Source organism: Onychostruthus taczanowskii, unplaced genomic scaffold (genome assembly GCF_017590055.1).
Source record: "Onychostruthus taczanowskii isolate IOZ18803 unplaced genomic scaffold, ASM1759005v1 scaffold119, whole genome shotgun sequence".
Classification (NCBI taxonomy): Eukaryota; Metazoa; Chordata; class Aves; order Passeriformes; family Passeridae; genus Onychostruthus; species Onychostruthus taczanowskii.
The window spans coordinates 869,442-941,010 of NW_024498340.1; the positions used below are offsets into that span (position 1 = coordinate 869,442).

Below are 71,569 nucleotides of genomic sequence, written 5' to 3' on the forward strand. Positions count from 1 at the left end.
AAAGATGCTGATCCTGAGTTCAGAGCCTGCAGACCGCTTGATTTTTCCACTTCTGATACAGTGCAGTAGATAATCTGTGTTTTCTCATCTCTCACTAGCACCACTGGTGTAAAAACATATTCAGAACAAGCAAAACACTTCTGACTTTAAAATGGAATTGAGTTCAGCCACACATAGGCAACTCTTTGTTAAATTGGGAAGATGATGATGAAAGGAAGCATTGCAGAAAAAAGAGTAAGATAAAAGAGGCTTGGAGGTCTGCAAAGTATTGTGGAGTTGCATCAGAATGGTTTTAAAAGAAGATTAAAAGAGAAAAATTAGTAGAAATTAAGAAATGGAGAGGGGAAACTTTCAGGTAAGGAGAAAACCGCAGTTTAGGCTTTAAAGGAAGAGAGACAGGAAGAGAACAACCCATGAAAAAACCTAAAACCAGAAATGGTTGGAAGAGAATTACAGCTTTAGAGGGAGAGCATGAAGAAAGCTGTGTAATATTAGGCCTAGCAAAATGTATTTTATTTATTCATAGTTCTTCTGGATTATTTTTTGCTGGCAGCTGCTGAGGGTCCCATTGCTGCACATTCCCCTCCCTCCATGGAGGGCAGCCAAGCACTTCTCTTTGAGGATGATGAACGTGCAAAACAGTTTTGAACGTTTCAACTTTAAACAAAGCACTTTCCAAAGCTCCCTTCTGCCTTGGGCAGCCGAACTCAAGTCTCTCTGGCGGAAACCTGGCAGCTTCCACGAGCTCCTTTTGCAGGTTGGTCCGTTATTAATGCTGAAATATAGATACTGGGACTGAAATAAATGAGAATCAGGCAAACTTTCCTTGCAAAAAAGAGAGCTGTAATTTACTTCCTCCTTGCATGTCCTGTGCTCACTTGCAGACAGGTGGGTGGGAATGTCAGCTCGCCTAGATTTAGAGCAGCTTCTGTATGGGACCCTCCAAATCCTGTTGTAATCAATGGAAACTCCACCACTCACTTTACTGGGACTTGGTGTGGCCCTGCAAGGCTCACAGCCCTGAAAGTCACACCCACCAGCACCCAGTGGCCTCTTCAGAGAATTTGGAAAAATTGTGAAGTTGAAAAGCAGCCTAATCCTTTTAATTATATTCCTGAGTAAGCCTTTTCCAAGCCTAAAAAGAGTGTTGAAAAGAAAAGCCTTACTGACAGGTAATTTTTATTCAGCCCATACAGCGACGTAGTAAATTTTTCAAAAGCTTTAAGGGTGTAAGTCCCATCTGACTTCAGAAATAAGAGACAGTTTTTTGCCTTTCAGCCACATTTCTAAGGAGGTCTGTACTCCTTTAAGGAAGGTTGGAAAATAGGGTTCTGAACACCTCTTTTTAAATCAGAGTTAAATGTAAGAGCTGCCATGTTACAGGACTGACATTAGACATGGATTTAAGCAAGTCCTTGCAGCCCACAGGTCTGAACTGGGAACTCTGCACTTATTTTCTGGCAGCAATCTTACATGAGATACAGGAGATGTTGTTCTAGAAAACATGAACACGCTTAACTAGAGCTCTAGAGGAGTGAGCACTAATGAGACTGATCTATGAACTTAATAAGAAGCTTATTCTCTCAGACCATAAGCAGGCTGTTTGAAAAAACACCTACTAACTGAGTGAGGCTGGGAAAAGACTGTTTTGAAGCTCTGCCACTGCAGAAATTCACTCAGAATCATCTTGAATTTGGCAGGGCAGGAGACGGGAGCCCATGTGGACATTGAGCAGCAAATGTAGTCCCCCAGACTTTGGACATGCTGACATAGGTTTGAATGTGTCTGCCGTGGCTAGTATGTCCTGAAGACATTTGCTTGCAGAAATAAATTTAAAATTAGACACCACTGAAATTCTCCAAGCTTCTTCCAGGGGTTTAAGGACTGTAGGATGAAGCCCTGAATGGAAGACTGCTGTGCAAGGTTATCATCAACTAGTGTAGTTTGACCAGGCACCTCTGTCAGGGACAGCATTGGTTTTAATTTATTTCATGGCTACCAGCAATACCTTCCCCTCTGTGAGGCACAGACAGGATGCTTTCATTTTCAGAAGGCCCAATAAAACAAAAAAATATTTACTTCATATATTCATGTACTTAACTAGCCATACTGTCTATCCCAAGAAATCCGTGGGGTTTCCTGAAGAGCTCTGCTACTTAATTCATTGTAAATAGTGGGGAATCTGCAGCTGTATTGTTAAATGATAGATGATGTAATTTTGAGGAAGTGTCAGGATGAAGTGCAGTCACTGCCATGCCAGCACCCAGCACATAAATATCCCAGTGTGCTTGTTTTCCTATGTGTGCTTCAGATTTGACTCTGAAATTCCAAGCCTTGGTTCTCATTCTGTTAACACTGTGTGAGTGAAGTTACTCAGCTGAGGATGCTTCAGAGCAGCTTGTCCTGCAGGTAAGAGCTGGAAAGATCACCCAGTGGCTTGGAAATGTGTAGAAAGTCAAGAAAACAGGTCTGCATAAACACAGAGACTTGCATACCTCACTTTATTTTCTCTGCTAAAGTACACCATGACAGACACGCTGTCTGGATGATTGCTGGACTTTGTTGGGTGTTTTCTCTGGGGTAACCATAAGTTTTATAACGCCAGTCATGGGGTGTAAAGCACTCTGAACCTGGTGACTGGTCCTAATGGTCTTAGTGAACTATATCTAAAGTGTTTACGCAGTGCAATTTCATCTTCTCAAGGCCTGTAGTGTGAACTGTGGACTCTTTCTATCCTAAGGATAATATATCTGGTACTTCTGCTAGGCTAGAAGTTTCTTCTACTCAGTTTGCTTTAAATAATGCCAGAGTTGAGTTGCACCACTTCTTCTCTAACATGTTGAAACCTTAATCTTTTGGGCTAACATTTTCTGTGCCAGGTGGATACTTCAGTCTGATTCTGGAGGGATGTTTCTGGCTGTTCAGCTCTTCCTATGACATCTTTTCCTGTGAAAGACTGAATGCTTGAAACTAGATTTTCTACATAACATTAATCACTGCCTGGTCATTATTCCCCTTCCAAAATGGAAGAGAAAAAAAACAAACCACAAAACAAACAAAACAAAACAAAACAAAAAAAAACCCAAAAACCCAAAAACAACCCAAAAACAAAAACAAAACAAAAAAAACCAAAAAAAAACCAAAACAAAAAAAAAAAAAGTGGTGCAACTCAACTCTGGCTCCTGTGAAAAAATACCCAGATTCAGCTAAATTATAAATTCTTGGAAAATTGCAGTTTGCACACTCCTGGAGAGGCTTCTAAGTGTGGCTGCTGATCTCTTTGATGTTTCAGTCTGTGGACACTTGTGCTCTGGTCTGTCTGTGGCTGAGGGACTGAGTAGGAGGTTTCTGGCAATGCTCTTCTTGGTGCCTCCTGGTACAGCCATGGAGACTTATGCTCTGTGTCAATGACCTCCTGGATCCCAAGCGATGAGGAGGAAAGGACTTGGCCTTTATTTGTGGAGCTGGCATTAAAAGGTAGAGTAAAGCAGGCTGCAGTAAAAGACTGGAACTAGAGGCTTGGAGTGAAGAAGGTACTTGGGCCTCACTGTAAGAAATGTGATCTGGGAGCTGGGGTTGGAAACTGAGGCTGGAAACTGCTGGGATGAAATGTGGATTACAGCTGGACAAAGAAAATGGGGGAGATGGTGCTGAAGAGAAGAAAGTGGCATATCAGGACTGGAGATTAGGAATGAGGGAACAGGGAGCCTGGGACATGGAACCTGGGTGGTGGCACAGGGGGCATGACAGAGGAGGTTGGCACTGGGGAGCAGGAAGCTGGGGTTGTGCTTCTGAGATCCCATGCAAATGAAGGGAAGCCCAGGATGCTGTGAAAAACAGCATGCACTCGTGTAATGGAAGCGTGTGGTTATGTCAGGAAGGACTTGCACAGTCAGCCTTAATTTGGGTGATTTCTAATTTTAAATGCATATGTTTGAAACCTCAATTTTCCTTCTAATTGAGCTTTTTGTCAGTGATAGGACTACCTGTATTTGTTCTGTAGAGCTGGTGCCAAATGCCTATCCTGACGCTTTAGTATGCAAGTCCTGAACAGTGAAGTTGCACTTAGTAAATTATGATGAAATATCTTCATGCCATTTATTTGTGGTGCTGTTTGTATATGAGGACTGTAATTCTCTTAAAACTCATCTACTTCAGAGGAGAATGAATTAACGTGGATGACTGAGGGGCTGTCTAACTAATGGACTTCCAATATAGCTAGCGCCCAGCAACAAATTCAGTGTTGCTTTGGATAACGGAAGAGTTAGGGTTTTTAAAATAATCGGGCTTTGGTAATTGAAATTCACTGATGTGAAAATATTTTTCACATATATGCTTTCTCTTTTGTTTAATATATAGTGAACTATTAATTATTAAGAAGATACAGGCATGACTCAGTACAGTAAAAAACAAAGATTCGTATAAGTGTATTTTTCTAAATATCGCCTTGTGATGGGGTAAGGGGAGAGAAAAGTGCAGCTCTGGAGATAATTGCCAGAGCTTATAAACAACCCCTCCCTTTCATTTTGTGACAGCTGCAGCAGCAGAGAGAATATCCAGGACTGTACAGAGAGCAACTGCTGCGGTAGCACCCCTGGTGTGTTTATCCAGCTCTCTGTACTGGCAGTAAATGTTCAAAACACAGCAGGAGACAGCCCTGAGTGCCCAGCTGCTGCTGCCCCTGCTTTGAGCAGGGAAATGGACAGGAGGATCTGCAGAGGTCCCCTTCCACCTCAGTTATGCTGTGCTGACAACACTGGTAACACATCTCAGGCACATCCACACTGCTGCCCAGAGGCGGGCGGTGACACTGTGCGAGAGGTGGGACCATGGTTGGTGGGATACAGGGTTTGTGGCTCCTCCAAGGAGTCTGAGCCACTGCTTTGAAGGAAGCAAAGGGATGTGTCAGCAGACCCAGGCGGTTCCCAAGATCGGGAGCCTCAGGGGGCTCTTTGCACTGCCTATCTCTGGGCGCTAAACTTCAGTGCAGGAAGCTTTTCCCCCTATCTTATCTGTGGAGGGAGATTAGCCCAGGCAGCAAGAAGGTGACTCAGAGTATGGATTTCTGCTGTGAATTACCTCCAGGGACATCTCCCCTTTGAGTGTAAAGGCAGTCAGCTGGTATTGAAGGAGCAACTTCCCTACATTTTGTACTTACAGATGTCAAATCACCTGATCTGTCAATGCAGGATGAGAGAGCTGGGATTGTTCAGCTTGGAAAAGAGAAGGCTTCAGGATGACCTACCTTTCCAGTACCTGAAGAGAGCCTACAAGAAAGATGGAGAAGGATTTTTACAAGAGCATGTATTTATAGGACAAGGGGGAATTGAGTAAAAAAAGAGTAGGTTTAGATTGGAAATTCAGTGAAAGTTCTTTGCTCTGAGGATGTTGAGGCACTGTAAACAGGTTGCCCAGAGATGCTATGGAAATCCTGGGAGTGTACAAGGCCAGGCTGGATGGGGCTCTGAGAACCTGGTCTAGTGAACCTGGCCCATGGCAGGTGGGGTTTGGACAAGATGATCTTTAAGGTCCTTTCCAACCCAAACCATTCAATGGTTATATGATTCTATGATTCATTATTAAAGTTATAATTAATAGAGAAGCATTTTCAAGCTATTGCTATCCGGAGAAAATTACTGATCAAATTTCTGTATCCAACACAAGGACAAAAAGTGGGCTGAATAGCACACTGGTGAATAGAGAATTTGTTGCTCTCTTAAGGTAGGCACATTGACCATCTTCTCCTGCTTGAAGCCTTTAATCTTAATGAAGGGGTGCAGGCTCTCCTGTTAACTTTAGGGTAGAGTTGCTTTCTTTTTCGAGGGAGACTGGGGTTTCACAGCAATTTATTAAATGGATTTACCACAAATACGCATCCTTTTTACGTGCCTGTTTTCAGGTTAGCGACCTGTAAAAATACTCACTCTGCTGAATCTTTTAAAGCATACAATAAAACAGAGTTTTATGGAAGGGAACAACGGAATGTGTATGAGCCTGTCAGATTTCAATGAGCCAAAATGTTCATTGTAATTTTATCACAGGGTATCAATATGACAGGTGACAATTACCTGTGATCAGCAGGGCTTGAAGCTGTTTCCACCAATAGATGCTTTTTTAATCGCTGTGGGCTGTACTTTTGTCTCACAGTTTCAGGCAACAGCTTTCTGTGAAGCTTTTGTGCAAGGTGTGGGTTTTGACAGGCCTTGACTCAGTAGCACTTTTAATGGTCAATGTAATTGTCCCTCCTCAGTCCCAGAGCTCTGAGATCATAGAAGTCTTCATTTTTTCCCACTGAAAGATGTTAGCCGAGCAGGGGATATTATGAAGTTTGGCGAGGTCCTGCTGTTTCATGCATGTGTGCTCACTGGCTGCCAGACTGAAGGGAAAAGAACTGAACTCTCCCTGCCTCTTACTTGGGGAGGGTTCAAAGAATCTTCTTTACCCCATTCCCTCAAAGAAGATTTCTTTGCCCCATTAATGATTTAATACAAAACAACAAAAATCAGAGACTTTGCTGTCTGATTTCTTCTCCTCTGCTAACAGTTTCAAAAGCAGCTGAAAGAAAACAGGAAGATAGAAGGATACACAGTGAGGTAATATAAACTTTGTTTCTCTAGGAAACTGAGCTAAAAAGAGTTCCTAGGCTTTTTAATAACAGAGCAAACATTGGAAATATGATTTAAACCTCCAGTGTTGACTCAGAAATGAAAAGGAATGGATCCCCTATGTGCTGATTATTTTTAAAATGCTCACAAGCTCCCATAAAACCATTCGGTTTTATGATTATTTGGTGACTTGTTCCTGGAACTGAAAGTTTGACACTGAGGTCTTACATACATATTGTGTATTAGAAGTCTCTTAGGTGATCATAATGGAGAAACCATGAGTTAGCTACCTTTGTTATGATATCCCAGTGCTACCCCATCACTTGCAGGGATTGCTGCTATTATTTCTGTGAATGATAGATGTTCCCACTTCCCCAATACTGGGTATGCTTGAGTGAGTGCATCTGATAGCAGTTTGCTCTCATTGACTATTAGATATGATGTAAAAATTAAAATTATACAATTTGTTAGAAGAATCCAGTTGGGGGAAAACAATGTCCCCATATCCAACCAGACTGGTGAGAGAACAGCAAAGGGCAGAAGAGCACTTCTGCCTTTCCATGCCTTTCCTCTGTCTTTTGATGCCTCTGGCTCTGGATGAACCCTTTTCATCCTTTTTATTCAGGTAGGAAATGAAAAGGGCAGTACCAAAGAACTTGCTGCCTTTTACAAAACTGTCTCCTAGTGAAAAGTTGTATCGAAGATGTGAAGCAATCTGAAGATGAAATCTATTTATCCTTCTTTTTTCCTTCCCAAGTGTATTGCTGTGAACTTTTCAAGATTTCCTCCCCAGAGACTTACAGACTCTTCTCATAACAGATGCAGCCTTGGGGATGATGGCGGCAATCCAGGGATCCTCCTGGGAGTAATTACCTTTTCCAGTTCCCCTCACCTGCTGTATCTCTCTGGTAGCATTTCTGCCAGGAGCCTTGCATGTAATCCATTCAGCAGAGGGAGTCAGATGCTGAAAGCTGCAGTAGCCCCTCCAGACCAGGACCTTGTATTTGCATGTGGGATCTGAAACACTTGATTGTTTGCTGTCTGCTTAACCTGCATGGGGGTGTATGGGCTAAATTGGTCTCAGCTGAGCTGGCTAAACTCTGCTGTAACAATACAATCACAGCAGCAAGGACAGCAATACCATTGAGTCACTGTGTAAATGCTCTTCAACACTGCACTGCAAGATCCATCTTGTGATCTTTTTCTACATCTCTGTAGCCCCCCTGCCTTACTGGTGGACATAATTTGCAGAAGGGCTGACCGGTGCAGAGTTGGAGGGACATTTGGTTCCATTTTGTAATGCATTTTCCTCCCTTGAGTCCATGGAGATCTGGTACCACAGCACTGCCTGTATGTATAAGATGCCACGTGTTCTCTGAGGAAGAAAGGGGAAAATGACCCCTGAAAGGGCAGGGACTTGGAGCACAGAGGCATGTAAGGAACTGTGCCTTCCAAACCTGGTGTGTTTCTTCAAAGACAGGATGTTACACAAATGCTTGATATGAATTTGGCAAAAGCACCTTCTTAAATTGTAAAAACAACTGTACAGCCCCCCTCTCCAGGATCTCAAAGGCTTTTTCTGAACAAAAGCTATAGAACATTGAGTGGCCACGGTGGGAAGGTGTGGGTCACAGCAGGTGCCATGGGCCATGGCCCATCCCCAACAGCAGAGGGAAGGATGGCAGGAGGCCCCTGCTCCTTTAAGGGACACCTCAGAAGAAGCAGTTTGGATGTTTGCTTTTCAGATTACTCAGCTGGGCAACGGGAGGGGGGAAGGGGAGATCGGCAAAATATTTCACACAGTCCTTCCAGCTGATCAACAGAGAAGCGAAAGTCAGCTGCATGTGCTAAAATGATGCCTGTGGTGTAAAATACATCGTGAGAGGTCAGAGATGGTAGTGACTAATACTTCAGAGACAGACATGAAGGGGGAACCAGACTCAAACTGATGGCTGAAATTTGACCTATTTGACTTCTCCTGTGTTATCTCAGTTATTTCATTAGGAAGTTTTGAATCAAGAAGCACTGTGGGATGCAAAAATCTGCTTCAAACGTTCATTGTGAGAATGGTAATTGAGTTTTAAATATTTATGGCAGAACCTGGAGTTGTACTAGTGAATGCATTATAGACTCCCTCGTGGTAAGCCTGGCTTGCTGGAGACCTTGTGCTGCAAATAGCCTCAGTACAGTGAGGAAGGGGGAAAGGAATTTTATTTTCTGAAAATGATTTATTTAGCTGATTATAGAGGGCTTACTCCTTCCTAGGCAACAGTTTCAGTGTGGAGCAACAGGATATGGGGAGGAGAAGGGTGTTCTATACAAACCTGGGACCTGGATAACCTACAGGTCTGTGTACACACCACTTGCAACTGTTTGCTCCCAAAAAAAACACTGGATATGCAAAAAGATGAAGCAATGAGGAGTGAAAGACTCCTGTCTACTGTTGCCATTTGTAGTTCTTGCTGCTTGGCATTACTGATCCCATGTGAGACACTAGGAAGTACATATGCATTTTTTCTTTTACTGCTGATGGAAATAGGATTGTTTTCTCTGCAGGGAGAGAAGAAACTAGTCTGTGGTCCTGTGCTCTGTTGCCGGCATAGGCCTTGGTGCAGTGGATAAAAACGAGGCCTTATTCCCTCACCTGGCCCTAGGTCTGCTGTGGTAAGACAACGCACCACATGTGCATACCACTTTAACGTGCTCTACTAATACAGCTCTAAGCCTCCAGCTGAGATTAATGGTCCTCAAGTCCCTTGAGCCGGAGAACCTGCCTTGCGCGGGGTGTCCGACAGCCCCGCGTTCCCCGCGGAGGCAGCTCCCGCAGGGTGCGCGGGTCAGGCGCCGCTCTGTCCCGCCGGGAATGCGCTCAGGTGCAGCTGTCTCTCACCTTGGGCCAGGTGGCACAACACGCTGCAGCTTAAAGCGGCAGAGCCCTTTCTCAGCCCTGAGGAGCACCCCGGCCGCTCCATCGTCCTCCTCCCCGCTGGCGGGGCCGGCTGGCACCGTGCAGGGCACGGGCTGTCCGCGGCCGCTGCCGCTGGCGAGGCTGCCCGAGGCGGACGGAGCGGGGCGGCCTCCCAGCAGCGGCAGCCGCGGAGCAGCGGCCAGCCCCGGCCGGGGCGGGGGCGGCGGATGGCGGCAAGGTCAGTGGGCGCCCGCTGCCCGCCGGCGGGGCTCCCCTCCCGGCCTCCCCCCGGGGCGGTCGGCGATGCTCGCGCGCGGTGGATCCAGCGGCGGGGGCGCCTCTCCCTCCTCCTCTTCCCGGCGGGGAGCGGGGCCGCCGCGGGCGCGGATGCCCCCCGCCACGCCTCCCTCCTTCCCTCCCGCCCGGGCGAGGGGCAGACGCGGGTTTCGTAAGCGCCTGCCCCGGCCGGCCCCGCCGCGCTCGGGTGGCCGCGGCAGAGCGGGGTCCCCCCGGGCGGTGCCGCGGCGCGATGCGCGGTGCAGGTGAGCGGCCGAGCAGCGCCCGCCGGCGCGTCCCGGGAGGGCGGCGGGCGCCGAGGTTACTTCGAAACCCGGCGGGGTCGCGCCTGCATCGCACCAGCGCTGTTGCGAGCGGAGGAGGGTTATCCGTGTGCTCTGCGAGCAAGTAAATCCAGATAACTTAGAGACGGGGTTTGGTGGGGTCCTTTGTTCCAGCGGGAGGTTTGGTGGTGCTTTTGCGTTGGTTTGGGTTCGTTTTGGTTGTTTGGTTTTGTTTTTTTTTTTGGTTGATTTTCCTTCCATATGCCGCCAGTTAGCGGAGAAGATACGCGGTAACTCGGATGCTGTCATTGAGTGCCAGACATCTCGCCGAGCTTTTAGAAAAAGGCTTTAATTATTTTTTTAACCAGCCTGGAGGAGAGGCGAGAAGCCCCCTGCCCAGGTAGGGTCCCCGCTGTACGGAGCGGCAGCGCTCAGAGTTCCTTACGGCGTTAGATGCCGACCCAGCTGAGGTCGAGCTGCCAAAAATGTGATTTACGGACCCTGCCGACATCCGTCACCCAAGCGCTTTGTTCTGATACGCCGTCCGGTGGAGAGACTTCTCCGGGAGCAGCTCTGCCTCTCCTGAAATGTGGGTACACAGGATACGTGCACCAGGGTGCCAGCCGGCGAGGCATTAAGAGTGTGTGTTTGTGTAATAGGTGTCTTACCAAAAAAAAAAAAAAAAGCGCAAACGGGATTTTGATAAGGTCCCATTAATTGCACTGTAAACATAGTAATTCCTCTGCCTTGTTTGCTCACTAAAACTCTTCCTTCTCCTCATCGATATGGCCCATGGTTTGTTTTTGTTTGCTTTTTATTTTTTGTTTTCAACTAGTATGTTTTAGAGAGTTTTTGATACAGATTTCCTTAGACTTTTTGGTCTGATTTAGGCTGTTGGAAATTGCTGTTAGCCTTTCAGCTTAGGATGAGTACGAAGGTCCTGTTCTCAGCCTTTCTGTACCACAGGCCTTTTTGAAATACCCAGTGAATCTGTGCTAATGTAGAGCCTGTGGGATGACAACAACAGCAATCTGGGAAAAAACCCCTTCTGCTGAAAACTCTCTTGTTGGCTATGTAACAGTGTGCAGCTGGATTTCAGCCTCTTGCTAGTTGCATGAAAGGTGGAAAATGAAAGTAGTCCTGGCTGAGGAGTGCAAAGCTGGGACAGCCTTGTGCTGTTGCTGGCTGTGGCACTGGCATGCCCATGACTGTCGGGACAGGGCTCTGTGGAAAATTCCCACTAAGCTGGTAGTACAGTTAAAAAGCCCAAGCCTCTGGCTCAAAGCTGTGAGGTCTCTCAGAGGGTTTGGACAGCTGGCCAGGTATGTGAAGACAAAATGAAATGATACCTGTTTTTTGCTGCTTTTCTGGGGCAAAGTTGGTTGGACCACGTGTGATAGAAATTTTGTATATATATTGTGAAGTCTTCTTGGGAGTATTGGACATTATTGTGAGAGATCCAGATTAGAAATGCCAGGAAGACAATAAATATTATTTTGGCCTTAATATTGTGTATTTAAGTCATACATGGAACTGCAAGAGCTCAGAATGAGCCTCTCATCCAAAGCCCTGCTGTAGCTTAGCAGAGTGCCCAGGGAATGGGCAAGTAGATCCTTCTGGGTGCTGGTAACCCTTCCCTGAGGGACTCAGGCCCTTCAGCTTTGCCAAAATCTGTGGATATGTTTTTGTCATACTTGCTCTTGGCTTCAGTTCAGGATTCTCACCTTGACCCCTCAGTGAACTGGATCAGAAGCCCCATCAGCCATAGTCCAACGGGAGGCTTCAGCACAGGTTTAACTTCAGTCATGTGAGTTGCTCCAGTGAAATTAGAGAGATACTTGAAAGCAAGCTTGCATATGGAGATTTCAAGCTCAGGGCTGCCTCTCATAAGCTTTCTAGGGTGTGAACTGCACATTATTTTTCCTTGCATGGGGCTGAGAACAAATGCCTCATCATGGTTGTGTTCCATCCAGAACAGCTAACCATACTTGGGACCAGTACTAGCAGATTAGGAGCAGTGGTGCTTCTCTGCTGGAGTTTTATGGAGCATTAGTTTGTGCTTGGGGCTTGAAGTCTTGCTGGAAGCTAATGAAGCTTATACTCCTAAATGCTCAAGCCATCCTTTTGAGCAGAATTTAGTTTTCTAAGTCAGTGAAGTATTTTTCAGACTGTGACCTCGATCAGTTGATGGGGCCTGGAGGATACAGGTCTATGGTATGAATGGATTTAGATGGTTTCCTGATCAGTTGACAAGACTCTACTGAAGACCTGGTGATTTGTGATTCTGACCACATGGCTGTTGACTTTGGGACTTGGCCTAGGGCTCCAACCTTTTTAACAATGATGTCCTTACACTGCCTTTTGTATACCTGTGTTTATTTGTCAGCCAGTTCTGCAGCCCCCTTCCGTACACCAAGTAGAAGATATTCAAGCAAGTAATGTCTCTGACTTGAGTGTGGTTATTCAGCTGAGTAAATTGTGTGCAGTCCAAGTCCAAAGCAGCAGATTTTGGGTGTGAGTGCTCTTTTTGTGGAGCATGTGGGAAACTAATTTCCAGAGCCTGGGATCTTGGCATGCCTTAAATTTTCTCCTGTTCTTATGCTTTGCCTCTATCCGGTGGGTGGGTGGGCTGGAAGTCAGATGGAAGGCTGGGCTTTCCTCCCCTTACAGAAAGCAGCTCTTCAGAGAAATCCCACAGCTGTTTCTGAGTCTGTCTGGAGCTGCCTTCTTGCTTTGTCGCTGCTGTTTCCTCCTGCTGTGCTGTGCTCTGCAAAGGGAGCAGCAGTCCTTGGAACTGATGCAGCTCTGTAGCGTGATCTGTCACACCGAGCAGGGTTAGAGGAAACCCTCCCAGCCCTCATCAGTGCAGCCTCTCCCTGGGTCCTGGACCGGCCAGGGCTCAACATTTGCTGGTCTGACTGCAGCAGAGCTGCCCCCTGCCCTAAAGGCAGCGATGGTGGCCAATCACCAACAGCATGAGTTAAGGGATGCTGGGGATGGCAAGGAGAAGGATGCTGAAGTCTCTGGGATGAATTAATTTCCAGGGTTGTGGAGAACTGCTTTCCCACTGAGATCTGAGTTATAGTCCTTCAGCCCTGACAAAGCATTTCATCGCTTTCAGATCAAATCCCCTTGCCCTGTTTTTTCTGCTGCAGAAATTACCCCTTCAGAGCAACCCCCAGATGTAAATAAGTTTGAAATTTGCCCCTTCCTGCTCCAGATGTGTAACATCTGGGTAGTTAAAGAGAGCTGAACTGCATTGTGTGCTATGCAGTTCACAGGCTGGATTGAGCAAGGCGTTGTTTTTAGGGATGTAGCTGAACATGGGAACACCACTAATCAAATGTAATGATTTTCATCTGGTTTTATTTTATTTCATTTTAACTGAGTTTCCCCAGCATGTTTGTCTCCTGTTTGGCTAGTTTCAACCAGATTGCACCAATGGCTGGCAGTTTGGAAGATCACGAATGTCCCACTTGTATTTTTTAAGAGTAGTGGGTGGCTGGGAAATCTTTGAAGCAGTGCTCTCTCTGATGAAAACTAGACTGCTTACAGCTATTCTCTGTTCTTCCTAGTAGTGGCTGTCCAGCCAGGCATTGCGTGTGTGGCGGTCAAACATGCAGCACCTCTGCAGCCCTGGCCAATTTGCAGGGTGTGTGTGGCATCCAGGGCAGGGGCAGATGTGAGGCAGCACTGAAGGGAGCTGCAGGGGCAGGAGGGCAGAGGACACAGATGTCCCACAGATGAGTCCTGTTTGTTAATGTTCCTTGCAGCATGGCTACCCTTTGGTTTGTCAAACTAGAGAGATTTAGGAAGGCTTGTGGGCTGACAGCCACAGCTTGGACAAGCCTCCTTTCTCCTGACCTCCAGTACACCTTGGGAGGTGAGCATTGGAGCAGATGGGAATATGTACGCTGGGCAGGACTTACCAGAGGTGTGTGTGTGCATGGGCAAACTCTTCTCATGTGTGCAATGGCACTGTGATAATCTGGGTGTTCACTGGTGCCAGCCATCCTGTTGAATTCAGTGATGATTTGACACTGATAACATTCAGTGCTGTACATTTCTCCCACAGCAGCTTCTGTGAGTGAATGCAGTCTCGGATTCCCACACAGCCCTCTCCCTCCCCAGAGTGACTTTAGGTAGGTGTGCCCTTGGGCTGAGGTGCTGCTGTGGGATGTCAGGGACATGCTTGTTGTTGCTGAGCATTCCCAGTATAGATGCAGCTGGTTTGGCATGGCTGTCTTGAGGGATCTGCCTCTGAAATCTGGACACCATTGTACTAAGAAAAGCAGACTTACCCTCACCCAAGCTGTGTCTGTGCTAGACAGTATAGTGTGCTGGATGTGGTGAGCACATTTCTTCCAGACTTGGACTGAAGGAAAAGACAAACATTGACAGTAGAAATAGGAGTGCCAGAGGTGTTGAGCATTTATGGGATGCACATGCAATTCCTCACCCAGTGTGTATTTTGATACCCTTTTTGTTGCTGCTGATTGTCAGATGATGCATACCTATTGATGTGGGGCATAGAGCATGGCCCTGCAGAGATCACCAGTGTCAGACTCTAATGCCAAAATATTCTAAGGTGACACCTTAGAAGGCCAAGGTAAATCTCAAACACCCATATAGATCTAGGTAAAACCAGATGCATCTGTCAAGGTGAGGTGAAGGGAGGAACTGTATAGCTGGCTCCCCATCATGGTTTACAGAGGATGTGGTGCACCAAGTCATGCCAATGAGGCAAAATTCCCTTTCCCCACACAAAAATCTGCCTGGGTATCTCTGGCATCCAAGTGTAATTCTCTACACTATTAGGGATATGTCACTTAGTGAAGCAGAACATCTCTTGCTTCACTTCTTTTCCCCTCCATAAACACCACCTCTGACCACCAGTAGCTTGGCATGGTAGATGACTGTGGTAGAATGGACTCTTGGGCTTGGACAACACTTTGCATGTCTCTCCTCTGAAGGTGCCAGCCACCCAAGCTTCAGAAATCCTGAAGCAGGCAGATGAGGGGTAAAACATGGCTGTGGTGTTATCTTTGCCTGCTCTTGTTAGATGTATTGTGCTACCTCTATACCTTTAGGGATGGTGCCGTGCTTTCTTTTGTTAAGTTTTAAACTGAACTGAGCAGGTTGCATGCCAAGAGGGAAAGATTGCAATGTTTCAATTACCAACCACAGTGGACTTTTCCAAAAGATTTTCACTGAGAAGAGCTGGTGTGACCTGAGTGCCTGGGACACTGCAGGCTCTGACTGACTGCCCCTCAGGGGCTTGATAGCTCCAGATTTTACAAACTCTGCTCTCTCAGGATGAGGAAAGATAGAAGTGAAACTTGCTTTGTTAGGTGCACAAGATCATGTAAAACTTGTGGTAGTAGCTGCCAGCACCCCACAGATAAGGTGAAAGTATTACTTAAAAGAAAGTCTGGATGTGTGTTTGCAACTGGGGACATAGAAAGGCAAAAAAGACTTTTTAAAAAGCATGAAGCATGCATAGGGAGCATGGTGTCAGACACACTGCCTCTTGCCAGCTAATACCATCTTGCAAATGAAACAAGTTAGGTTGTTGCTATTGCAGCCGCTTTCCCTCACAAAGCAGGGTGACCCAGACGCTGAGAAACATGTTGGCAATTGGCCTGAAGTCGGATGTATGCAAGGTAATTTACTTAAAAGACCCAATATAACAATTATCATTCAGCATGAACACATACAGCTGTAATGTTTGCTTGCCAGTTGTATTTTATATGATGCTCTCCCTGAAGTTGCTCATTGGCTGCATCTCCCAACAAACACAGAAACACTGCCTGGGGATGGTGGGCTTCTTCCCTCACCTGCAGTTAGGAGCAATGATTACACTTAAACAAGTTTTATTGTGGAGGTAGGAGGGATTCAGTGGCTTGGGCAGAAGGCTGTTAGTAGGGTTATTTGGGATCCAGGCCTTGGGAACTTTTCTTCTGACCTTGTGCAAAGCACATCAGCTGCTCAGTGCCTCTGTTTCATAAAATCTGATTTGTGACAGTCAGCTTCAGAGTAGGTGATTGATATTGATCTTGGTTTCCTCCTCTGAAACAACCCCAAAATCCTCAAATGTTTGTGCATGGCATTGAAGTATAGAAGCTCCCTTTCTTCTCTCTGCTCTTTACCTCAGATAAAGGTGGAAGGAAGGGAGTTGTTCACAGTCATCTGCTGGAGGCATCCATCATGTTGGGAGCATAGGCTTCTGGTTGTTCCACATGTTATTAATGATGAAAAGATATAAACATATGATCACATAATTGTGTTGCATTTCAATTGCTTACAAAATAATGATATCAGGGGAACAATGGGGTTACAAAATCAGGCGGACAAAAGCAATGAAGTTCCAGGACTAATGTTGCAGAACTCCCCTTTGCATCTGCATTATGATACAATCTTTAATTCTGTAATTGCATCATTTTTTCCCTTTCACAGAGTCCCTTTTGATAGGTAATTGCTGCATAATTCATTTTCTCTTCCCCACATTTACTTTCTCCATGTGTCTCTACATCTATTTATTTTACACCCTACCCAGACCTTGAACTGAACAGTTGCTAACTCCTTCCTGGAGGGCTTTCTCAGGTGGGGAAGTTACTCTTGCAGCATATCAGGTACAGGTATTGTCTGTGTTTTCATAGTTGAGGAATGAAGTCAAAGAGCAAATCAATTTTAGGAGATTGAAACACCTTCAGTTTTGGCTACATCAAAGAAGGTACTTGGGTGTGTTTTTATTTTTCAGTCATCCCAGAATACGTGGCATGATGTAGCAGTTCATCTGCTGGAAGCACAAGGACAGCTGACCTCAGGTGCTGGTGTCTGTAGATTAGCCCTAAATGCCTTGACTTGAGTGTGGAACCGCCCCGTTAGGAGTCACGTGAAGAGAAAACTGGTTTCAGAGACTTGGTGAGCTTCTTAAAAGGTTAAACGTGGAGCCAAGGAGGAGGTAATTCCTGCCTGTAGGTGGAATGTCCAACTTCCTCATGTGAGGTGGTTGTCTGTCTCTCTTTCTTCCTGCATTGCTTTGTTCACTAATGTTTCTGACATTCGCTGAGAGAGGCAGGGTTTGAGAGATATCTGTTGCACCTTAACTGCCTCTTTTTTTGAAAGGAGGTGATTTCCAGAGCTCAAATGGTTTGTGATCATTGAATTGGAAAGAGTCAGTGCAGATATATACAGAGGTGGGATGAAGGTTGTATGGGCAGTCTTCATGATGATATCTCCTAATCTTGAAGTGATCAAGTTTGCAGTCTTTTTATTAAAAAAATGCCATAGCTAGGTTTAAATGTAATTTCATAACTGTACATAGGGAAAAGTGGGAGATAAATAAAAATTAGGCCTTGTCATATGAATCTGCAGTGGCCTGAGTCATCCAGAGAGCACAGACCCTTGGGATGTAACATTAATTTCTGACCCGTGAGATAAGGGCCTGGTGAGGAAGCACTGTTTGGTGGTCAGTGGCTGGGGTGGGATGACATGCTCAGCAGGTTGTCTGGTGCTGTAGTGGGGGGCTTTGCAGCCCAGAGTCTGGATTCCTCAGATCTCAGTTAAGGATGGGGTAGGCAGAGTTCTGGTGCTTCTCAGGTCCTCTCTAACTTGCTTGTGTCTGTTCTGCACTTCACTGTATGGCAGCCTAGTCATCCCCTTAAACTTGCCTTCCCCAGTCCTTCCTGCTTTCCCTCTCTATTTCTGTGTTTCTCAAATGCCATCTGCTTCTCTCGATGTTCTCAGGTAACATCACTTTAGCCTGTTGTTTCTGGTGCCACTTAAAATTTTCAAGAGGTCCCAGATAGCCTGGTACAGTTATGTACAATCTTGATTCCAGTGTAGATCTGTAATTTTTGCTTATTCAAACTGTAGGTGAAGGCCAGCCCAATGCTTTTGAAGCATTTTAGAAGATTCATCTTCCTTACTTTTAGACCAGAGCCATTACTATGAGATACTTCGTGATCAAGCAATGGGGAAATGGCTGCTTTAGGCCAACTCTGTTTATACCTTATATCTAAAGAATATGTTGTGCTCCACCCTGTTCCTCACTCGGTGTTTTGTTGTATGCAGTCCTGCTTGATGTCACCTACCTTCTATGGGGTGAAATACGATACTGAAATTGCAACAATTCATAGTGAGGAACACTAGTTGCTCATGCTTTTTTTTATTTTCTGGAAATGAATAGCAGCATGATATTGCAAGAAAGAGTGTTCAGGTTCTAGAGGCTGAACTTCCAGCTGAAATGCAAGTTGGTGAACTTGGCCACTTTCCAGAAAAGTGGTGTCAGTTGTTCCAGCAAGTCATTAGATGTCTGCACTTCTGTCTTCTGCCCAATTTACAGTGAGTCTCCTCCTACATCTTTATTCAGGGGAGGGGGGTGGTTTAATACCAACCTCACGCAGCAGCAAGAGAGGACGATGTAGACAATTTCTGATTGTGTTCATTGAGCATAACAATAGGCTTTCTTTATGTACTTCAGGATTTTTAGTTTTCGTTGTACTAGATGAGGAAAAGTGGATGTACCAGCAAAGAAAATATGCTTGCCAACAAATCTAGTCTTGGAACAGACCAGGCTGACCTGCAGTGAAACATTTGGGATGATAATAATTTAAAAGTCAGACTTGTGTTCTTGGGAGTTTGTAATATAAATCATAGCCATGATCACTATAAACCATGTCAAACTAGATTAATAAAATAATGTCAGAGTGTCTTAAAAAGTTTCAGACGACTCCAAGGATTGTACACCTTTACAAAATAATTAATAAGCCAGATGCTATAAACTGGCACCAGCCAGTTTTTCTCCTTGCATTGTCACTGTGTGCAAGTCCAAGAGCCACTGTTTGATTACTGAACTTCATGTGTTTGAGGAGAGACAATTAACAGGATCACAGGACTGGTCTTCAGCTCTTACCTGAAAGTTCTTGGGGTTCCAGGGACTTTGTCAAGCCTCTGGAAGGTTACTGGGAGAAATGGCTTGTATCAGTGGAGACATCTACACATCTTTAAGAGGTGGGGGACAGGTTTTGTGGGGGGAGAAAGTAAACAGCAAAAAACACTGATGTAGGCATCTCCAGCCTGGAAGGTGGTGGTGAGCCTGTGTGCTTAGGATTTGGTCTGTGCTTGGATAGGCTTCACTTAATCCCTGATAGAACCTTGTTCTCTCTGTTTTGTGTGTGCAGTTTTCTTTTGAAGTGAGCATGTTGAGGCAGACCTTCAGGCACTGTAAGTTAGAATAGCTCCCCTGGGAAAAAAACAGCTCCTCTGTGGGGTAGCCCCCATGTTAGGTGTGCTCTGCTGGCCTCTCTCCACCCCTGGTTTGCCTCCCTGTTCCTCTTCCTCACAGCATCTGTGGTCAGATGCTTAGAGGCAGGGACAGGGATTGGAAAAAGCTGGCTCAGCAGAGGCGGTGGAGAGCCAGCTGATGCCACTATTAATGTTCTTTCAAAATTGATGGATGAGATGATTACAAAATTGCAGAGGGAAGTGAAAGTTAACAGAATTCATGTTTTAATTGTATTCTGGATTGTTTTCAGCAGCCAGCTTCTGAGGTGCAGGACAGATCAAGCATTTTTCTGAGGTTGTTAATGTGAACTGCACACTGTACTGTTTTTAAAGAAAGAAAAAGACAGGCCCAGTCTCTTTTCCACACTCTGCTGCTTTCAGTCTTCTTCACTTGTCCTGTGTTGATAGTATGCTGTGTCTAGGCAGTAAATCAGATCTGAAACACTGTCCCAATGCAGCTAGAGAAAAAAGAGGCTCTTGCAAACACCTGTGGTGTCAAGGTCCTCCAGCCTGTAAGGTGTACCTAGGTTCTGGACTTGTAATTTCCTCTGTGTGCCCTTCATGCTCATGGAAAGGAGTAAGGATGGTGGAGCTGTCTGGCTGGTGGGTGACCAGCAGTGCTGGCCTTTAACCTAAGGGAGATTCTTTTTCAGCTGATGAAGCCCTACTGCTCAGTTTGCAAGTAGCAGTTGTGTGCAGCATGAGGTTTTCTTCTGGACAGGTGTTTTACTTGAGTATACTTCATCCAGGATTGGACGAAAACACTCTCTTCTAAGTTTCATTTTTCTTCAGGTTTTAAATAAACCAAATTTCTTTGTAGTATTTTTCCTAGCTTTTCTTCCCTCTGTTACTGAGAACTTCTCCCCACAGGCTCCTTAATTCAAACATAACATGCTGTAATTCTGCATGTTTTGAGAAAGTACTTGTGTAGGTGGTTAAAAAGCATCAGTCCTTTTGCTTGCCTCCTCCTGCTTCCTCCCAAGTCAAAAGCTGAGAATGGGACACCTTTCAGGAGTGGGCTCTTTAAATTAAAGTCCTAGTCTCAAAGTCCTGGCATCTTCATCGAACAAGTGTTCTTTTCCATCAGCTGCAGGTGGAGTTGCATAAGAGAAGGTATCTTTGGGTTCTTGGAGGGCCACTGTGTTTCTTAAAATGAATAATTTGGGGTGGAGATAGTCTTCTGCCTTAATGCTTTAGCATGTGTGTTTCTTCCATCTCTCTCATATCTTTGTAAGTATTTCTGGGATCCAGTTGGGCAGTGAGGAGCCTCCCCCATTTCTCCCTACTTACCTTCATGGGGCAGGAGCTGCCATTCTAGTGGTGAGGTTTAGAAATTTGCTTCTCTGGCTTCATTTCCTGCTCTGGAGCTGGTTGGTATTTTAATGTCTGTAATCTAAGATTAACCAGGGTAGCACACCAAGGAGCTGGACTGCTGTAAGAGGAAAAGTTCCTCCCATTGTTGCAGGGAGGAAAACAAGCTTGTGAGTCGTGATTGTGATCCCAGTGAGTTTCAGAGGCACCTTAGCTAAGCAGGCAGTAAGTGGGGAAGATGAGCAGTGGATCACAGCGGCTTTCTGACATCCTAAGGGACACAAAATCTTTGCAGTGTTTACTCTGAAAATATTCTCTCTGCCTTTCCAGAAGTGCGCTGTTTACACACAAGCAAAAGCTGAGGTTTTGCAGTGTACGTGCTTGTGCTGTTTGTGCTTTTGGGCACAGCTGGTAATGCTGATAGGAGGGTGTTTCTTGTTCAGACGCTGCTTAGAAAGTAGAAATTTGATGAGAGTGGCACTGGAAGCCCAGCAATTCTCCTTCTTGTGGGGTAGGGAACTGTTGGTGGGGGCTGAGCTGTGCCACAGCAGGACCGGGGGTGCTGAAGTACTGGCACTGTTATTTGGAATATTTAAATCCTTTAAGCTTTTTTGCCCTCTTAGCAATACTTTCCAAATGTATTTATTTAAAAGAAAACCTGAAATATGCTGTTTTGCAGATGCTTGGGAGCCATCTGCCGTGGTAGATCTGTTAACATCAGTGACTGCAGCTACAAGTTGCTTGTCCAGGTGAAGCTTGTCTTTGCTTTTGTGGTATCAAGCCCTGTTTGGTATGTTTCGATCTGATTCTCACAGAATTTCCTTTTGTTTACTGCACTGTTGTGTATGCCAGTTTCCCTGTAAATGTTATGAGAACTGGCAGTATGGGCCTGATGCCAAGGGTAAGGGACTAATACAAATACATTTATTTTTATTTTAGAAGCTCTTGCAATTCACACTTCGCTGGCAGGGTGGTAATGATGTTTCACAGAAGAATGCCTTTCTTTTCATTTTGATTTCAAAATGCTCTAACAGGGTCCATCCACAGTCTTCAGCGTGGCAGATGATGCACCAGGATCAGAGGCCATTCAGCAGCAGGAGATGGGGATGGAGATGGGCCTGGGGGACATAGGATGAGGTTTGTCAGGATAACAGCACTGCTGTGGCATCCCCAGAGCAGGGTGTGATGTCCCTGGGGTCCAAAACAAGGTCATGTTTCCATTTTTCAGTTGCCAGGTCTGTGCTGTAGCCAATTCTGCTGTGTTGCTTATTCAGTGTTTTGTTTTAGGGGGCCTGAAGATGTGTTGCCGTAGCTGAACAAGGTCCTCTGTGAGATCCGAGATCCCTGCCTGTGCCATACCTGGCTGTTTGGGGTGTGCAGAGCCAGAGACAGAAGTGGCTGAGGGTTTGCTTTGGCTCCTGGTGCGTGGCTGTGCTCAGCAGGCTGTGGGATGTACAGAGCATTGTCATGCCGAGGTTCTTGCAGTGGGACGTGGCAGCTTTGGCACCCAGGGCTGTGCAGTCTGAGGACACAGTGTTTAAGCTGGAGAGACACTTGATAGGAGGTCAAGATGGTTATTTGCATTGCTGATGAGATGGTTAGTAGATGGTGTTCATGGCTCTCATTAGAGACCTGTGGAAGATTGGGTTCAAACAGAAGGATCTCTGTGTGTGTGTAATTTATGAGGGCTGCTGTTCAGACCTTCATTCGTACTCTTAATTGTTCCACAGTGGCAGTGGGGAGGAGAAGCTGGAAAATGCTAATTGTGTCCTGTGCTCTCAAATGAGAGCAAAGGCGGCCATGACATGCAGTCCTCAGAGGCTTAGATGCTTCTCTATGCTGTGGATCAGCCGTGTGGGGCAGGAGGATCTAATTTTCGTATCCTGATGATTGGCTTTCTTTTTATAGAAATACCCATGTTTTTAAAAAATAGCTGAAATCAAAGGGCCAGGCTCTTTGGTACGAAACTATTTGTTCTTGGTACTTGTCACATGCTTAGTTGACTGAATTAATCAAATGGAAAATGCTTTTTCCCAAACCAGAAGAATTCCATGAAAAGAAATGTACTCCACCTATTTTTTTTTAATTTAAAAGCAGAATACAAAAAGATTCCTCTTCTCTGCTTCCTTCTCTCACCCTCTTTCTTCTGTGTTTCCCTTGGTGGCAAAATGAGAAGAGTAAAAGGTTGAAGAAGATGTTTTGTATGGGCATTCACACGTGTGTATGGAGGAAAAGACCAAAATATGTAGATGTTTTTGATTTACCAAAAATAGGCTCGTAAAAAATCAGTGATTTATGTAAATTTACTTGTATGAAAAAGCTGCATTTAACAACTTGCAGTAACTTTGCAAGTTATTCTACTTTGTATTCTGGTGGTACATAAACATAGGCTTACTTTTCCAGTTTCTTGCCGCGGCATATCCTCTTCTAACTTACAGCACAGTTGTTGTTCATATAAAACTAGTCTAGGGTATTGAATAGGCATGTTCAATTAATTTTCTTTCAGCTCATTGGTTTTTGGTTTTGTTTTGGTGTGGTTGGTTTTTGGTGGTTTTTTTTTTTTTTTTTTTTGCAGTGCACTTCTTCAAGTGTCCTGACCTGCGTCACAGTTTGGGAGCCTCTCTTCTCCATTTCCTTCGTGTCTGAGCAGAAGCCAGTGGCTGCCTTAAGAGGGTCTGAAGGCATGGGTGTGATGTGCTGCATGCTTCTGAGATGTATCAGCTTCCCCCTTTTGTAAATCATAAGATGCAGATCCTTTTCTATTTCAGCATGGCTTGCTTGTTCAGTGGAAGGGATGCATGCAGTTGTCTAGGTGGATTAAACTGCTTTTGGGTGTTTCAGTACTGCCACATGGCAGAAATTCTGAGCTTCTTTATGTGAAATGTGTGTCTTCCAAGGGAGAAAAGTCCTTTACTGTAGTTTCAAAACCTGGGTTAAGTAATTACCACATTAACATTTTCTTTTCTTGCCACTTTTCCAATTGTGGCAAGATTTGCAAGCAAGAAAGAAGAAAAGCAGTGTAAGGGAGCAGATAGTTTGGGGGTTTGTTTGTTTAGCTTCTTCAGTGCATCTTATCTGCATCTGATTTCTGGCAGTGTTTTGTGACCTTCAGTGGATCTCATGAGTGTTCTCCATTTGAAGCTCCAAGCAGACAGAAACCAAGCAAGCCAGAGCACTGAAAGCTCTGAACTGCCCAAAAGGAAAAGCTTCTTGCTCTTCCACTTTTCTTCTCTGTTGGTGAGAACATTGAAGGCAATTGTTTAAACCAGCTGAGTTTTACTGCAAAAGAAGAAAAAGAAAAAAGCCCACAAAACTGTCAACATTTGGAGATAAGTACAAAGAGGACTGACAACTCCTATTCCTCCTCAAGGCAATCCCAAATTTATTGCTGGCCTTATTTCAATACATTTTAAAAGCTTTTGAAGATCAACTTCATCTGAAAACAGAACTGCGGTTTGGTTGTAGTGCACCTAGGAAGTGGGGATTAGTCTTGTGTGTCAAGGATACATGTGTTTAGACTATCTGGAGCTTGAATATTCTTGGAATATTCTCAAAGTGAAAACTGGGAGCCATCTAGGCATTAGCTGAAGAAGAAAAGGTCTTAAGTCACAAAAATCATAAACAGAAGAAATACAAGTTGCATTTCTTTAGTGCTGCATAAAAGGAAATTGCTAAACATGTTCATTTGGTAAGCAAATGGGTTCATGAACTGTATTGTATTGCCTTTTTTTTTTAAATGCCCCCATTTCATCAGCTTCTGTTCTAAGATAGATTGCTGGCAGTTACCTTCTGTAGCCAAAAATCAAGAAGAAAGGTTTGTAGGAGTAGCAATTTCAGCAGACTGCCTGGAATCTCAAACTGCTTATTACGTTTCTTTGAATTATTGGGTGATGTATTTGGTAGCTGGTGCTTTGTATCAGAAGTACATCATGTAAATAAATTTAATTAGAATAGTGCTCATACACTTTCTGTCAGTCTTTTTACTGGATTTTGCTAGCTTTCTAAAGCACAAAACTCCAGCTACTGGCAAAACTTCTTGTGAACTCCTTTCCTGTAAAAAGCTGGTGCAAAGTAGTTCTGTTCTATCAAAGGGAAAGACTAGGAGGCGTGCTGCTTTTCCCAAAGCCACACAGGTCTCTGTGCTATTTTGAGGATGCACGTTGGTGGCTTAGCTCTTCCTTTATCACAGATCAAGGGTCCCTCTTTCCTGGTGCCTTGGCTGCCACTGCAGAGCCTCCTTACAAGTCTTGCACCGGTATAGGGAAGTGCCCCTGCCCTTACCTGTTGAGAAAAGGGTGCTCAGCATCTGGGAGGCACAGACATGTTGGAACCCTCGCTCTCCCTGGGAAAGCTGAGGCAAATTGGAAAGAGCTAGAGAAGCAGGGTCCTGCAATCCACACACTATCTGCTTCCTAGGTCTTAGTACCGTGTCTTTTGGAAGCAATGAAATTAGATGGCCATGTGCCCAGTGCAAGAAATTATTCACTCCACTGTATTTATTTTTATAGTGAAATTGCATTTTCATATCTCCGTGAGAGAGACTGTAGCCGGATACAAACCCAGTGAAGCATTTCTTTTTGTGGACATAGCGACTTTGGCACAGCTGTGATGAAGCTCGCTGCTCTCTTCATGAAAACACACTGAGCTGGGAACGCTGCTGGTTTGCATCCTCTCCGAGGAAATTCGGCAGTGCAGTTGTGGATGGAGATTGTATTTTGTCACGCTCCAGATCGATGTCGTTGTGCAGGAAAAGATGTGCTGGACAGGCATAACTTTAAAGTTACGTGACCGTGATTCACAGGGAAACATGGCATTAAGAACTACCTAGAAAATAATTTAATTTCACTTTCTAGTGACTCAGGAATGCGAACACTTCAGATTTGAGGCGCATTTCTTAAAGGGGTTTTACATTTCAGTGCATTGAAATGAATATGCATGTGAAAGCTTGAGAGTATGAAGTCTGTGCTTGTGAATTGGGCAGTTAGTGGTTTGGCCCACCTGCATTTTGTGTTTACACGCAAAGTAATTTCCATTAGCAGGAGAGCATTCCATGTGCATATAGCATGTGTTACAACTAATCTGCACACAAACAAAATGTTCTGAGAGATACAGGAGGCTGCGTGGTTAAGATGGGCTACTTGTTGGAGGTCACTAAATTGTGTCTTGTCTTAAAAACAAAAAGAGGGGGAAAAAATGGAGGTGAGATGGTGGGGGTTATGTGATTGTTTTAGTTAGGATCCAGTCCACTTCGAGTAATGCAGTCTGCTCTTGATCTTAGAGAATTACTCAGGGCTCTGTTTCAACTGGTCTCCAAAATGACTCAGTGTAAGTACCGAGGTCATGTGGATTTTTTTAAAAAGACTTACTGGACTAATTAGGCTATGCTATGTGGCTTAGTAGTAGTTAAGCATGCCCAGTGTTACTGGTAGGAGTTCAACCTTCAGTTTTCTGCTGGAAGTGACTTCCCTTCAAAATGCAGAGATGAACAGCAGTTGTGATTAGAGATTGTAACATACATACCCAAAGCATTGTGGAAATTATGGGGGAAGGAGAGAAGCTGTAGAAACTGGAAGGGGAGTTAATTATATGACAAGGGATCCACTGAAAAAGCAGATGGCTTAACATTCAGTGTTGCAGGGAGAAGATAGATTCTATGAGTGTTTAGTAACTACTTTGACTAAGTCTGTTTATCTGCATATAATATATATTTAAAAATTGTAGCTGCTGTGATTATGTATAATGGCTTATTATGTAGTTGTTAGAACAAGGCAACAGCGAAATAAGACTTCCAGATGTACTTCTTCTGCTCATTACAAACATTCAGTTCCTTTCTCTCCACCTCTGGACATGCTGAATGTTGCTTGCACGTTATCTGTGTTCCCCTTGCTTCCTGCTCGCTCTCTGTCCCTACCCACCTCGTGCCCCTGCCCTGGCCTCCAGCTCCCATAGGGAGTCTGGTGTCTTTTCTCCTGCTGCCTTCTCCATCCTCTTCACATACTTCCTAAACTTCAGTAATACAGATGTAAATCAGGCAGAGTTTTAGTTCGCCCTTAATTTCTGTAGCTTATATAAGTTCAAAAGATTTTTAAAAAAATTTAATGAAGGTCTTTGTCCAGTGTTTGTTTCCAGATACTGTAAATGATTGGTGAAGACCTTAGATTATTTCTACAGGGAAGCTCTCTTAGTATAAACTTTGCCAAATTCTACATGACTGAAAAAAATAATCTCTTGACCCATAATTCCAGAGGGGTAGTTTTATTGAGGTTCAGACTCAGGTTTTGTATTGCAGGAAGTCTGTGTCTACGAAGGAGGAGCCTTCATCTATCACATACTGTGTACTGTCCAGAGGCAAATTTCAAGTCTGGAAGTGTGAGGCCACGTGCCATCGGGAGGGTTCTCTCAAAATCGGATTGCCAGACCAGAGGGCAGTATGATCAGATGAGCCAGAACGTGCAGTGGGGTGTTTTTAGTGATTTTCATCAGTTGCAGGAAGGCAAAGGGCTGCCTGGCTGTTCACAAGGCCTGCTGGGCAAATGCACTGAGGCAGTAAGAACATATTGAAGCAATGCTGTGTTTTGTGCCTGTGGTATCCATGGTTGAGTGTTGGGTTTGCTTTTGTGTGACACATTGGCCTTGTGCTGCCAAAGGTTACAGGGTGGCGTTGGGTGCTTGTTTGTCCCAGCATTATGTTCAGCGTGGTGTGCTTCCTCCTTGGCTTGTCTTTCTGGTTGGATTTTGATCCAGAAGAAGTAACCCCTGTCACCAGGGTGTGAGTACAGCGTGGATGTTATACACAACATGTCACTAGTAGGCCTGCCCAGTTTAGTGGTGGCCAGTGCTGAGTCCAGAGGAGTTCTTTCCTTTTCAGCTGTGCTTGGTGTTGGCACAGTGTAAGCTAAACTTAAGCTGCCTGAATACCAGCTTAGCTAACTTATTGTTCTTTGCTACTATTTGGTCTTCCCAGCACAGACAAACATCACTTCATTTCTCCTCTTCAAAGGCTGTTACTGCTCACTGTTTTTTTAATTTCTTCCCCCCCTCCCAGTGACACCTCCAGTAATGTTTCATTGCCATGCAAAATGAGGAAAGCACTTTGTCAGCAGCCTACTTCAGGCAGAGAAATTTATATCTTTGAGAAGCATATCTACAGAACAGCAATTACTCAGATCATCAATATTTATATAGCAGATAATAGACATCATGGACAAGATGAATATTGTCACAAGAGCAATAGCTGTTGGGAGGGGTGGGGAATGCAAAATATAATTGCTAGATTTCTTTAAATGGGATAGTTATTTAACTTTCAAGTGTTTGGTGAAAGTAGCTTAGAGTCTGAATTAACTATTGAGTGGGAGTTCATCTGCTTCTAGAAAGCAAAGGAAATGCCCCTTCTCATGTACCCTCAGGTCACACCGGGAAAGCTGCCTGGTGTATTGTCCCTTGCATGTGGCTTTAGCTGAAGGCAGTAATGGTGCCAGTCTCTGAATGAGGACTCATATAAAATAACAAGTAATCAAGCAGCTTGTTTTGAAAATTAATTTTTATTATGTCTGCTGTGGATGGACACTTCTGGTTGAGATGGAGACACAGTCACATATGCTTTGATTTTAAAAGCTGAACCGCAGTGCTCAGGGAAAGGTGGCCATGCTGGGGCAGGATTTTTACCAGGGCTTTGCAGCATTCTGCCTGCCAGCTGATGTGCTGCTGCCTGCCTTGGCGCTGCCGGATTGGACGGGCAGCCCAGTGAGTCCCTGTCTGGCCTCCTGGCCGGAGGGACAGCCCAGGTCAGGGCTTCCTGTTTGCGCAGGAGATGCAGCTCCTGAATTCTGCAAAGAGAATGCCTCCTCCCACCCACCCTTTTTAACCTTTTAATGGCAGTGTGATGATTTGTGGGGCTTTCGTTCACTGGCAAAAAAATCTGCTAGCTTGTCCTGTTTTTGAGATCTGTTAAGCCAAAAACTAAAGCCCACTGCATGTGTGCTGTTTGCTAAAGATAATTTATTTGCTTTTTTCTTCTGCTTGTGAAATGCCTCTGAATAGCTCAGTTTTTTCTTTATACTGACTAACTCTTCATGTGTGACTTCAGATGAGTGTGTGAAGCCCTGCACCCTCCTGACTTCTTTCAGCTGAGGGGGAGCAGTGGATGGGAAGGTACAGTACTTGATGTTCAGTGTTTAGCTCAGTTGGGTTGGCTGTCATTTGTAGCATTAATCACATGGTTTTCAAAACATTAAAGCAACTTGGGAACATTTGCAACACAGTTGGTCCACCACAAAAGATTAAAAGTACTAAAGTATCAAGCCTCTGGGCTCTGTGGGATGCATATAACAAGGCTTCTTGTCCAATGCCTAGAGAAAAGCTGGAACAGCATTTGCAAAAGCTGGCATCCTAAATCAGGAGACACATGAACTGGCTACAAGGGAGGATCAGATGAGGACTTTTAAGTCGATGTCCCTCTTTCTGTTAAACATTCATTGGAGCAGGGACAGGAACTTCCTTTCCCTCACACTCACTTTTCCTTTCTGACCTGGATATTGAATTATGCACTTCAAAGTGGAATGGGGTAAAGGAGGAGGCATTGGTGAAGCTCTCCTGAACTACTGAAATTCCTGGTACTTGAAACTTTAATCTGGGAGAAAGGAAAAGAATATTGTAATTTAGTCAGATTCACCCTTAGTGAAGAAAAGTTTCCTTCTGCTGTGAGCATACCCAGGTTCTTATGTGGGTTCGCTGAGTCTTCTACTGGCATGTGGCTTGGGGAAGTCCTGACCCTGTTGCATGCAGCTCAATTTGAACCAAAGGCCTGTGTGAAGCTAAATTTAGGCCAGCTTAGATGTTGCTATTGCAGGTAAAATTGAGATCTCCAATGATGTCAGTATTAATAGTTTAGATGCTTGTTCCAGTGCATAACTGTATTAATGGAGGTGGTTTCTAAACTGCAGATCACAAACCCAGTATTGCAACTATGCGTGTTTCAACTTCTTCTAAAGCAGTACCCCCTGAGCTTTTAATGATGATGGTGTAATCTTTGCTGGGAATTTAAACTTGCAGTCAACAGGCTCACTTTTGTAGTTATCTTTTCCAGATGCCTTTGAGGCAGCCACTCTTGAGACTCTTTTGAAAGACTGTCTGCAGAAGGGTTAATTTAAACATTATCATCTGTCTGTGGTTCTGCCTTGAGGAAAGTAAGACTAGATACCCCTTGAAGAGACTGCTGAAGTTCTCAAGCTAGCCCGAGAGACTGCTGAGCCAGCCCTGTGACAGATGCATTCATTGCTCCTCCAGGTGCATTGCAGCTTGGAATAGCTTATTTTTTCAGAGTAAGGAGAAGAACAAGGGGCCATTGAAAAGAGCAGGTTATCAGCACTACTGATATGCTAGATTATTGGATTGTGTTGAAATAATTAGTTTTTTCATCAGGCTAGATTTTTGTACCTAATTATCTGAATAGGTTTTTTTTTTTTGTTGTGGTAACTTGCACAGAGATCCTGGAGATGATGAAAAGGATTGCTTTTCCCTCACGTTTAATGAGTTACTTTGCTGTGTTTTGGCTGTCTTGTCCCATTGCTAAGCCCTGACGTATTTATATTCTAATTTGGGGATGAAGTATTAGTGGCATGAGAAAATGGTGTGTTTGCAGTATCCAGAAGCCATGAGCCTCTCTTAATTCCATTCCACTTCAGTGTCAAGCACTGGGGCACCACCATGAGGATTCCTCATCAAGGCCTTTCTGTCAGGCCAGGACAAGCTAGCTAAAGCCTTGAGAGGTTTTGGTGAGTTAAGTGTGTAAAGATCCAGTCCTGTGTAGTGATTTTCTTTTAAGGCAGAAATGGGAAGAGCTGCATGGTGAAGGATGGGGTCGGGGATATATTGGTACAAAGCTTCAAGAATGTTCTTAGAAAAATCCCTCTTCTTTAGCTTCTGAGCAGTACAAGGGTGAAGCTGTTTGCTTCTTCACTTGGTTTTAAGCTGGTTTGAGGATTTGCCCTGCATTGCCTTCTGGAATAGTTTTTATGCATCCTAATTTGGTCAAGGTTCATTGGTTTATTTTATGGAGGGACACTGTCCCCCCCCCAAATCTCCTTTCACTGAGAAATGGAACTGAAGGGTTAGATGTAGGAATACTCGCACCATACCCCATGGGAACTGTAATTAGCATACTTTATTTCCCATTCTTCCCTTGGGATTTGGCTTTATGGCTGACTTCCATCTCTTTTAAAGTTTAGTTGCCGTTTTGGTTATGGGAGATGCAGTCTAGCTGGGAAGCCCAGTCCCTGTTGGAGGCTGAGAACAAGGGTTATCCTTTCTGCAACCACCTTGAGCTGGAGTAAGCAGCATTTCACAGTTCTAAAAATGGACTACCAAATGTTCAATATTTAGTAGAAGGGCACCACTTCCTTTAATACAGGTGGAGTAGCTGTTCATTTCATATAATTTATAAGGTGTTAATTTGAAAATTCATAAATTTTCATGAAAATTCACTTTTCTCTATTTTTAATTAATCATCTTGGCTTAATTTGCAAGCACAAAATACCACTTGTAGGGGCTCATCCCACACTAAGGAAGGGTGAAACCAGGATACTGAAATTAGTTGTGAGTTGAAAGTGTAGCAAGTAGGGGATGTGATATGATTTACCTGAGGAGGCCTCTTGTTTGGCATAAATATTTCTGACATGTGGAATGGAGCTAGACTGGGAATGGGAATAAACTACTCTTCACACTTCAGATTTTACTTTCTGAAGTAGATAAGATTCCCTTCTTAAAACAGAAATCAGCAGAAATGCTAGAATTGTGTTAATTGAACAGACTGATAGTCTGTGGAGTAGGAGATGTGTCAGTATGAAGTTTAAGGATGTGCAGAAGAGAGAAGCTGGTCAGCAAGAGCAAATTAGTTAGAATTCAGTGAAGTTGTATTACTCACAAATTTGCTTTTCAATAACCAATGAGCTATTTTTACAAGTACTGCTTACATCTGCTACTTTTATGGTTGGCTAATTAGCAACTCCTTTCGGACAGAAGCATGACCCTCCTGCAAGTCTTCAAGCATACAGAAACTTGGATTTTTTAATCCTCTCAATTTCACAGTGTCTTCTGCCTTTCAGCTTACAATCTTTCGCCAGCTGCCACTCTCCCTGTTTGTGTGACTTCTACAGAGAACACAAGTAATAGTAGTTGAAAGGGAATTTTAAAATAGATCACAAAATCTAGGGCATGTCAGGATGATTTTGAGGTGGTCTTAAAAAATCTGGTGGTTGTCTTCTTTGAAAGCTTTTGCTGAATGTTTGAGATTTAGCCTTTCTCCTCTTTATCTAAAGGTTGGGCAGGTGTGTTCCTCTTAGGCAGCCCATGCCACATGTGTTGGCATTTGGGAATTTGACCAGGATGGTTTCTCCACTGCAAGGATTCCTGGGCAAGTCTGGCTCAAATCTGCTCTTGAGAGCAGTTACTGTGAAAGGAACTTCACCTAGCTCAGTGGAACTGCTTTGTATGGAGTGGGCAGTGGCAGAAAGAAGTGCTGGCAGAACTGGATCCAGGCTGGTTTTCACAGCTTTAAAGAAATTGTATGCTCATCTACAAACTGTCTGTGATACATTTCCTTAGACTCATGTCTAAATTTATCATTATATTTATGTATAAATAAATTAATTCATGCTATCACACTGGTGCTCCTGAACATCTTTGCAAAAAGGCAAGGTGAACAAGTCAAAAGCATTTTGGTAAGAAAATGTACATTTTAAGAGTTTGTTTTGCCTGTATTCAAAAGCACTTCAGGGAAGAAACTCCCTCACACTGATTTACCTCTTGGAGTCCTGATGTACTGCGCAGATCTCTTCTGATACAGCTGTATCCCTGACACAAGAAGGTGTGAGCTGGGCTACTTGTGGTAGTGAGGAATTATTTGAAGACAAGTTAGAATTGTGTGGCATACTGGCTTTCCTTCCTTATGTCCTTATGTTTGGAGTTAGTGTGACCCAAAGATACGTGGTGGTTTTTGGTGAGGGGCAGTGGAAATGCAATCCTACAACTACAGGAGCTTCATGGTTGTAGCTCTTTGAGGAACTGCAGCAAAAAACTCTTCTTATTGTCTATGTTAATGGGTAGTTATGAAATGAGAACAAAAAAGTTAAGGATCATGAACTGGCAATTTTAAGAAGACAAATCTACAAATTTGTCATTTCATAAAATTGTAATGCTGTTGCTTTTTCAAATAAAGAGGGACACAGAGGTCCATAACCTGTACTTGTGCATTTTAAAATCAGGATATAATGTTGAGTTAGAGTTTTTCAGCTCACTCCTTTAAAGGTCTCATTTTCTAGCATTCATGCTGATTTCTTTTGTGTCATTTTAAACAATATACAATAGCATTTTTCCATCAGCAAAGGCCTTGCATTTCAGTGACCTTTACTGCTTTAGAGGGGTTATGTGATCAACATACAGGAATGAAAATATTTAATGATTTTTTTTTCTTAAGAAAGGTCATATGTCTTATGATTGTACAACTCACACCTGTGTCTTGCACCTGCATTCTTTATTTTGAGGAGCCTGAAAGTCTGCTTGCAAAATCGGAGCTCGTTTGCAAGAATCAAGCTAAAAAAGAGGCGGATAAAACTATTGTCTTTAAAGCAAGACTCTTTTATTCTAGTGTTCCTCCTTTGATCTCTCACTTCCATTAAATATGTGATATTTTCTTCCAAATTTCACAGAATCATGTAACTTACAAAGGGATTGACCCTTTTCATATCTATTGACTGGTCAGTGCCAGAGAATTTTGTGTGCCTTTCTGAACCCACTTACAATGCACTCGCCTGCTTTTTGCTGCTTGGCAACATGAAAGCTTCTGAGAGTCCACATTAATTGCAAGCTCCTCACTAGAGCTGGAGGTTTATTGCACCTAATAGCAAGGAGAATACTGAAGCCTCATCACCCTTTAGTTCTGCTTCCCGATCGGGTGGGTGGGATATTGAGGAGAGCATCTCTGCATCTGTTCTGGGACATCTGTGGAAACAGGAGATTCAAGCAAGTTCTTTGATTAACAGCTGTGTGACTGTGAACTTGGAAATATTTCTGGTATTAACCAGTTACACACTTCATTGCTGCTCTGTGTATGGGTTACAGTTACACTTCATAATTTGTCTTCCCACAGGTGAATATTATGGTCCACATCCACAGTGAGATAGCAGCTAGGAAGGCAGAGTAAGCATGAACAGTTCCCTCATTTTTCTTTCCATGCTGTCAGCCCATCTTTGTGTATTGAAGGTAACTTACTCTAAAAACATGTTTTGAGCAAACTTGTGTGCAGAGCATATAGTGCATAAACGTTGAGCTGCATTGTGCCTCTTTCAGTGGGTGATACTAGTGCACCATCAAGAAAAAAAAAGGTCTTTATAGCTTGTGAGGAAATGACTTTGAAATTCTAAATACAAAGGAGTTCCCTAAACACAAGGGATGTCATGGCGTTGATTGTGGAGCCTGTTGTGCGAGAAGGACATGTTCCTTTGGTTTCATTTGTTGTTCATATCCACAGATTTGACCTTAAACTTTTCCAGTTTTGTGTCTATTTAGATTTGGGGTCAATTTGGAGGGAAGGAGACAGGGAAATGCCACTGATCCACTGACATATACAGGAGAGGAAAGGAAATTACTTTATGACAGATCTTTTCTGCTATTTCCACATGAAAAGATGGATCCTATGGTACAGGTTTGCCTTTAAGGAGAGTTTAAGCAGTAAATACTTTGCTTATGGTAAAGAGGGCTGGTTATTTTCTGTGTTTGTGTAGCTTTTAGGTAATTCATAAAGACTTCTGATCAAAATGCAGGCTTTTTTTTTTCCACCCAGTTGTATGAACCTCCAATACTTTTAAACTCTAAATTTTTCCAGGGTAGAATGATGTGAAAATAGGATCTTTGTCAAATGAAGCAATTCATTACCTCTCTAAATGTTGACTGCTGTGCTTGATGCCTAGAGTTAGACAAAACAACTATCTTACAGTTTCTTTAAAATTTCATTTTCTGAAGGAATGGCACATCCTTCTGCATTTAAGGATACCTCCTTTTATCTCTCTCAATCTGCACAGTGTTTTCAAGAGCCTAATTTTGAACATTGAAGGATTGGGAGTGTTTTCAGCTGGAGCAAAATAAGCAATTACTGTTAAGAGTTGGATGGGAGATGCAAAAACCAGGCGGGCCACAGCTCTTTGAGGTGGATTTATTTCTTCTGGCTGCTGTAACATCTAGATGGAGGCTTTACTGACAGTCAGTGTTTGATTGGGAGAAGTGCTGGTGTGACTGGCTTTGCTGTGGGAGGAGTGTGAGTGTTTGGGCAAGGCTGAAGGCTCAGAGCAGGGTGGGTGTTTTCACCCTGGTGCCTTGGGGCACCATCTGTAGTGACACTTCCAAGCCATGCAGGTGAGCGCTGTAGCTGTTCTCTGTGTGTAGGGCACAGCTAAAAATAAACACAGAGGAGCTGGTCTCCTGATTGCTGGGGTTTGTTTTTTGTTGGTGGTGCTGTCTTAAAGCAGTAAAAACTAGCATTACTTCATCTCTGTCCTGTGTTGAGAGGAGTGTACGAGAGTGGTGGGAAGCAGCAAGATGCTGGCACTTCTGCATGCACAAGGTGGGAAAGCTGCTGTAGGTGCCCTTTGGGAGCTGTCCCCTGGATCAGGGAGCGAGTAATGAGCTCAGTGCTTTGGGTGTGCTGGTGCCCCTTACTCGCTTCTAGGAAGGACTGCACAAGGTGCATCTCAGCGTGCTGCTGCATCCCATCCAGCACCAAGGTAAAAGCTGGAACTGGCAGCACTTTTCCCTGCTGTTTGGGAGAGGGAAGGTGGAGAAGGTCGGCCTAAACCAATCCTCCTGAAGGCTGCTAAAGGCATAGTGGGACAGCCAAGCAGAACTGGCTTCCTTGGTCCTGCAAGCCCTGGTGCTTAATGGTTTGTATTCTGGAGTGCCACCTGCTGGCACCTCTCTCTTTGCGTGCTGTTTTCTAGAGGCAGCTGCTCCAGAAGATGAAAGCACAGAGCAAAAAAGCATGAATGTTAATAATAGGAATAACAGTACTAATTATGTGTATTGATCTTTACATTATTTTTTTAATCATCATGGTACTTACGGATCCTGTTTATTGGCAAAGAACACACTCTGGCAGGTTTTCTGCAAACTTGGCATGAAAGAAACTGGCAGAGGTTTCACAGCTTAAAAAATAGAGAGCACAGTGTGAAGGAGTGGTTTAAAAAATAGAAAATTATTTTTTCAATCCATGCTGTTATTTGGCAAAATATGAAGCATTTTTTTAAAATTTATGGCTCGCTTTAGTAAAATGTTTGGATCATTTCTGTGGTTGGCAAAAAAACCCCCAAAGCAGTAACCATTCCATTGAAAGACACCTGACAGTGAAAAAAGTTAGAAAAACACTGACTCAACACTAAGAATTATGTCAGTAAAGTAATTCTGAAAACCTTTTGGCTGTAAAGCAAGAGATATTGTAGTTTGTGTCACAAAGCAGATCTTGGTCCAGAGCTGAATTTTTTTTCATCCCACTCAAGAACTTGTTTTGGCAATATAAAAGAGGCAGTTTTTGATTCTGTTTTTTAACACTGATTTTTATCTGTGGGTCAAAGCCTAAATGGGTATTGTCAGTCTGGTGCCTGTGGCATCAGTTTGGTTGTGTGGATTGGTGTTGCCAATGTTCAGTGTGTCACTGTAAGACACAGGTACAATGCTATAACAGAAATTAGGTAAAGAACTCAACTGAGTGGAAGATGGTCAGGTCTTGCAGATATGCATAAAGCTGTGTGTATTCACACCGTGTCTGAGATAATCACATCAACACTCTCTAGACTTTTTCCTTTTCCCTTCTTTAGTGATCTGTCCCTAAGGCACCTCTTTGGTTCCTAACAGCTATTCTGTGTGATGTTGCATGGAATAGACTCACACAATTGTTTAGGTTGGAAGAAGCCTTTAGACCACTGAGTCCAATCATTAACTCAGCACTGTCGTGTTCACCACTAAACCATGTCCCCAGGTGCCAGATTTCCACATCGTTAAAATACCTTCAGGCACAGTGACTCCACCATTTCCTTGGGCAGCTTGTTTCAATACTTGACAATCCTTTTAGTGAATAATTTTTTTCTAACATCTAATTTAATCCTCTTCTGGTGCAACCTGGAGCTGTTTCCTCTTGGTCTCTCACTTGTTACCTGGGAGAAGAGCCCAACCTCCACCTCACCACAACCTCCTTTCAGGCAATTTTGGAGAGTGATAAGGTCTCCCCTGAGCCTCTTTCTCTCCATGCTTAACACCCCCAGCTCCCTCAGATGCTTCTCATCAGACTTGTGCTCCAGACCCATCACCAGCTCCGCTGCCCTTCCCTGGACACACCTCAATGTTCCTCTTGTAGTGAGAGGACCAGAAATGAACACTGAATTCAAGGTGAAATACATGTTGGAAGTATGTGGTAAGGCTTCTCTGATATAAGGCCTCAAAAGTAATTAATGATCTTGGAATGTATGCTGGAGAATATTGGGACGAGTGTGACTTCCTTTCTTTTTAAGAAATCTGTGAACCACCTGTCTTTTTGCTGTAAGATCCTTCAGATCCTTTGTGAGAAACACTTGTAAAAACTAGCAATCCTATTGACCGTGTAGTTCTCTTCAGCTTTTGGTTACATCGTGAAATGTAACTTGTATGTTGAAAATGCCCCATGTTGTGATTTTATTTTTAAGCCAAGAACCAAAAAAGCTGAATCACAATTGTTGAAAGCACACTTCTATAAAACTACAGCTGACAGTTTCAGTCTATCTCATTTGCCTTTGTTGAACTAGGAAAGCAAAAAAAAGTCACTAGACTTAAGCATTCCACATTCATTGGTAGTGCAGTGTGAGAGACTTCCGGCTCAACCATATCAGAAGAAAAATTATTCCAGAGTCAGTACAAAAAGGTTTGTTTGCCCTTTACATTACCTTTTAAAAAATTTCTTCTGAAAGAAAATAGTCAAATTGAAATGGAAGTTGAAATGAGCTGACATCTTAATGGAAATTTCCATTTTTGCTGAAGGAGAAAGTATTGCATAATTTGAACAGAAACTGCCAATGAATTTGTTCACCTGAAAACTTTATTTCTTTAGTTAGCTCTAACTCTCATGCAGAAATCACGAGACTGGTTTGCAAATCAGAGACTGAAATTTAGAGGTCCTACCTAACTGGGATCTGAAGTTCATGTTTTCAGGCTTTTCTTCAGATAAATGGGGCTAGCAGCCTTCTTTTTTACAGAATATTGACTTGATTGTCCATACTGCTGTGAGCCTGGGACTCGCTGTGGCCACGGACTATCAGGATTGTGATGATGTTTTGAGCATTAGCAGCATTATGCTGGTTTCCTTGCCTAAGTTTGTTGTACTGTTACATTGCAAGGACTGCAGAACCAAGCAAAAAGTTAAGAGGTGTGAAGCAGTTTGCTTCGCTTTGATTGTTTTGCTTTATTGTGGCATATCATAGTCCTTTCTGAGCATTTGCACTCCTTCATACGCCAAAAATGCTGTAAACTGTTAGTTTAACTGCTGCCAAATGCAGGGTATTTTCACACCAGGATGTTTCAAAAGCAGATTTTAACTGGCAGAAGTATGATGGGCGATGTCTGTCCTAAACTTTCAAACTCACTGTAAAGAACGAAATTCAACATAACAAAGCTTGGCAGGTCTGATAAACTTCATGCAGCTACAGGAGTGGCTCTTGGAATTCAGTACCATCTCTGTGAAGGAAAGCAACAGTAGGTTTCACATAATGTGGGTAGGAATATTTCCTCTTCCCATGCCTGAGCATTTGAGGAGCCAATTGCCAGTCCCCACTGCAGCGTGTCTGCCACAGCAGAAGGGGTAGCAGCTCTGAGCTCAGTGTCCCAGAGCTGTAACTTATCTCAGCCCACCAGAGAGGGTTATGGTAGCACTAACCTGAGTTATGATCATCACTCTTGAGAGAGTCGCTGCTTTTTTCAGCTGCAAGACTACTTCTGTCTGAAAACAGTTCTGGTTCATATGGTGGAGAGACTGGGTGCAAATCTGCTCACCCTGTTCTAGGCTTCATTCTAGAAGTCCATCCTTGGGAGTCTGGTTTCTGTCATGGGCATGCCAATGCCCACGTCCATGGGCATGGAGAGAGCTGGGAGCCTTTCCTGGTGATAGTTTGTTGTCTCACCACTGATCTGCAGTTTCACCTGGTGGTGTTGGGGCTTTGTGTGACTGTGTGGAGCTGGTTGGGATAGTTGGTGTGTAACCAGTTTGTTTAGTTGCAGCTATTTTGGGAAGGTTATCATTGTGTTTCTTCAGATCATACCTTTTCAGTGTGGCGTAGGGGAAACAAAGGTGTCAGCACTTGGAAATTACTTTGATCTGCCTGTGGCTTCTGGCACTGGGTTCTGTATTGGTGGTGTTGATGGATCATGTGTTAAGTATGTAAATGTGCTACTGACCTCAAGAGCATGTGTCATCCCATTAACTTGCCTGGCTAACATCAGGTCATGTGCTTGATAACTTGTCTGAACTGGAACTTGTGGAGTGTATAGTCACAGGTAGAAACATGTGGTTTGGAAAAGTATTGGAAGTAATTATTCATCTGGTATAGCCTGCTGCATCTCTTTGGAGGATTTTACTGGTCTAAAGACAAAGAGATAAATCATGAAATAGGAAGTAATCAATATTATGCAGTTCAGGCCTGATCTAACTCTGCTTGTGATCCATATTTGCAGTGAGAGTTGGACTGTTCCCAAAATCCAGGAAGCAAGAGTGGTGTTAATATTACAAGTTGACAGAATGTTACAGGGTGAATGATTAGTTTCCAATAAGAAAGGAGCTTTTGGATCAGTTCCAGTTCCTTTTGGTGTAATCTGCAAACCTGAATGACCGGTGCTGTGACCTGGAGTAGCTGTAGCGCTTATCAGAGGCCAAAACTTCATGAAGATCATGATTTGTCTGTATTATGAAATGACAGAGCTGTTGACCTTGAGGAGGCATATTAGTTGGCTACCTTCCCCTCTCTTGTGAAGATGAACTCCTGGAAGTGGTAGTTTGGCATTGGCACAGCTGTTCTGCATTCTCTATTGATAAACAGGGGGCTTTACTCCTTTGTGCTGCCCACTTAAAGGTTTGCAGGAGAAAGGTAAAAATAGGAACAAAGCTCCCTGGGCCCTTCTAATCTCTTTCAGACCTTATTCTACCAGTTATGATGTGTGAAAGAAGAGAATTTCCTTACTTATTGTTGTGGGGCTTTTAACAAAATATTTTCCAATTCCTTAATTCTGTCCCTTTCAGTGTAAAAGGACATATTACTTTGATTCCCCTAGAATGATTCCTTTCCTTACTGTTTGGGCCCATAGGCAGATAGATTTTATCCTAGTTTTATCAAAATCCACTCAATGACCTTGGAGAGCTGTAGCACTCTCTCCTCTAATTATAGACTAGTGTCTTAATAGACTCAGTCGAATAGATAGATCTTAATAGATACAGTCACCCACTGACCTGTATCGGTGAGAAAAGTCTGCATTTGAGCTTTATTTAAAATTAATTTTTTTTGAGGGTGTATTTTGTAAGTCTAATACAAGATCCTCAGGGGAGGGAGGGAAGAATCTTTTAATTAAGTTTCTGTTTAGGTATCTGGCAAATTCTATCAATGGCAGATGAAGCATAAAGCTCTAATGGGAGAGTAAAATTTGTAATTTAAGTGATCAGGTTCTTCATGCCTCTCTCAGCAGTTTGAATGCCACAGTAGTATGTCATATTGCCATAAGTGAAAATCCCTTAGAAAGAGGATGTTACGTTGCATTTGAAAGCTCTTACTGATTGTAAGTTTAGCACCAGTAGCTCCTCCTGTATTTTCTGGGATTTTGGTCTCAGTGACTTAACTTGTGACTTCATTTTAAGTTGGGGAAGCAGTTTCTAAATCTGTCTTTGCCAACCATCTAACCACTTGCCCCTTATGTCCTGGTCATAAATAGCTACTGGTGCTGCTTTTATTCAGGGCTGAGAGGTAGAACTCTTTTCACACCACATCTTCCACTGCCATTGCTCTCGATATTGGTTTGAATGGCAAACGGATCTCTCACTTGGTAGTGGAGAAACCTGGCTTTTCATTTCTGTAATCCTGGGGTTTAGAAGTGAGTCAGGCATAATTAAGAGCAGCCAACAAAACTGAGCAAGTGCTAATGGCCCTGCAAGCATTGTGCTCAGAGTGGGCTGTAGAAATGAGCATCATCCCCTGGGATGCTTTGAATGCTGGAGATTCTGTTTATTTGCAAAATGCAAGGAACCTTTTTATATCCTGTGCTGGAAAACTTTCAGATGTGATGTCTTAGGACCACAGTCAGGTTGTTACTGCACTGCTCATGGAGAGAAGGGCAACTTAGAACAGCAGGGATGGTGAGAAGTGCCTCCTTTTAGCAGGGCAGAGCTGCACCTGGGGGTGCTCTGCCAGCATAGAGGGGGACTAGGAGATTTAGAGAACCATAGCTTGACAATTGATCTTGTGAAAAACCTGCAGAGTTTGGGCTAGTGAGGAGCAGATCATGCTTCCACCCCCTGGTCTCTAGGTTCACCTGCACAGAGGGCTGCTGAGAGGCAGGAAAGCTGTCCACTCTCTGCCTGTCTGAAATGGGCGTATTTCTGTGGAATGTTTTAATTTCAGATAATGTGTTTCACTTGTAAAGTGCCTCATGTGAAACTGTCTGATGAGCATATCATACAGAACAGCTGTACTGTTCTGCCTCAGCACGATGAAATGTTTGCTGACCTGGCACATTGCAGGTGATTAGTAGTGTTTGCTGTTGGAACAAAGTGCAGCTTATCCTGGTCATATTTGACTAAAATAAGGTCTTTGGAGGTAGGGAATGTGGACGTGTCAAAGTTTGCAGATAAAAAGAGGGAGCAGCGCAGCTGGTGATGTGAGATGGAACATGGAGCAGCATGTGAGTCTTTCTCTGTTTTCTCTAAACACCAAAGGCTGGTGTTTTCACCTGATCTGTTTTTGCTCCAAACCCAGAAATGTCTACATCTCATTACATTCCTGTACGTGACCTTTCTGCCTCTGTCTCCTCTTCCTAGGGCTGGCTGGTGACAATTTCTAAGGTAAATGCTGTGGAATGATACCTTGCAACTAGGCTCCTTTTTTGTGATCCACACTGATTTCTCAGCTGCCTGAGAGGCAGGACAAACTGGTGTTCTGACCAAAGTGTACCATTGGGATCATCCACAGCAGGTTCTGTTGCCATCAGCATGGATCCCCTGGTGCTGGTTCATGGGATATTACAGACTCACATATCATAGTTTCACTCAGCTTTATTTTTTGTGGCTTTATGCACCCAGGACTGCGTATACCAAGATGCTCATCTTGGCAAGGGCTGGACTAAAGCTGAAGGAGCAGTGACAGCTTGCACTGGCTGAGGCTTTGGCTAAATTAAAATACTTTTCTTCTGCAATATTTCTGTGCAATTGTGAGTAATGAAATGGAAAGGATGGTGGATGTAGGCTGCTTGGCTTACAGGAAGGTTCCTGGAGAACAGATAACTCTGGAGAGAAGAATGGATTTACATTGCTGTTTTATTGTTAACTTTATGTCCCTCAAAATGCATATAGTCTCTCAGTTGTAATCTGCATGGTGGATGAACTATGCCTGTGGAGATAGGTAGCTTCTGGGGCATAGGCTCTTGTGTTTTTCATAATCTGTGAAAAAGCTGATGTACTTAATGAAAGCCCCCCTCCAAATCAAAGGCATACCATGGGGATGCTGCCAGCTGAAAGAGGTGGGGGAAAATGTGTAGGTTTCTGAGCTTTGTTGCAGAAAAGAATCTGTCACCTTTGCCCTGTGGCTCGTGAGGTGAAAAGTAGAACAGTGATGAAATTGTACTGGAACTTTGAGGCAGTCTGGGTGATGCTTGCATGACCTTGGACCAATGGCTTTGTCTCTCAGCGCTTCTTTCCTTAGATGATGAAAGAATATAATGATGATAATACTTGTCTCTTAACAAGAGTGTTGTGATGAATAAATTAATTGTTCATTGTGCTCTTCCCAGTTACTATGGTAATTAGTGCTACAGAACAGCCTAAAAACAAATAAGATCATTTAGTGAAGGATATTCAGGGGAAATCAGGTAGTACTTCTTGAGCATTTGCAGTAAGCCTGAGTGTGTTTTGTCCAAATGTGAATTTGTGAAAAATGTTCACCGATGCTGAATTTTTGTAACAGAAATGCTTCCAATTATCTTTTTGGAGGTGGCTGTAGCACACGTTTCCTTCCGTATCTGTGGGCACATGATTCTTGCAATTAGTTCTCCTATTGAGAACAGCACTCCCTCCTCACCCCATCTCCTTTACAGCCTAAGGGCACCTGAAATGAATGATTCTTTCTTCTTCATAAATCATACATACTCAGTAATACTGCCAAAGAATTGTTAATGTGTTTGGGGAGTTTACATAATGAACCTTTCTTGGTAAAGGTGAAGTATGGTCGATGCACTGCCTCACTGAAGTTCTGCAACAACCTTGCTGTATGGCAAGTAGACTGCCTAAATCCACGTGTAAGTCTGTACATAGTTTTTGAGACTTTCTCTCAGTGATCAGTTAACTACATCAGCATGCCCCAGAGCGAGCCTTTTGAAATGTTATACGATGTTTAGTCATCTGTGAATTGTATTGGATTCCACAGGCATTGCTGAAGTATATTTTTGGGGTTTTTAAGTTAATATAATTTTGGAACCTAGTAAGTTAGGAAATATGTCTTAGGGTAGTTCTGAGTCCTTCAGTGAAGGCATCACCCCTTCAAGGCTGTGGTTTCCATTGCTTAATATCACAGGGACTATCCTTACATAGGAAAAATATTATGTTGCTAGGCAAGGATTTGCCATTAATTACTCTGTTCTCTGAATTTATGTATAGCTCTGGGCTTGGATGTTCAGTGTCTTCCTTTGCACTGGGTTCCAGAAATAGCTGTCTTTTGTGACCTGGCCAGTTTGTAGCTAGCATTTGTGCAGAGCAAACTTGTGCTTTCTTCCTCTCACTGTCGCAGCTACAGCAACTTTCATCTGTTCACCTCCCGCAGCGCCTCCCCACATTGTGTTGGGAAGGTGTCAATAGTAAGAGCAACAAATGCCCCTTCTGCTTCTTCAGGAGTAGGAAGCTGATTTGGCATTCCTGGCCTCCTGCTCACTCAGACTGAGAGAACTTGGGTCATTGCTGTGGTCTTCGGTAAGGTACTGGCAGAACAGATAGCATGACTAACAGGTTACTTGCTTTATTCTTCAGAGCTTTATTGGTATTGAGTCATACAATTTGAAAAACTCATGGCTTGTGCAGATGGCAGCCCAAATCTGCAAGGAGGACCTTTGTGCTATATTCTCAGCCACCTGGCTGCTGCAGAGATCATCAGCTTTGCAGGTTTCTCTGTGGGTCTCTGTAACTGCTTGTGAATTCCTTTCCTTGCCAGCCACTGGCAACCTTGTGGATATAGGGCAGATGGAACAAAAAGGAAAGAGAGTACAGGGCAGGGAGAGAGGCTTCTTTTCATGGCCTGTCTCTTCTTGCTGCCTTTGCTCCTGCTGCACCTTTCTGACGCATGAGTTTTTCATCTTGTGGATTTTAATTTCCAGTTAGTTACTGTTTGTGTTGCAAATAATCTCAGCCCTGAAGAACTTACAGTTGCTGTCAGGTTTGTGCCAGGCAGTCACTACTTGTCGCTGCAGTTGCTTCTGTGTGTGTGGTTTCATTGTCATAGTCCCCAGTCCCCATTCCACATGTGTGTCTTTTGAAGACCTGTGGATATCCGTGGCAGTGTTTTCTGCTTTTTCTCCCCACTCTGTTTTCTTCTGTCAGCAGTGCCCTTGCCCACCTTGGGTGTCACTGTGTAACAAGAGCAAATGACACCAATGGTTTTGGCTGATACCTGATGTCTGCTGTGCCTTCAGGTGCAGTCCTGGCTGCCTCTTTGTGCTGTGTCTTTGTGCTTGAAGCACAGAGAAGAGTTCAGTCTTAGTGAGCTTTGAATGAGCTGTTCACCTGTGGCAGCTGAGTACCTTCAGCTGCTGTGAGGGTGCATTGAGCATAAACTAAAGAGCTTGGTCTCCTGTCCAAGAGGAAACCTGCTCCTCTTGGCATAGTTATTAAAGTCAAGTGGTAGAAGAGTACTGAGAACTCCCATGGATTTTTCCTTCTTAGGTACGTAGTGCAAATTTTTTTCAAATAGATTCTTCTTCTAGATGATGGCATGACTTACTTTTATCCTGAAACTGAGCTGTGACAGAGTGCAAGAGGGTTGTATGGTTGGAAATAAAGTTGCATTGCACCTGTGAAGCTGCACGTCCAACCTTTGAACAAGGCAATGTCAGCAAAGGTCAAGGGGTTAGATGGCTGTGGCTACTCTTTAACCTGTCTTTAGTTATGTTCTGAAAGAATCATACTAACCTCTCTGCTTACTGGTCATAACTGCTGATCCACACCTCTGATTATGATTTGAGATGTTTTGGGAAAGTATGAGCAGTTTATGTCATGTAGGTGGCAAGCCCATTCCTGACCTTGCAGATGCACTGATTTACATCTGCAGAAGCAGTACTTCCACTCTGTCCTTGGGCAGAGTAGTCACGTGAGAGTAGGTTTAGGTTAGATATTAGGAAAAAAGTCTTCACTGTGAGGGTAGTGAGGTACTGAACAGGTTGCACAGAGTAGCTGTGGCTGCCCTCCATCCCTGGAAGTGTTCAAGACCAGGCTGGATGGAGCTCTGACAACCTGGTCTGGTGGAGGTGTCCTTGCCCACAGCAGGGGTGTTGGAACCAGATGATCTTTAAGTCTCTTCTATGATATTATGCTAAGCCTTAATTTCTGAATTTCTAGGCATTGAGATTTTTTCTTGTAATAATACTGCAGTATTGTTATACCTGAGGCTTTTTTGACAGATTGGCAGATAAAGCAGGTAAGAGTTGTGTCTTGTACTGTCTGAGCTTAGCTTTGACATGGATGATCTGTAACTGCAGATTTTGTGTGGATATTTCTGTGCAAAATGCAAATCTGCTGGATTGCTTGTGGCTGAAAACTGGATCTGGTGGCTTCAATGATTCTTTTCTGAGTTTCTGTAACTAATTTCTATTCTGGCTGTTGTCTCTTAATATTTTTTTTCAGCCAGAAATTGCCTAGCATCATGGATATCTCTCTTTCTGTCTTCCATTTTTCTCTTTCAGCTGTATGCTGGTCTATTATCATGTCAGCTCCTTTCTTGATAGTCTTCCTTTCTGTGTGCCTGTACCATAGGGATATGGAGATAGTAATGGATAAGGAAATAAGGAAGATAAAACCTCTTCTCATTTTCTTCCACTTTCTCTCAGTGTGGCCTGCACACAGATTTGTAGCCCCTTCTGCAGCAGTGTTCAGCTCCCCAGCACACGGAGTATCTGTTGATACCTTTGTGTAGCATGGCACCGGTGTGGAGCAGGTGTCCCATGGGCTTCATGATGGTGGGGGTCTCGCTCAGCAGTGGCCTCCGTGTCACATTAAGATAAAGTGTCCCAAAAGTGCTGGTGGACAGTGTGTGCCAGTTCCCCCTGCAGCCATTTTACGTGTTTCAGGAGCTTCTTAACTGCCCCCTGCTCCCTCCTGAGTCAGGATTATCACTGTGTGTTTGTTGAAGCATCTTGTGAGCCAAAATCCACTGCTGTTACAAAATCTGCAAGCAGGGCCATTTCTGCCAATGTCGGTGAAACCAGTCATCAGCATCTGAAGAGATGACGTGAATTTTGTTTTCCCTATTCAAATACTTCTAACTGCCAGAAGCAGGGTACAGGACAGTGAGGTCCAGAGTGCTGTCCTGGGTTGCCAATCCCATGTCTATGCCTGCCTTCTCTTCTTAAACTACAATGTTTGTTTTTCTGATATCACCCATTGATTGATATGTTGCAACCTAGTTGTTATAATCTAGAGAGGAGAGCAAGAAGTTATTGTATAGAAGGGAAGAAGTCCTCTGAAAGCTGTGGTCTTTGGGTGTTAACTCTGGTTTGGAAATAACATTGCAATTAGAAAAGACCAAAGGTCACCCTGCAGATATTTTGGGTTTTCTTTATTCTCTGGAAGCAAGTTCAGGCTGGTACTTCTTCAAACACAGGAAGGAAGTGTAAAATGTTGTAAAACTGTCACTCCTTCGTATTAATTGTGTTGGAGTGACCAAAATCAAACAAAGCTGAACTACGCACTGTGTGGTAAACACAGATACCTTCTTCTTGGCAAAGATGTAAGTAATAAGTGGGAAAATTGGAATTGTAAAGGGAATCCCTTTATAAGGATTTAGAACAAGATTAGTAATAATTTGCTTTTAATTCAATGCATTATCTTTCTTTCTGTTATTATTCTGTTCTATTTCTGTTCTTTGTGGTGTTCAGAGGTCCTGGGTCTAAGCAGAACCTTTTGTCTTGGGTGAGGTTTTCATTAGTGAGAAGGTTTATGTTTAAGAGGGCCGTGTTCAACAAGCTGCTTGTGTAACTGAGCAAACCATTAATTTGACTGAAAATGATACCATTCCTTTTCATTATGTGCAAATGTAGGTGTTGCAGTATAGTTGCTTGGTTGCTCATTCGTGCACGGGCACAAGTTCAGGAGCCTGTGGAAATGCTTCCATTTAAACGTACTTTTTCTTTCCTTCACCTTTCATGCCGACTTAGCAGTTGAGCCAAATAGCTAAAAATCCTTAGGGATTTAAAGGATTAAATGAGAACAATTGTTTTGGTGCAGGAAGGGCTGAAAAGTCCTGAAAGTATGATAGGAGATTGTTGCTGTGGGACCTGGCTAGTGAACTCTACAGCCACCTCTGTTATGGGCATAAATATAACTGTGAGTGGTGGACTGATGGGTTGATGGGGGTTTGATTGCTGGGAAAATTAGGGGGAAAAAACCCGATAAGAGACCTAGTGATAGTACTGATGACTGACTGGAAGTTTTGCCACTGGGCTGTTTGGTGAAGGTGGTGGGAAGATGCTTTCTAGTGAAAGACAACAAATTTGTTTCTCCCACCAGATAACAATCAGTGCTAGTTTTCATTCTCATTTGGCTGGACTCTTCTGTTCCCACAGGCTCCTGTGAATAACCTGTTCTTTCCTGTTCTTCTGTTTGTCTCAGGTGCTGAAAGTTTCAGGCTGGAGTTTTTCCTGTGCTCTCCGTAGCCGCTGCCTGGTGCTGCCCTGAGGAAAGCAGCGTTGGGAAGGCGGGTGCTGCCCTGAGGAGAAGTGGTGGGAAGGCTGCTCCCCCTTGGCCTACGGGGTGTCAGGGCGAGGCTCACCACAAGGCCTGCTGTGCTTCCTTGCGCCGGCCGCCATGGAGACCTTATCCCAGGACTCTCTGCTGGAGTGCCAGATTTGCTTCAACTACTACAGTCCCCGGCGGCGGCCCAAGCTGCTGGACTGCAAGCACACCTGCTGCTCCGTGTGCCTGCAGCAGATGAGGACCAGCCAGAAGGACCTGCGCTGCCCCTGGTGCCGTGGGATCACCAAGCTGCCTCCTGGGTACTCTGTGTCACAGCTGCCCGATGACCCCGAGGTGATCGCCGTCATTGCGATCCCCCACACCTCGGAGCACACTCCCGTCTTCATCAAACTCCCCAGCAATGGGTGCTACATGCTGCCCTTGCCTCTCTCCAAGGAGCGGGCGCTGCTGCCGGGAGACATTGGCTGCCGTCTCCTGCCCGGCAGCCAGCAGAAGTCCCTGACGGTGGTGACGATCCCCACAGAGCAGCAGCCGCTGCAGGGCGGCCTTCCCGCCGAGGCGGGAGCGGAGGAGCCGGACCGGAGAGGCGCTGTGAAAAGCTCCACCTGGTCGGGGGTGTGCACTGTGATCCTGGTGGCCTGCGTCCTGGTCTTCCTCCTGGGCATCGTCCTCCACAACATGTCGTGCATTTCCAAGCGCTTCACGGTGATCTCCTGCGGCTGAGGCGGCGGGGGCTGCGCTCCCCCGCGGGTCAGGTTGGGTCGGGTTGGTGGTGGTGTTGAACAAGACAATTCCGTGCAGCTTTCCCCAGTGACTGCAGGACGCTGTGCACCCGGGCAGTGGTGCCCGCCTGGCTGTGGCCCATGGAGGGGTGGCATCAGGCCTGTCGGCAGCCTGCGGAGCAAACCACATCCCATGTCTGGCGGCAGTGGCACTGAGGAGGACTGCATGTGTCACCTCAACCATTTATCAAAGGGACTGCGACTTCACAGTGATCTTTTTTAATTGTGTTACGGGATTAAAGACCTCTATGTAGCTGGATATACTGTGATGTATACAGTACGGGCTCTTCTTTAAACACAGTATATTAAAGTCAAAACTGCTCCACGTAGAATTAAATGAGAACTGGCGCACAACTGTACGAGCTGTTCAATACCAGTCCACACATGCATTATTTTTTAATGAGGGGAGGGAGGGAGACTCTTAAAACAGAGAAATCATGTAGCTGGTAAAGCATTTTATATGTTTTAAACAGCACATTAATTAAACCAAGTTAGGGAGCTGTACAACAGTTTTTAAAAGGTAGCATTTTACAAGTAATTATTTCCTTCCTCAGTGTCTGTTTTTTGCCTCTGTTTTTCCCCATTTTCTCTCAACTACAGGGAAGTGGTACTTCCAGCGTCTTTTATTTGAAGGAGCTTTGAAGAAGGGATTCAAAGTGGGCTAGAAAGAGTACCTAAAAAGTGCAGTCAAAACAGTTCTGCCTAACTGGCTTTATGGGAAGGATGGCTCTGCATGGTAAACATTGGACATGCTGTTCCACCTCCAGTCTGGCTGAAGACTTACTGATGACCTGGCCTTCATAGCCATTAGTGAAGAAATGGGTCATGTGAAGTCCTGGGACTCCTGCAAGGATGTGATAACATATTGCTCTTAATTTTCTTTTTCTGCAGGTTAGGTTTACTTAATTGTTTTTGAAGAATTTAGACCTATTTTGCCTCCATCTTTCCTAGGAGTTGCAACTGTGCACTAATGGGTGCTGTGACAGAGGTGTTGCTCTAAGAAAGCTTCACCATTGAAACTGAGACCAAGGACTGTTGTATGCAGTCATCTAGTAAGAGGCAGTGACGTATCTCGGAGAATGCAGGCCAGCCTAACCTCTTACTGAGTGGGCCACCCCTCCTAAACTGCTGTGACTGTCCTGGTGTCAGAATGTCTGGGTGAGCGTAACAGAGCCTCTTCACATGTTTCAGTCTTAGTAGTGTTGATGATTTCATAAGGACAGATGTGAAAAACAAACACAGTAAGTGTCCCTCTTCCCTTTCATGACAGTCTTCTATGACTGTCATGAAACCCCAGTCATTTGCAGTTCACTTCTTGGGAAGAGCCAAATTCCTGAATGTTCACTGCAGTAGCACCTTGCTGTAAGCAGTCCCACTAGCTTTAGTAGTACTGCTCATAAGTAAAATAGAGCCCACTGTGAATTTGGGTATTTGGCAAGTCTGATTGCTGAAACTTAGATGAGATTTAGGGATTGGATCAAGGGGCACGTGGCAGACCTTTAATAAGACAGAAAAATGTGTTGATTTGCACTGCTTCTTTTTGTGAGTACAAGGCATAACCTCCCTGAACCGTGTCCTCTTGTTGTCTGCCTGCTGTTCTAATTCTTGGAGGTTGCTGAATGCCATATTATTACATAGTTTTGACCATGCAGTGCCCAAGTTGGCTCTGTAGTCATTCTTGGTTTTCTGGTTTTGTCACGAAACCCAGTTGCTTGTTCACAATAAACATTCTCAGCTCACACTTTTGTCAGGAACATACCTCTGGCTTCATGCTGGATTTCTTTCCCTCCCTGTTTCTAAACCACCATTTTCTTCCTTGATTTCCATTAATGGAAGAATGGAATATAGGGTGCTTAGTTGTGATGATGTGTGTTTGCTCACGTAGGGAGAGGAACCATTGTGCTGATTTTTATCTACTGTCATATATATGCATAGCACAGGAAAAAAAAAAATCTTCAGATAAAACACTCAATGCCTTTTTTGTTCAAGGCCCATGTGCAGTATGCCTTGAGTCTGGCTTGCAAGTTTTGTAATTACATGGACACCTCTCGGTAGTCTGCAGCATGTTTCATGTGGTTGCAGTAGGGAACACCAGGTATTCCCAAACGTGTCTTGTGAATGTGCTTGTCCCTTGTTGCCAGTAGCTAGCCAGATTTCTACTGACATCCATGCTACGCTGCTTATTGTGGAAAGGAAAGCCAGTTCACAAAAAATCCTGCCTTTTACAAGACTCTTGGGGAACTGACCAGACGCAGGACTTGACCCTCTACTGCCTTATCCTGTAGCAATTGCTGGGTGTACCAGAAGCTTATGGCATAGGTGAAAGATGCTCTGAGAGCAGTGCTGGTGCATTTTGCGCCAGCTTCTGCATTTGTTTATCTGAGTTATCAGTGAATGCACAAGACCACAAGGCAGTCAAGGAGCAGGTCCTGGCGACACAGTGGTGGTAGCGTTACCTCCTTCCAGCCATACCTGCCCGACTGAAGCTCTTGAGGCCGAGGATTCTCTGACATTGCAAAGAAAGGGCCCTCTTCATCTCCATATGGAGAGTGCAGAATAAAAGAGGAATCAGAAATTAGGTTAAAAAACCACACTGCATAACACATTATACAACAGGCAGACCTGGAGTTTATCCGGAATTAATGACGTTAAGTGTTATATTAGCAGAATACCATCCTGTACTATGTAACACAGTACATTGTTTTGTTAATATGAATTTCCTGTACTTTTGTGCCTGCTGAAATGCATGTTTGACCTAATTTCTGATCCAGACATTTGCCTGCTCACAGCCTTGTGTAAGAGCAATAAGTAAAACCTCAAGATTTTTGCCTGCGTGTATGCGCATGGTATGTATGTTCATTCCTTTTTATAAATAGGAGTTCTGGAAAAGTTTTTGTTCTGGCTTTGGACTGTGACTAGAATTTTAAATTTGCAGCTGTCATATATGTTAGATCACCTAGGTTTTTTGCTGACTTGTGTAGAAATGAACTAAATAGTTTGTTGTAATGTACAGTGTTAAAATGTTTCTCAAGTATGTCAGTAGTCATACTACTTTAAAAATGCAGTGCAGTCTGTCCCATTCTTTGGTTCAATACCTGGCATTAAAAAGTGATACTGCTAATTTTTTTATTATTATTTTAAAAAAACCAGCTTGTCTTTGTAATCTTTCCTTTGTGGAGAAACACATTTGGACTTGTGCCAAAATCATCAGGTTCCAGGTTAGCTTTTGTTCTCTGGTGTCCAGTAAGAAGTCACTGCCCAGTTCCACCAAAAATAAAGACAGAAGCTTACTGTGACTCAGTACTGTTTGAGAAACCAAAACTTATGCTAAAATGTGTGGGTAATTATTCAAGCACCTGCATTTTTAGAGCACATTACTCTGTATGAATGTGTATTTATTTGCTTGTTTAATAGGAAAGGTGTGTGTGTTGGGGTCCAGTTTCAGTTTTTTTCCTGGATGGTCCCAACTTCCATTGTTGGCTTGTGCTTTGCTGGCAAACAGACTTTAGGGTTCACTCTGTGAAATTTTGTTTAGTGAATTTTAAAAATTCAAAATATGCAATTTTGGTATGCAGGATTTTTTTAGGAAATAGTGTGTTCAGTGATTGTTCATGCTTAACCACAATGTAAAGGAGCCTGTATGTTTTGTAAACATGAAGCAGTCACGAGTCCAAAGTTTCATCTTTACTAACGAAACTCATTCTGAATAAAACATTAGCAGGAAAAGAATGATAGCAAGTGAATTATGGTTCCTCTGTTATTTTGCCATCAAATGAAGAGTGTGGAAGGGAATTTGGCAGAATTGCTCCGTATTTTATGAGAGAGTGGCTGAAATTCATCACTCGGTGTTTAAAGGCAATGTGTAAAGTGTGGGTTGTGGTAAATAGTGAAAGGGCATTAATGTTTTAATTAGTGTGGCATACAGAACTACAGCTGATGACTACTAAGCCACAAAACTTCTTTTGTTTTAATAAAATTAAAGATTTTCAGTAAATGCTTTGCTTATAGGAATGAGGGATTGCTGGCTTTCCCTTAAGCTTGCATTGTGCAGACTGGTACACTGATTCCCTCTTGCCTTGAGCTCCCCTTCCCAGCTGCATGATTGCTGGAGCCATGCGCATCCAGCTTTTTTTGATAGTGCACATGATTTTCTGGAATAAGGGTGGTCGATACTACACAGTGATTTTGTTACATTCACAGCAGGGCTGAACCAGAACCAATCAGTCAATATATGGTCTGAACTCTTCTGTAGATGTCCCAGAATCAAAAGCTCCAGGCACCAGTCTGTTGTGTAAATTGTGCCAAGCCTGTGTTCTCTCAATCTTGTCACAGCAATGCCAGGGAGCAGAGGATGTTGCTCCCTCCCACTCATGAGAATGGATCTGTAGCCACCATCCACAGCCAAACTAGACCCAGGGAATGGGGCCTACTGGCATGAGACACTTGCATGAGTGCTGCAGGAGATGTTCGTGTGTTGAGTGAACACCTCTCTAGTAAGTGTTGGTGCTGAAATGCCTGCTTATCCCGATTGCACAGAAAATATGGCTTGAGATTTGTTTTTCCCAGACATTTTCTCTGGGTGGATGGAGGGGGAAGGGAGGGAAGAAGGTACATGGCAGCACATTAATCCTAGCAGCATCTGGGAGGCTGCTGAAAGATCTGCTGGCCCTGAAGGCAAAGTTTTTGAGCAAGAGCTTCAGTAGGACAAGAGTGTCTGTAAATGCAGTGGATTTAGAACATGTTAGTGACCTTTCTGGTGCTGTACAGTGTTCTTAGGCCTGACAGCTGGGCTTGTTGTGCTTTCTCTCTTTGTCACTTTACCTCCTGCATGCTTGTGTCAACAAGCAAAGCTTCTTGCTTCAGCCTCAAGTTGAACAATTTTCAAGACATTTCTTAAGTTGCCCTGAGCATCTCTGATGAAAAATACTAACTTTCCAAGATCACTGAGATTTAATGCTGAATGAATGTTCGGAAAATGCATTTTTCAAGCATTTTCTTATGCTTCAATATATTTTATTATAGTTCTAAATCCTCTATTTTTTGTGCTAATCATGTTCCTGAATGTCAGAGTCAATTCAAGGGATTAGTTAAGATCCACAGGCAGAAGAAAACATTTCCTATCCATCCCACATTCCCCCTTCAGATGTACAGGAATCTGTTTTCACTCTCCTCATCCATTTCACACTGGAGCACATAATCATGGGGTTGAAATGGGAATTCATGGAGCATCTGTGCATATGAGCACAGGGATGCATTCCGGTGGTGGGGGGATGCATGCACACAGCAAATGCTCATGTAGAGCCCTCATCAAGAGGGCTGGTAAAAGGTCCTCAGGCTTTTCTGTCTCAGGAGGGTCAGGTACTTCATGGTGCTGGGATAGCTTGTAACGTGAAGCTTTGTTGCAATTACCTGGATTTCCTGTGGGATGAGTTGCTACTCCCTCTGAGCTGTCCCTTGCAAACCAGCTCCTACTGCTGTTGGATGGAACTCTCTGCTCCACTGCTGATGCCTCTTCTGGAGTTCAGGTGAGGAACCATGCATTCCTCTGTTCCTCCAGGCTGGAGTAGCCGCCCAAAAGGGAACAACCAGATGCCTGGGCTTTTAGTTTATAAGGAGTTTGTAAGATAAACTGGAGATCTTTTGAAACAGAGCTGCATAGAACACTCTTGCAAGCTGGAAGGCAACATACGGACTTGGCCTAACAGGTTAGAAAGGGGGAAGAGTGGGTGGAAAAAGAAAGGACACCTGAAAATGAGCACATGATTAGACACTAGCCTGGAAATTCAGATCTGCATGTGCACAAACATCTACTGGGCATGTTTTGCAGTGGGCTGCTTATGTCATTTCTGTCAAATTGTATCTCAAGAATGTCACTGAAACTCCAGATCATGCTTTTTCTTCAACACCTTTGAGCTGGGAAGCAGGCTATCTCAAAAGTGTAGTTTTGTACCTCACTGAAAGACTTGATGGATGTACAGAAATTTTTTAGGATACTGAATTGTCACTGAAGCTCAGGAATTGGACTGAAGCTGAACAGGAATTCAGTGGGGAAAAACTGGGATAAAAAAGCCAAAATCAGTTTTTCCCCACTGAATTCTCAGTATGTGCAGTTGAGTTACATTGTTTAAAATAAAAAAACTTTGCATGAATGTCTCCCAGGACAAATAATGAAGTTGACAATGTTGGTAATGCCAAACAGCTGAAGACAGGACTTAATGAATCTATTAGATCTGAAAAGCTGAAAGCAAAAGTGGCTACTTGGTACAGTTATTGCATTCAGAAGAAATAGTAGAATTAGATTAGGGGTCTGTAGCTTTCTGGCTTGGTTTTCAACATTAAGTAAAAAAAACCCCAAACCTGAACTGAAAAACCTGAGGCAGAAGGTTATTTACATTCCTATTTTGAGACTTATGAAAAAATTAGTGTGTCTTGTCACTGCACTCATCAGTTTGGGAAGCATTGCCCTATAGGTGCCTGCATGCCCTGACTCGATCTGAACCACTGGGATTTGCATCTGCTCGAGGGAAATCAGGATGTGCCTCAAGATGGAGGGGTTGGGGGGGGGTAGGGGGGAAATCAGCTTCTGCAAGATGTTTTGAATTCAGGTGTCATTGTAAGCGTGTGATCTCACTGAAGAATTTAAAAATGGTGAATTTTACAAGACTGTCAAAGCAGTCTGTCATGTGGTAAGACACATGGAGCTGGCTATGAGCATAAGAGGGAGATCACTTCCCAAGTAGGGCCAATTTGCTGATTGAATTGCAAATTAATAATTTCTCACTTAATTTTTTTCAATAATTGTTGCAGATGTTTCTTGAATATATGCTTATATTTAAATACTGGGGACACAATTCAGAAAATATGCTGAGAAAGCACTGAAGTATTAAATCTGAGGAAGCCAAAGGGATTCAGTCACAGATGATAAAATACTTTCTTGAACAGAGGTGGACTTCACATTCGGGTATTTGTTTCTTGATGCTTGGCTAGTCTGCACAATTCTTAAGGAAGGTTTGAAATAAAAAGTTTTGCTTTGGGGAAGGCTTTATTTTGAAATTTGAAAGTATATTGACTAGGAGAGGCTCTTTAATACCCCAAGGCAGCTCTTTTCAAGAACCTGAGTCTAAAAACTTATTTCTGTAGCTTCTGTTTTTAATAGCTTATTGCAACATAGCTGAGGATTCTTAATTTATGGTGGAAAACCCCACAACCTTGCAGTTCAAAGCCACACCAAAACCCACCTTAGGAATCCAGAACAATATTGGTTTAAAAAGCTTGGGAGAAATAAATTCAATTCTAATCACTTCTTTTCTGCTATGCTGAAATGCTGAGGGGATTTGCTAAACCTACAGGTTGATAAAACTGAATCCCTGCTTAATGGCTGTATTTGCTAAACCAGCTAACTGCAATGGATATGTAGTGTGTTCTTTCTTTTTGACCTCCCCTGGTTTAGAGAAGACAAGATTTGGACAGTTGTAGCTGGATTGAACAGTGTGATAAGAGTTGTAAAATGTTACCAGCAAAGAGTGTGGTTTTGTGATAAACAAAGGATTGCAACACTGAATGTCTTTCGATAGCCATCTGGGCAGAACAAGCATGCAGCAACTCCACCAAACCCTTGGGATCGAGAGAAATGTCAGGAGTAGTGCACGAGGATATTTTTTAATACCATAAATACTGTCTGTTACTGATGCTTGACATCTTTAGGTTGGGGTTCTTTCTTTGGTCTATTGTAACAAGCAACCTAAAATTCCCTTTGTGCTGCTTCCTTAGGAGTGTGCTGTCTCCTGTTTCCTCTTCTTCAGCCCTTTGTTTGGGCCATCCTGTTTCCCTACAGACTTGCAAGGAGGAACTTCTTTTGTATGAATGACTGACTGCAAATTTCTAGTGCATTTTCAGTAATGAAACTGGTAACAAAATCTTCACAGAAACAGGAACATCTCCAGGGCTCCCAAGTGCTATTTGCAATACTCCATTATCTGCTGTTATTATTATAGGTCCTTTCTAAATCAGTGTTTTGGATTATTGTTTCTTTAATATAGCCCAAATATTTTTGAAAAAAAGCAACAGAAGAACAAGATAAAGCAACCTGGAGACTAGAGATTATTTGCACAATCTGATTTTTAAGATAGGATCATTTATTAACATGAATGGATCATTCTTTTTTTTTTTTTTTTTTTTTTTTGTTTGGTTGTTGGGTTTTAGGTTTTTTTTTTGGTTTAGTGTATCAGTGACATTAATTTTGCAATTCCTTTGATGAGGGAGGGAGGGAGATAAGGAAGAAGAAAATCCATATTCATGGCTTGGATTAGATCTGCTGAGTTTCACAATGTGTGTTTGTGCTTCTGTTTGGTAAAACCTCACGAACATCCTAACAGCTGAACACTGCAGTAGCACCGAAATCCTAATGAAATGTCACGTGCTGCCTATTAAGTTTAAAATGCCTGCTGAAATGTGCAGAGTCTGGGCTTTCTAGCTGTCGAGCACACAGAGCACTGCATGTGGCATTAGTTGTGACTGTCACTTCTTTGAGACCAAACTTGAGTCTTATACCTCATTTGGAGCTGTTAGCTGCCTTGGGCTCTGAGGATCTGTCATGTCCTAGATGCAGTGGCAATCCTAACTTTATGGACCTAAAGCAACCAGCCTTTGATAGGGAGACATTTAAAAATGTTGAAGGTGAGTTATCCACCTCCTTAAGAGATTCTTAAATGCTTGATTTGGTCAATGACTCAGATTTTGCTAAAGGAAATGGAAATTTGGTTAAATCATCCAGGCTCTGTCCTACCCTGCTGTTCTTACTTACCAGCCCAGAGGAAGGGGGTGTCTTGGGATGGGTGTTGAACCTGCTGATGGGATGTGACCCACCACAAATGTCTTTTGAAACAATGGCCTTATAAGTACATATCTCAGATAACGCTCCTTGCTGGAATGGTCCAATATGGCCTCTCTGGAAGAGCATAGGATTCCTCTGTTGTAGATAGAACTTTTAAGCTTTGAAAGAAGCTGTAAAATTCTGCAAGATTCCTTCAGCTTTTTAAGTTGACAGAAATGCGAAGCTCTTCTGGCCATGAGGTGCTCTGCAAACTGGAGGAGCTGCTCTTCCAGTCAGCTTCAGGTGAGGGAAGTCCCAAAGGCACCTCCCTCGTGGCGGGGCACTGTGTCTGATGCTGCACTGAGGGTTAATGTGCTGCTCAGATTCTCTTTTGCATAGCCTCTAAAAAGTATTTCTCATTCTTCTCCTCCTCCCTCACCATTTTTTTTGCCTATAATTGTTTTGGAAAAAACAAAAACAGACGCTAAGAAAAACAAAAAGAAGAGTAAAGCTGTTCTTCATGCCGGCCACGTTTATGCCATCTGTTCTGTATCTATTTAAACTCTGTTGGGAGAAAGCAGAGGTGCCCCTGAATTTCAGCTATGCTTCAAATGAATGCCATTGGGCTTCCTGTTTTGGAGACTAAACCTTGCTAAGCAGAGGACCTCTGAGAAGAAAAAATTTTTTTGAGTCCCAGGAGTGAGCAGATGTGGTCGGTGGTTGCTGGAAAGAGCAGAGGGAGCAGTGGCAGTCCTTGCAGTGAGGTATTTTCCCTGTGCTTTGAGACCAGCAGGCTGGTGCAGCAGCAGGAGGGCAGGACTGGCTGCACACACATGGATTCTCTCGGGGTGCTGCTTGACAGCTTCCCAATGTGTATTTTGAGCTGCTTGCTGTTGGTATCCGTTTAAATTACTTCAGCTACAGTATCCCTGATTGCTCCAAAGACATTGCAAGTGAGCTGTAACCTAAAGCAGACATGAAAAGCCTATCCCACAGGGCCTGTCTTTGCACTATATCCATTAGCAAAGGCTTCTGTATTACTATGGGAGGTAGGGAGGAGTGAGGATGGTTGGATGGTTGGGGTGTGGTTTTCTTTTTTTGGTCAAGGCAAATAAACTTTGACAGGTGTTAAAACAAAAAGGCAAAGGAAAAATACTGAACAGTCCTTATGTCAGCTGAAGTGTCCTCAGCTTTGAAGTGAGAGTAGTTCTCTCAGTGCCAACTTTGAGGATGTGTGTCTTTATGCACATACTTAGTGTGTTAATTAAAACAAGAGCTGAATGAAGGCTTGTCTCTTATTTTGAGAATAGTTGCGCCAGCAACTGGAAGGTTGAGTCTAGCCTCAGGCACGCAGGTATTACATGGCTCTCCTAGAGCTCTACCACTGTCTCTGCTCCTTGTTTTACACTCTGTTGTACATGGTCCCTTGCCTTCCCTGGGCTCCCTCCTCAGTACTCATTAATTATATTCTAGCTAAATAAGCAGAGTGGCAGTGTTCAGTGGCTGTGAACTAAAGTCCTTGATGTGTTTCAGAGGCAAGAACACATATCACAGGGTTTTATGTAACTTCACCCTTTTTTTCTTGTCAAGGGCTAACCTGCCTCTATAGATACAGGACATGCTGGGCCACTGTGTCAAAACCTTGCCAAATATTTAATTTATAAGTGTGAAATCAGAGTGCTGGGTAAATCAGAATGTCTGGACAAGCTTTCTTTGCTTGCTGTGTCTGCCCTAGAAGGATATCTCAAATACTGTTCAGTTTTTTACCACCCCCTTTTCCTTGCTCCTGTTTTAATACATGGTACTTCTGTAGGTCAGCCTCTGCAGTCTGGTCTTTTGTATAGGTGGAAACACTGCTTTAATGAGAATAGTTCAGACACAATTGCTATGATTAAAATTATTAAAAATTATATTCAATGGATTAGTGTGCGCTTTTTAAAATTGAAGCAGGAAAATTGGCTGGGACATTCACTCATCGGTTCCATTGAGAGCTTTAATAGAGTTGCGCAGTAATTAAGAAAGACTGAGATCCTCAGCCAAGTTTCAGATGGGTGGAGGTGACATGCAAGTGGTCCATCAGAAAACCACTATTGCAAGCTTATGAAAGAGAGGGAGAAAAATGGTTTTCACTCCCCTTCTTTCCCTGGCCAGCTCTACCTTTCCAAGTTTGGTACGACTATGGTCTTGGCTTAAGTACGAATCTCTGTCCTTTGGGACAGGAGCTGTTGTGATATTTCCCTATGAATACTCTGTGATGCTTGAGTGCACATGTGCTCATGCACACTCATGTCTGTGTTCATGTGTGTAGATCTAGAGGTGCTCTCTTACCTCCTTAACTTCTATACCTCCTTACAAATATGGAATTAATGGGCTGCTGGTATTAATGAATGTAAATCCATTGACTTCTTAGGACCTCTGAGGAATTGCAACACTGAGAGTGAAGACCAATAGAAACAGATAACTTTTTATGTTCACCAGTCTCTGAAGTTTCAAGTCAGTGTATTATTCTGAATAGAAGTGCAGCTTATTTTCCTTGTAAATCTTCCATTTTATAAAGCCTGATTTCCTGTGGAAATGAGACATACCCCCACATACTCTGCATGTGTGTGTCCCTTTCCACTGACCTTGCAACCCAAATTTAATGCAGTGATACATATCGAAAAGATAATTAAATTTCTGTTTTGATGATGTGTAAGTAGAAGAGTAGAGGGAAGAGAGAGACAGATCCTGTTAGTCCCAAATATTTGAAAAAGCTGCAGTGTGTACTTGATTCTCATTACAAAGACCGTGTGGAGGATAACCCCCAGTAAAAGACTCAAGCAGAAGGAAAACTCAAATTGAAACTTGCAGTGAACAGTGAGACAGCACAGGAAATTAGATTTTATATTCTATATTAGCTTTTATATTAGATTTTATATTTTCTTATTTGAATTAATTTTCTTTTGAAATGCAGCCTCTTCTAGTATTTTATACATATATTTTAGTCCTGAGTGATGAATTTAAGTGGCACTAGTTGCCAATATACAGCCCAAGGCATGTGGAGTTTTGCAGTCACCAGAAGCTGAATCTCTTCGTTAGTAGAGTCATAACACAGCTTTCACGGCATCACTTTAAATAACTGAGTAATTTCACTGAGATGGGGACAGATACCAACTGGCAGAACTGTAGAGGTGCATCATCAAAAGGAAAGGCCTGTAATGATGTGTCTGACTGGGTTTTAGTATCAGAAGCAAGGCAAAACCATACAGTGCTCTGTCCTTTATGATAGCATAGTAGATATGGTTGGTTTAGCTGGGATGAACTCGGAGTGTATATTAGGTTAGGTGAGGTAGTGTTCTAATACTTGAAGCAATAAACAGGAAATTCATTAATTATTGTACCCACAAGCTCCCCTTCTTCAAGGCTGTAATAAGAGTAGCCAACATCAAAACTAGGTACATGTGACTTAGTTATGCCACTTACTTGGAATGCTGACAGAGTAAGAGAGATACAGTCTGTGGAGGAGAGGAAATTTTGTTGAAGGCCAGGAGAGATTTTGGCCAAACACAACAGGTAGAGAGAATGCAAAAGGCAATTTCACTAGTGAAAAATTAAAGTGATTAAGAGAGAAAAGGCCTGAGGGAGACTTATAATTTGGCACGAAATATGGATATTCAGTAGATAGCAGTTTAACAGAAGAAGAAATTTCAGGACCCAGTACAGCTGTTAATTCCAAAGCCAAATGGAAATATTCTCAAATAGCAATGTATTTTTTCCCCTCTGCCATCAACAGGCAGGCATAGTGGACATTTCCAGTGTCTTTAAACCAAGTAATACCAAATAGGGCTCCTGAATAAAGCTCGATATAAGGGCATTTGGTATTTTCAGTTGTGTAAGTCTCATATAAGGCAGATTTGTTCAAAGACTTGATACATTGCTTCAGTGAGTAAAAGCCTTTTGTATGTCATTGAGCTATCTAGAATTGCTTAAAGAGTGCTAAGCAGTGAAAACACATCTGGGGAGCAAAAACTGTGTGTCAGCAGTTACTGCTTCAGACAGAGTATGAGAAGGAAAGGAAAGGAAGGAAGGAAGGAAGGAAGGAAGGAAGGAAGGAAGGAAGGAAGGAAGGAAAGAAGTAAAGGGAGGGAGGGAAGGAAGGGAAGGAAGGGAAGGGGAAGGAAGTAAGACTATGCTTACCTAGGGGTTGAATAACCATTAGGAGATGCAGACTCCCCTGAACCCTGCACTTGTGTCTGTCCCAGACTGCAATGCTGGAATGAAGAGCTGCATCTCCAGTGTGAGAGTTAGATATGTCACCGTGCAAAGCGTGGCAGCCATGACCAGTTCCCTGTTGGTGTAACAGGCAGGTTTGCTCTGCTGAGCTCATCTTTTGGGGGGATGTGTCTCTATATCTCTGAGTACAAAAGGAAAGCAAAATAGGCCCAGTTGTAGTGATTCTGCTGCTGGCCTTCCTCTCCATTGCCAGTGCGGGAAGGTGGGAGGAGGCTTCCTACAAGAAATGGAGCGAGGCAACAGCTGCACACAAAGGTATGAAAAATGTTGCTTGATCAAAACCACCCCTTTCCTACCAGCTGAAGGCATTATAAAAGATTGCTGGTAGCTGAAGTCTTACACAGGAAGACAGGTTAAATTATCACAGTGTTCTTCATGGCCTCCCAGGCAATGAATCAGTGAGGCAGTGAAGTGGGTTGTTGCTTTCACCATGGAGGAATTCATCACAGTAGCCAAATTAATGACTGCTTTTCAGAAGTTTCTGCTGGTATCTGAAGGACTGATTTGCTGTCTGCCGTTTGTTATCTGTGGCAGTTTTAAGTTTCGCTGAAGTGAGTATATTGCTTCGTGTGTTTAATGCCTGAATACAGCCTTCCTAACCTTGATGATGTCCATTGCTTTGCTTTCTTTCTTCCCTGGGCTTGATGATGATATCACAACAATTTACCGAGCTAAGAGCCGGTTCCTCATTTTGCCTTGTGGCTACATTAGAGTGATTCCCTCTTCCCCTTTGAGTGGGCAAGCCTGCAAGTTGACCTTGGGGTAGGAGCAGAAAGGCTGTAGTGTTTCACTGGTGTTTTAGGTGCTGTGTGTGTTTGAAGACGTAGCACAGGGCTCTTGGTGGCTCTAGGGAAGGGGAGCAAAGCAAATAGGCTGGAGGAGTGGATGCAAATGAGCTTGTGAAGCCCTGACTGGAAGGCATAGAACTGACTGGCTGATTTGCACGCATCCTGAGCTGGGCTTAGCTTATTGCCAGCACTATCCTGGCCTGGGGATCTCACTTGCATTTTTTTTTTTTTTCTCTCTGTGCTTCTCTCACCTGCACAAGCTGAGAGCTGTGGAGCTATAGTTGGAAGGCTGCCAGGACAGGGGCTGCCTGCAAAATGCAGTGGGTCAAATTAATCCTTCAGGAAACCTTACTGAGAAGAAGGGTGTTGGTTGTGTTCCCTGGCACGGCTGAAAAATATATTAGTAGAATAAATACAGCAGCATGGCTCACAAATTATATTAAGTGATTTTCACTCTGACACTATCTGTTACCCAAATATCAAGCCTCCAATCTCATACAAATTAATTTGAGTCTTTCATCAGCTTTATATAGAGCTTTTGCTGCTGAGACATCTGGATCATTGTCTTGTTTCCAAGTCTTTTGTGTCCAGGACAAACCAGAATCCCTAGACTTCAGCAAATGAGGTGTCTCCTTCACTCTGTGACCCCCAGCTCTCCATCCTACCTGTATTTGAGAAGAACTACAAAACAAAACCAACCCAAACAACCCAACCAAAAATGTGGAGGCTGTAATTTAGGACATATTCAGGGGAATCAAAACACACAAATAAGTAAACAAACCAGTGTTTCCATCCACTTCTGCCCTGGTTAGAAAGCCTGGACAATTGTCTGTGCCAGGCAAGCAGCTCCCAAGGTGCTGTTCAGCTCAACAGCATAATTAATGTATCTCCAGCCTAATTAGCTGGTCAGAGGTGCAGATGAGCACTTTAATTGCACCGATGTATCACCACTTTTGACCAGTTCCAGTCATGCCTACACAAGGAGAACAATGCAACTTGTGCAGATTTTTGTGGTGGCTCTACAAGGAAGGTGGATAAATCATGGAGGCCTCATTGTGCCACCCCTGTGCTCAGAGCCAGAAGCCTTGTCAGGAGAGAGGCTTGAAGCACCAGGGCTAACAGTGAGTGAAACACTCTCAGCATGAGTGAGTGTTCCTGAACAGCAGATTAGCACACTGAGCCAAGCGCTCATCTAAAATTAAGTGTTTTCTTCTACTTACACCCTGACATTCTTGTCTCCAATTACGTTTGTTTGCTTTTCCTTTTTTCTCTGTGTGTATTCAAATGCTGATGAGAGAAGTCTACACAGAGACCAAGGAATGGGTAAGGTCTGAGTAGCACACTAAAACAAAAGCTTGGGTGGAGTTCAGTTGTTAAATCTATATACTGTAACTATTATTGTCTTCGGCTGGGTTTGAAGTACTAATGTACCTAGGCAAGAAAACAATTCACAATGGCTTAGTTAGAAGTTCCTTCTCCAGGAAGAGCTAGAATAAGCAAAACATAACCTGAAACAAGGCCAGATTCCCTTGGAACTTATTGAAAGGGATCTTCTTGAAATCAAAGCAGTTGTGTTCTATTAAATTAATGCAGATTCCATTTGGCCACATGCAGTACCCAGTCCCAAAGCTGCATTGCAGAGGTGCAGAGTGGAGAGCTGGCACCCCATCAGGACCAAATTCACCAGTGTGATCACTGGTTCTATGGAGGCAGCAGCTGTTGACATGGCACCTCTGTGCCCATCCAAGGAGGGCTCTTGTTTATCTTTCTTCCCAGAACTGGGAAGTCCTGTGCCTGCTGGCAGTGTGCATGGACAAAAGGAGCTGGGCTGAAGTGATGTGGTGCTACAGCTGAAGTAAAGGAGGGTGCAGACAACTGCTGGTGCAGTAGCCCCTCTCTCAAGGTCCCTCTTCACCCTCTAGCCCCACAGCAGCTGGATTGGTTTTCCAGGAGTCCAGTAGAAACAGGTTTTGAGGGGAGTGTTAAGATTTCAGCTTCCTCTGCCAGCCTGTTTGGAGTGGGGGGGTTAATTTTGTTAGCATGTGTGGGCACCTGAACGCTGCAGGGGAGCTAAGAGTAGTACTGCTTCCTGACCTTGCTGATGAGCATCTGGCATTTTTGAAGGCGCAAAATTGAACGGAGCAGCTCGCTGCTGACACTGAACATTCTCTGAGATGCCTGATGACCATGGCCTGCTCACATGCTTCTGGCAATGGTAATCAACCATGCTAAGGGCAGCAAAAATATTTCCCTCTAAGGTTAGATGGGTGTTAGTGCTCTGTCTCTTTATGGGCAGAGAGGTTCTGCTGCTGGGGACACCTGCACATGTCTGCCACACAGGATCAGACCCTGCAGAGCTGCCAGGTGAGAATGATACATACCTCTCCACCTTCTTTTCCATGAGTGCCCCACACTTTGACTTTTGCAGGAGTGAGGCGTGCTTGTAGCATCAGGATATTTGGATGAAACTGAGAATCAGGCCAGATGGTCTAATGATCCCTCCCACCTTCCATAAGGTTCTATAATGCTGCATCTTTGAGATGTAGCATAGTCTACCTGTGCAAACCTGAAAGAAAAACCCACCACTACCCACCCTCCATATTGCACCTCCTGAAAACCTTGTGCAGCAACTATCTTAAATATCTTTTAAAAAATATGTCCAGGTGCTGTTTTTAAATGAAGTCTCTGACCTTGATCACTTGAGAATACGTGGCTGAATTAAAAATGAACTGCGTAAAACTTAAAATACCTTTTAAAAATATGTCCAGGTGCTGTTTTTAAATGAAGTCTCTGACCTTGATCACTTGAGAATACGTGGCTGAATTAAATAATGAACTGCGTAAAACTTGTTTAAAATATTACCCTGCATTTCAGAATATGGCTTATATGAAAACTGCATATATATTCAAAATCGAATTGTATATTAATATATCAACAACAAAACTGAATATTAATGTAATTAAAACCACCCTTTCATTGCTTTGGAAATTATTTAACAGTTGACAAGTTCAAAGGTGAAAGAAAGTGAAAATTTCAAACAAACATGGTTTTGTCCTTTACTTTGGTAATGTAGTTATCAGTGTTAGTGAACTGTTCCTCTTGTATGCCTTTATTGTCATAGTCAAACAGGAAGTGTGATGGAGGCATCATGTCAGAATTGGGTAAATTTGCTAATAACATGTATTCCTTGAAAATTTGTGAAATAATAATAATGCTGCGACAATTAGATGTTCTTTCATGTTTATCCAAAATCTGCATGTAAATTCAGAAACAGTGCAAGCTGAAGCATATTTTATAAATGTCCATGTGAATAAATAGACATTTATATATGTGCATGTGCATATATACATGTGTGTTTATCTTTAATGATACATCTATTGAAAAATTTCACATGGCATTGCTTGAGAAGCCTCAGCAGCACAGAATAGTTTTTGTAAGGTTGTAAGAGACTCACAGGGAAAAGCTTGCAAAATCCTTTCACCTAAAATAATGACAGAATCATCATAGATTCACAGAATGGTTTGGGAGGGACCTTTAAGGTCATCCTGTTCCAACCACCTGCTATGGACAGGGACACCTGCCACTACACCTGCTTGCTCAGAGACCAGAGAAGGTTGGAGATTTTACTCTTCAATGCATCTCACCTCAATATGGAGCTTTTCAGTTTTGTGAGGAGTGTTCTGTCTCTGCTCTTTTACCCTTTCATGCATGCACACATATGGATGGATGCACCTCCTCATAGGAGGCGACTCCAAATTACTGGATGGCTGTATTCCAATGTTAAAAGAGCATCCCCTGGTCGCTTTCATCTTGGAAACAATTTCTTGTGAGTGTCCTGTGCAAATTGATCTATATAATACACTGATGTAATATATGCATGTGAAAATCTGGAGGAATGCTTCATAACAAAGCTGGATGAACATTACTGTAGACCAGATATTGCTTGTGAGTGAGTATCCCCCTGTATTTTCAACCATCCTTTTTGCTCAGAAGGAAATTATTCAGAGGTATCTCAAAGGCAAAAGTGTGGGGAACTGTGGATCAGTAGTGATTCATGTGGATCATATGAATCTCTATTGAGAGATCTTATGGATGTGCTTTCTTTTTCCCAATCAATTCTTTTTTTTTAAACAAAAAAAAATTCATTTGTTGTTACTGCACTCTTAAGATGATTGCTTTTGCTTCTATTTCTTTGACTAAATATTTGAGGGAAGCAAGCACAACTAGATACTCCTGACCTCATTATGCATTTAGCAGAGTGTCCTGGTTTGGGAGGACAGGATTGATTTTTGCAGTGGCCAGGAGGGGCTATGGCTGGTACCTGGAGGTTGTTTTGTACCACCTCAGGTCATTTTCCAGGGATGGGGAAAAGGGTCCCTTCTGGGTTGGTGTAGCATGGTGGAGGGAGAGGCTGGGTGTTGTCAGGGGTGAGAACTTCTGTGCAAATCCTTTGTTTCTTGCACAGCTTTGTTATTAATATTATTGCTGTTGTTGCTAATTTTCATATGTCATTGCAGTTTCCAGTAAACTGTTCTTTTCTCAACCCACAATCTTTACCTTTTGTGGCTCCAGTTCTCCTCTCCATCCTGCCACAGGGGAAGGGGAAGAGGGAGGAGGAGCGAGTGAGTGAAGGGTATATAGTTTGTAGGGTCTCAGTGGGAGTACTAAATTGGGGAGTACCATTTCTAAACCATGACACAGAGCAACCAGGGTAGCTTCCACTGCCAGCTGAATGCAAGTGAGACTCCTGCACATTTCTGTTGTTCTCTTGGTTAATGGAACCTTCCTCTTTAGCTACAACACTTGGATTTTTTCCCTCAAGCTTCTCCAAAGTACAAGTGCCACTAGAGCTTTTCACACTTATAGCCCATAACCCCTCAAGAACTCTGGAAACACTGCAGAGGAATAATGGATATGCCCAGGTTAGTTGTATTACTTGTAGCTGGGACCTGAAAATGTGCAAAATGTTCTGTGGGATTATACTGGGGTCTTAACAGGCAGAAGAAATTAGACTGTAGAGTTTGGAGACAGGGAGGTTGCTAGGAAAAAGGCACTGCAGTAAATGCATTATGTACACAAATGGTTACATATGCTTGTAACCTAAACTGAATGGCTGGGATTTCTTACACTATAGCAAGTTGTTATAATTTCTTTCTCTATCCTTTCTGTGGGTCTTCAATTTTTTCCCCTTCACCTGCAGTGTGGCAGTCCATTTTTCTATGCTTATTGTTGCCACCTCATGCAAGAAGAAAATACATCATTTCCAGGGTAATCTTGTGTGGAGGACTGGGCATAAGCAGATAAGCATGTTTTATTCTCAAGCATTCTGACTGTTGTGAGAGGAAAGTTGTTAGTGGAAGGGAGGGTCCTATGGAGATGGAGCAGCACTGTTCTCAGCCAGCTTCTTTTTCTGCCTTGAGGCTTCTGCTGTTGTGCCTGCACTGACTCCCCCTCAGCCCAACTCACTTCCTGGAGGGCTCTAAAGGTCTGTCTGTGCATGCACAAATAATGCAATGTGAATGGTGTGAAAAACCTACTTTAGATAAGAGGTGTGCACCAGATTTACGAGAAAATGAAGTGGATCAGTCCTTTTCTCGCTTTCTCTCTCTCTTTTGACCCCAGATTTGGATTATCCATGGTGGCAGGACCAACGTGGGATCTAAGGACTGGTGATCTTTCTTCTTCTCTTTCTCCCTTTTCTGTCTTTATTTGTCCCCTCCCTTGCTTTGTCTTGGCAAAGTGCAGCTATCAAGTTCTTACTCTGTACTGAAGTTTGCTTCAGTAAGGATTTTGCTTGTAAGGATTGGGAGCATGTTAAAGGGTGCTGTAAAAGTTGAGAGCTTGTTAACCAACACTTCTCTCATTATATAGTGGGCTAGTTCCTAGAATTACAGCGACTACAGAATAAAAGATAAGAGATCCCTGACATGTGGGCTGGTGTTTTTGTTCAGCCAGATGAGAATTTATGCAAAGCATGCCCCGTCCTGAGTGAGCTGACATCCTACCCATGCAGTTTTGACCACCATGCAGAGCAGTCCAGGTCCAGATGGAAAACCTCCTGTAAACTAAATGATGGACATCCATCCAGTGACACGTCCCACAACAGAGCCTGTCTGCTGGAGATGTGCTATGCAATTGTACTTTATCCTTGGAAGGATTTGGGTAGAGTCCTGAAAGCATCCACAGCTGTGGGGTGGAAGTGAATGAATACTGGGCTTCTCCTAAGCATGGCTGTGCTCCAGGGTTTACTTGGGCTGTGTTTGCACCCTGTGTGGTTTCACCCTGCCAGCTGGAGCTGCAGTGTCTGTTTTAGCCATAGGCTCCCAAGCTCTGCCCCTTTTGTAGCCTGCACAGAGGAGACCTGTTTATGGTGCATCCAGAAAGCTCAAGGATCAGATAGCACCTCTGTAATTCCTTGCTTGTAATTTGTCCAGGAGAAATAGTGCTCACCTCTGGGTTAAAGAACTGATCTTATAATGGTGTCTGCCGATGGGACTGACTGTAAAAGTAAGCTGGATGTGTAAAATCAAAGACGCCCCTTTAGCCTTTCAAAGCAACAGAGAAGCTGCCACCTAGAAACCATCAGGGATGTGCACCTTTCTCCCCTGTTCTGAAACCAAGGACAGGTATTCTCCTATTGGCTTTTCTGTGAGATGACTTTCTGTGTATTGATTTTATGACCGTTCAACTGCTGTCTCTCAAGTCTTCTGCATTTTGACAGCATTATGAGGATCAGCTGTATGGTCAGAGCTTGGAAAATATTTATATTTTTGTTTTTTTCTGAGTCAGATGAGTTCACAAAATCCTTGGGGCTGAATGATGATATCATTTCTCACCTCTGTACTTCACAGGTCAAATTATTGCAGCTGCTCTGAGAATTGGAAGAATTCAGGGCAGAGAATTAGCCTTTAGCATTCATTTCTGCTGTTAGTGAAATTAAGGGGAAATTCTTTCAGGATCAGACCTGTTTGTGCACATTTGCTCATGCTGAAACCTATGGTTGTGTATGCAGCTATGTAGAATTCTGTACCTAAAAATAGATATCTTTGCAGAAACAAGGGGCTTGCTTTGTTCACATTTATTCCTTTATCCCTGACTGTTTCTGTCTGTCAGCAACAACAAAGCCTCATTGTTTTGGTCCTCTAACTGGGACACGTTAAATGGATCCTGTTTTCAGAAACTGCTGAGACTCCAAGCCCTTGAGATATCTGCCCATTAGAGTGTTTCACCCTGGATAGCCCAAAGTGGTGGCAGTTGCACCTTCCCTTCTTAGTAATATCTGCTTTCGATGCAATTTTTTGCAACTTAATGATTTAAAGTCCACCTAGTTTGTGATTGTTGGGGAGAAGAGACAGTAGATTGCTCTTCAGATACTCACCTTGGCATTTTGTAGAAAACACTGCCACTTTTTAGCCAAGTGATCTCTCACTTTTGTTCATTCTCATCCTTCTGACCGACCATTCTCCATTCACCAGGCTCACAAACAACCTCATTTTTCACACCTACTTCTCCATTTGTTGACACTTTGGGCTCCTGCCCATTGCTCTCCCTCAGCAGCAAGCTCATTCACATTCCATATTCAAAACCCACAACATGATTCATTGAACACCAAAGTGATTTTGCTTTGCACTGTTTGTCTGAGACTGACCTGAAGGATGACATTATAAATGAGCTCTTACATCTGAATTGCTTTGTCCTGATTAGCAAAGTCAGGAGAAAATGGGAAGGAGCTTTTTGGGCTTGAATGGGATCAGCTGCTTCTCCAAAGTTTCTCTACTCATTGATCTTATGTCTTTGCTTCCCTCTGTTGCATGGAGTGTGCCAGTTTCAGTTTTTAGGCTCCTGAGGGAGATTCTTGAAAAGGACTGTTTGCTACAGATGACTTTCACAAACAAACCAAAACAAACCAACAAACCAAACAAAACCCCCCAGCCAAATCCTAAACCAACAGAATGGAAGTGGCATTCAGTTTGAAAAGAGGGGGAAGAGCTGGACATTGGAAATGTTGTAAACCATGAGAATGCTGCAACTTTAATTTTGCTGATTTGAGGGGTTTCAGATCATGTGTTTAGAAGATCATTAACAGGAATATTCACTCCTCAATAGGAGAAGTCAACTTAGAAATGTCATAGTATTTTCTAAATTCTTTGTTGGTCACTCAGACCAACATTCCAAATCCAGATATGTGACTAATTCTGATGCATGTCACTAAAAGGGAGGAACCAAAGATCACTCTTATTTTTGTCATCCACGGATTAATGTGAAAATATTGCCCCAGTGAGCTGTTTTGCCATATTCACTCAGCTTCCTTTTAGTTTCAGTTGTATTCTCTATCCATGACCAGTGGCTACTGCTGATATCAACATCAGGATTTACAGAGCTGCAAAATACTACTCTGAGAGCTAAGACTTTGAGACATAATGAGTCTCAGTAGACATCCTAATAGAGATTATTAAGTGCTTTATTACACACAGTAATTATTGTTGTCATGCAGAACATCTCAGCTTGTGACATAAAAGAGGTACTTTTTCAGAATAATATTGAGGAAAATGAGTTGAAATTTGAGATCTAGAAGAAAACCACTCTTAAAAATGATCAGAGTAGGTTGTGAGCTTTCCTAGCACCTCTTATTTTTCACTGATAATGAATGAAACTCTGGAGTAATACAACTGGCTGATGAAGAACAAAGATTTTTTTCTGTTATAGAAAGAAGTGAAAGATAGAAGTGGAAGTGGCAAATGAACTTTAAACATAGGTGAAATAAGTGTCAAATTTGTAGCGTCTTAACACTGTTGGAAGCTGGGACTCTTAGTTTTAGTAAGTTATTGTTAAAGATATAGACAGGCTTTGGTGGAGTGGAGTAATGGTCTCAAGGAACCACTGGAATGCAAAAATTAGAATCTCTCTCAAAGGAGGTGAGGAAGGAGAGAGATGGATAATATACAGGAAACAGGACTTTGTTGTACTTCAGGAAGGGAGAAATATAGGTGAAACATAGCTAATACTTATGGCTGCTTTACTGATTAGTT

The 71,569-nt window shown here is 43.3% G+C and overlaps 1 protein-coding gene across 2 annotated transcripts; it reads left to right on the plus strand.

Moving 5' to 3' along the window:
• Positions 1-9,763: 9,763 nt before the first annotated feature.
• Positions 9,764-52,402, plus strand: RNF152 (ring finger protein 152). 2 transcript variants are annotated; one of them, XM_041427787.1, is made up of 2 exons: positions 9,764-10,055; positions 47,803-52,402. In XM_041427787.1, the coding sequence occupies exon 2, from the start codon at positions 47,998-48,000 to the stop codon at positions 48,607-48,609; it is 612 nt and encodes a 203-aa protein (XP_041283721.1). In that variant the 5' UTR covers positions 9,764-10,055; positions 47,803-47,997; the 3' UTR covers positions 48,610-52,402. The 2 variants fall into 2 exon arrangements, with proteins under 2 accessions (XP_041283721.1, XP_041283722.1); XM_041427788.1 differs by lacking the exon at positions 9,764-10,055 and adding an exon at positions 10,115-10,197.
• Positions 52,403-71,569: the final 19,167 nt, after the last annotated feature.

Excerpts from the sequence above, each read along its gene's own strand:
- RNF152 (XM_041427787.1), top strand. The coding sequence starts at position 47,998 with ATGGAGACCTTATCCCAGGACTCTCTGCTGGAGTGCCAGATTTGCTTC.